At 45.2% G+C, this 60,948-nt stretch overlaps 2 protein-coding genes across 3 annotated transcripts; one reads left to right on the plus strand and one right to left on the minus strand.

The window, feature by feature from the left end:
- The first annotated feature begins 16,484 nt into the window (after positions 1 to 16,484).
- Positions 16,485 to 31,382, plus strand: LOC100491706 (NACHT, LRR and PYD domains-containing protein 14). Of its 2 annotated transcripts, XM_002944393.5 has the most exons (10): positions 16,486 to 16,689; positions 17,621 to 17,675; positions 19,314 to 19,474; positions 19,821 to 19,998; positions 21,245 to 21,307; positions 21,678 to 23,385; positions 24,969 to 25,055; positions 25,884 to 26,057; positions 26,508 to 26,672; positions 28,680 to 31,382. In XM_002944393.5, exons 2-10 carry the CDS (start codon positions 17,642 to 17,644, stop codon positions 28,765 to 28,767), a joined length of 2,658 nt encoding a protein of 885 aa, XP_002944439.2. In that variant the 5' UTR covers positions 16,486 to 16,689; positions 17,621 to 17,641; the 3' UTR covers positions 28,768 to 31,382. The 2 variants fall into 2 exon arrangements, with proteins under 2 accessions (XP_031747470.1, XP_002944439.2); XM_031891610.1 differs by lacking the exon at positions 25,884 to 26,057 and having other exon boundaries at positions 16,485 to 17,675.
- A 2,959-nt stretch (positions 31,383 to 34,341) lies between these two features.
- vsig8 (V-set and immunoglobulin domain containing 8) lies at positions 34,342 to 58,492 on the minus strand. Its single transcript, XM_004917575.4, has 7 exons — positions 58,298 to 58,492; positions 40,231 to 40,400; positions 38,457 to 38,661; positions 37,562 to 37,720; positions 37,264 to 37,386; positions 37,037 to 37,175; positions 34,342 to 36,542 (listed from the first exon to the last, which is right to left on the minus strand). Exons 1-7 carry the CDS (start codon positions 58,344 to 58,346, stop codon positions 36,230 to 36,232), a joined length of 1,158 nt encoding a protein of 385 aa, XP_004917632.1. The 5' UTR covers positions 58,347 to 58,492; the 3' UTR covers positions 34,342 to 36,229.
- Between the last annotated feature and the right edge of the window lie 2,456 nt (positions 58,493 to 60,948).

The raw sequence follows: 60,948 nt of genomic DNA on the forward strand, positions 1-60,948 counted from the left end.
GCACAAGGGTATAAGTTTTACCCCTGGGGCAAGAGAGGTCCCCAAATTTGCCCCATTGACTTATAATGGGGAATTTGGCGAATAACTAGTTTGTCGTAGACCCATGAATGAGGTGTCAAACCATGCGGCTTATTCGGGAATGGGGTGCTATGACTTTTCTGAGGGGTAGGCAGTTAATTGCCCCAGCAGGGGGCAATTAACCCCCGTTTGTCGTAGACCCATGAATGATGTGTCAAACCATGCGGCTTATTCGGGAATGGGGTGCTATGACTTTTCTGAGGGGTGGGCAGTTAATTGCCCCAGCAGGGGCCAATTAACCCCCGTTTGTCGTAGACCCATGAATGAGGTGTCAAACCGTGCGGCTTATTCGGGAATGGGGTGCTATGACTTTTCTGAGGGGTGGGCGGTAAATTGCCCCAGCTGGGGGCAATTAACCACCGTTCGTCATAGACCCATGAATGAGGTGTCAAACCATGCGGCTTATTCGGGAATGGGGTGCTATGACTTTTCTGAGGGGTGGGCAGTTAATTGCCCCAGCAGGGGGCAATTAACCCCCATTTGTCGTAGACCCATGAATGATGTGTCAAACCATGCGGCTTATTTGGGAATGGGGTGCTATGACTTTTCTGAGGGGTGGGTAGTTAATTGCCCCAGCAGGGGACAATTAACCCCCGTTTGTCGTAGACCCATGAATGAGGTGTCAAACCGTGCGGCTTATTCGGGAATAGGGTGCTATGACTTTTCTTAGGGGTGGGCGGTAAATTGCCCCAGCAGGGGGCAATTAACCACCGTTTGTCGTAGACCCATGAATGAGGTGTCAAACCGTGCGGCTTATTCGGGAATGGGGTGCTATGACTTTTCTGAGGGGTGGGCGGTTAATTTACCCAGCAGGGGGCAGTTAATGGCCCCAGCATGGGGCAATTAACCACCGTTTGTCGTAGACCCATGAATGAGGTGTCAAACCGTGCGGCTTATTCGGGAATGGGGTGCTATGACTTTTCTGAGGGGTGGGCGGTTAATTTACCCAGCAGGGGGCAATTAACCACCGTTTGTTGTAGACCCATGAATGAGGTGTCAAACCATGTAAGGGAATTGCGGGGAGTTGCGGCCTCTCTGTGTATAATACGGCTCTACCTGTAAGGGAATTGCGGGGAGTTGCGGCCTCTTTGTGTATAATACGGCTCTACCTGTAAGGGAATTGCGGGGAGTTTAATTTGTTAATCCAGCGCCCGAGGCCGCCTCCTTTCCCCGCCCCTTTACCTCCATCTTTCCCCCCCATGCGCGTACCTTTAACTCACAGTGGGGAAAGGACACAATGGCATTTTCCAGTCCTCATTGCTCTGTATGTGAACAAACTTTCAGTGCGGTTTGTGTGGCAAGCTGCCCTAGGCCCGGGCATTTATAGTCTTGCCACAAATCCAGGCCCGGTGGTAGGCAGTGTGGGCCGGGGGCTGCTCCCATTTTGAATGATATGGCAAATACTTTAGAAACAACTAACAATAGAAATATAATATAAATTGCCAAAGTGCTAAGGAAAGCTCCCTGAGTGACGATGTGTCAATTCAGTTTTTGGGGTTTGGTGTATGCACCAATAGCAAGCCAATATACTAAATATCAACTTATAAAAAAAGGAACAACTAATGACACAATAGAAAATGCCATTGGGGAAGAAGGGCACCATGGTGCGAATGTGGTCCTCTTCCAGCTGGCACCCTATGCCCCCCCAAGGTCCCCCCAAGATTGGCTCATTTCCCCCCCAGATTGCCCAATCTCGGCACTATGTTGGGGATATTTAACCTTTTTGGGGTACTGCCCTGCCCCACATCGCTGCTCCCCAAGGCTACAGGCAGGCTGTGACACTGGCCTTCAGCTGGGGGCACACACTGGGGGGCACACACATTATATCAGGGGGATAAACATTAATAGTTACTGAAGGGTCCGGGCTCAGAAAGATCATATTTAGGTGCAACATTATAGTTCCAAATATATTGGGGTTAATGTGACATTCCCTCTACTAATATAATGGTGCCTACTCATATAACTGCCCCTACTCATATTGCTGCCCCTACTCATATTGCTGCCCCTACTCATATAACTGCCCCATCTCATATAACTGCCCCTACTCATATAACTGCCCCATCTCATATAACTGCCCCATCTCATTTAACTGCCCCTACTCATATAACTGCCCCTACTCACATAACCGCCCCATCTCACATAACTGCCCCTACTCGTATAACTGCCCCTACTCGTATAACTGCCCCATCTCATATAACTGCCCCTACTCATATAACTGCCCCTACTCACATAACTGCCCCTACTCACATAACTGCCCCATCTCATATAACTGCCCCTACTCGTATAACTGCCCCATCTCATATAACTGCCCCTACTCGTATAACTGCCCCTACTCGTATAACTGCCCCATCTCATATAACTGCCCCTATTCATATAACTGCCCCTACTCATATAACTGCCCCATCTCGTATAACTGCCCCTATTCATATAACTGCCCCTACTCATATAACTGCCACTACTCATATAACTGCCCCTACTCGTATAACTGCCCCATCTCGTATAACTGCCCCTATTCATATAACTGCCCCTACTCATATAACTGCCACTACTCATATAACTGCCCCTACTCATATAACTGCCCCATCTCATATAACTGCCCCATCTCATATAACTGCCCCAACACATATAACTGTCCCTACTCGTATAACTGCCCCATCTCGTATAACTGCCACTACTCATATAACTGCCCCTACTCATATAACTGCCCCATCTCATATAACTGCCCCAACACATATAACTGTCCCTACTCGTATAACTGCCCCATCTCGTATAACTGCCACTACTCATATAACTGCCCCTACTCACATAACTGCCCCATCTCATATAACTGCCCCTACTCATATAACTGCCCCATCTCATATAACTTCCCCATCTCATATAACTGCCCCTATTCATATAACTGCCCCATCTCATATAACTGCCCCTACTCATATAACTACCCCTACTCATATAACTGCCCCTACTCATATAACTGCCCCTATTCATATAACTGCCCCTACTCATATAGCTGCCCCATCTCATATAGCTGCCCCTACTCATATAGCTGCCCCTACTCATATAACTGCCCCATCTCATATAACTGCCCTATCTCATATAACTGCCCCTACTCATATAACTGCCCCTACTCATATAACTGCCCCATCTCATATAAATGCCCCATGTCATATAACTGCCCCTGCTCATATAACTGCCCCATCTCATATAACTGCCCCTACTCATATAACTGCCCCTATTCATATAACTGCCCCTACTCATATAACTGCCCCTACTCATATAACTGCCCCATCTCATATAAATGCCCCTGCTCATATAACTGCCCCTACTCGTATAACTGCCCCTATTCATATAATTGCCCCTACTCATATAACTGCCCCATGTCATATAACTGCCCCATCTCATATAACTGGGGGGGGGTGGCTTGCCCTGGGAAGGTCCCATTAGATGCTGGGACACCATTGGTGGGATTTGCTTCCATTCAGCCATAAGAGCAATATTGAGTTTGGGCACTAATGTTGGGAGTCAAGGCTGGGGTAGCTCGGCCTACAGTGCTAGGTAGCTGATAAACAGGGTGCAGGGAGTTGCAGCCTCTCTGCGTATAATACGGCTCTACCTGTAAGGGAATTGCGGGGAGTTGCGGCCTCTCTGTGTATAATACGGCTCTACCTGTAAGGGAATTGCGGGGAGTTGCGGCCTCTCTGCGTATAATACGGCTCTACCTGTAAGGGAATTGCGGGGAGTTGCAGCCTCTCTGCGTATAATACGGCTCTACCTGTAAGGGAATTGCGGGGAGTTGCGGCCTCTCTGCGTATAATACGGCTCTACCTGTAAGGGAATTGCGGGGAGTTGCAGCCTCTCTGTGTATAATACGGCTCTACCTGTAAGGGAATTGCGGGGAGTTGCAGCCTCTCTGTGTATAATACGGCTCTACCTGTAAGGGAATTGCGGGGAGTTGCGGCCTCTCTGTGTATAATACGGCTCTACCTGTAAGAGAATTGCGGGGAGTTGCGGCCTCTCTGCGTATAATACGGCTCTACCTGTAAGGGAATTGCGGGGAGTTGCGGCCTCTCTGTGTATAATACGGCTCTACCTGTAAGGGAATTGCGGGGAGTTGCGGCCTCTCTGCGTATAATACGGCTCTACCTGTAAGGGAATTGCGGGGAGTTGCGGCCTCTCTGTGTATAATACGGCTCTACCTGTAAGGGAATTGCGGGGAGTTGCGGCCTCTCTGTGTATAATACGGCTCTACCTGTAAGGGAATTGCGGGGAGTTGCAGCCTCTCTGCGTATAATACGGCTCTACCTGTAAGGGAATTGCGGGGAGTTGCAGCCTCTCTGTGTATAATACGGCTCTACCTGTAAGGGAATTGTGGGGAGTTGCGGCCTCTCTGTGTATAATACGGCTCTACCTGTAAGGGAATTGCGGGGAGTTGCGGCCTCTCTGTGTATAATACGGCTCTACCTGTAAGGGAATTGCGGGGAGTTGCAGCCTCTCTGCGTATAATACGGCTCTACCTGTAAGGGAATTGCGGGGAGTTGCGGCCTCTCTGCGTATAATACGGCTCTACCTGTAAGGGAATTGCGGGGAGTTGCGGCCTCTCTGCGTATAATACGGCTCTACCTGTAAGGGAATTGCGGGGAGTTGCTGCCTCTCTGTGTATAATACGGCTCTACCTATAAGGGAATTGCGGGGAGTTGCAGCCTCTCTGTGTATAATACGGCTCTACCTGTAAGGGAATTGCGGGGAGTTGCAGGTCTCTCTGTGTATAATACGGCTCTACCTGTAAGGGAATTGCGGGGAGTTGCAGCCTCTCTGTGTATAATACGGCTCTACCTGTAAGCGAATTGCGGGGAGTTGTGGCCTCTCTGCGTATAATACGGCTCTACCTGTAAGGGAATTGCGGGGAGTTGCGGCCTCTCTGTGTATAATACGGCTCTACCTATAAGGGAATTGCGGGGAGTTGCGGCCTCTCTGTGTATAATACGGCTCTACCTGTAAGGGAATTGCGGGGAGTTGCGGCCTCTCTGTGTATAATACGGCTCTACCTATAAGGGAATTGCGGGGAGTTGCAGGTCTCTCTGTGTATAATACGGCTCTACCTGTAAGGGAATTGCGGGGAGTTGCGGCCTCTCTGTGTATAATACGGCTCTACCTGTAAGGGAATTGCGGGGAGTTGCGGCCTCTCTGCGTATAATACGGCTCTACCTGTAAGGGAATTGCGGGGAGTTGCAGGTCTCTCTGTGTATAATATGGCTCTACCTATAAGGGAATTGCGGGGAGTTGCGGCCTCTCTGTGTATAATATGGCTCTACCTATAAGGGAATTGCGGGGAGTTGCAGCCTCTCTGTGTATAATACGGCTCTACCTGTAAGGGAATTGCGGGGAGTTGCAGCCTCTCTGCGTATAATACGCCTCTACCTGTAAGGGAATTGCGGGGAGTTGCAGCCTCTCTGCGTATAATACGGCTCTACCTGTAAGGGAATTGCGGGGAGTTGCAGCCTCTCTGCGTATAATACGGCTCTACCTGTAAGGGAATTGCGGGGAGTTGCGGCCTCTCTGTGTATAATACGGCTCTACCTGTAAGGGAATTGCGGGGAGTTGCGGCCTCTCTGCGTATAAAACGGCTCTACCTGTAAGGGAATTGCGGGGAGTTGCGGCCTCTCTGTGTATAATACGGCTCTACCTGTAAGGGAATTGCGGGGAGTTGCGGCCTCTCTGCGTATAATACGGCTCTACCTGTAAGGGAATTGCGGGGAGTTGCAGGTCTCTCTGTGTATAATACGGCTCTACCTGTAAGGGAATTGCGGGGAGTTGCAGCCTCTCTGTGTATAATACGGCTCTACCTGTAAGGGAATTGCGGGGAGTTGCGGCCTCTCTGTGTATAATACGGCTCTACCTATAAGGGAATTGCGGGGAGTTGCAGCCTCTCTGCGTATAATACGGCTCTACCTGTAAGGGAATTGCGGGGAGTTGCGGCCTCTCTGCGTTACCCTAAATGACGGCCTCTACCCTGTAAGGGAATTGCGGGGAGTTGCGGCCTCTCTGCGTATAATACGGCTCTACCTGTAAGGGAATTGCGGGGAGTTGCAGCCTCTCTGCGTATAATACGGCTCTACCTGTAAGGGAATTGCGGGGAGTTGCAGCCTCTCTGCGTATAATACGGCTCTACCTGTAAGGGAATTGCGGGGAGTTGCAGCCTCTCTGCGTATAATACGGCTCTACCTGTAAGGGAATTGCGGGGAGTTGCGGCCTCTCTGCGTATAATACGGCTCTACCTGTAAGGGAATTGCGGGGAGTTGCGGCCTCTCTGCGTATAATACGGCTCTACCTGTAAGGGAATTGCGGGGAGTTGCGGCCTCTCTGCGTATAATACGGCTCTACCTGTAAGGGAATTGCGGGGAGTTGCAGCCTCTCTGCGTATAATACGGCTCTACCTGTAAGGGAATTGCGGGGAGTTGCAGCCTCTCTGCGTATAATACGGCTCTACCTGTAAGGGAATTGCGGGGAGTTGCGCCTCTCTGCGTATAATACGGCTCTACCTGTAAGGGAATTGCGGGGAGTTGCGGCCTCTCTGCGTATAATACGGCTCTACCTGTAAGGGAATTGCGGGGAGTTGCGGCCTCTCTGCGTATAATACGGCTCTACCTGTAAGGGAATTGCGGGGAGTTGCGGCCTCTCTGCGTATAATACGGCTCTACCTGTAAGAGAATTGCGGGGAGTTGCGGCCTCTCTGCGTATAATACGGCTCTACCTGTAAGGGAATTGCGGGGAGTTTGCAGCCTCTCTGCGTATAATACGGCTCTACCTGTAAGGGAATTGCGGGGAGTTGCGGCCTCTCTGCGTATAATACGGCTCTACCTGTAAGGGAATTGCGGGGAGTTGCGGCCTCTCTGCGTATAATACGGCTCTACTGTAAGGGAATTGCGGGGAGTTGCGGCCTCTCTGCGTATAATACGGCTCTACCTGTAAGGGAATTGCGGGGAGTTGCGGCCTCTCTGCGTATAATACGGCTCTACCTGTAAGGGAATTGCGGGGAGTTGCGGCCTCTCTGCGTATAATACGGCTCTACCTGTAAGGGAATTGCGGGGAGTTGCGGCCTCTCTGCGTATAATACGGCTCTACCTGTAAGGGATTGCGGGAGTTGCAGCCTCTCTGCGTATAATACGGCTCTACCTGTAAGGGAATTGCGGGGAGTTGCAGGTCTCTCTGCGTATAATACGGCTCTACCTGTAAGGGAATTGCGGGGAGTTGCAGGTCTCTCTGTGTATAATACGGCTCTACCTGTAAGGGAATTGCGGGGAGTTGCAGCCTCTCTGCGTATAATACGGCTCTACCTGTAAGGGAATTGCGGGGAGTTGCGGCCTCTCTGCGTATAATACGGCTCTACCTGTAAGGGAATTGCGGGGAGTTGCAGCCTCTCTGCGTATAATACGCCTCTACCTGTAAGGGAATTGCGGGGAGTTGCGGCCTCTCTGTGTATAATACGGCTCTACCTGTAAGGGAATTGCGGGGAGTTGCAGGTCTCTCTGTATATAATACGGCTCTACCTGTAAGGGAATTGCGGGGAGTTGCAGGTCTCTCTGTGTATAATACGGCTCTACCTGTAAGGGAATTGCGGGGAGTTGCAGCCTCTCTGCGTATAATACGGCTCTACCTGTAAGGGAATTGCGGGGAGTTGCGGCCTCTCTGCGTATAATACGCTCTACCTGTAAGGGAATTGCGGGGAGTTGCAGCCTCTCTGCGTATAATACGGCTCTACCTGTAAGGGAATTGCGGGGAGTTGCAGGTCTCTCTGTGTATAATACGGCTCTACCTGTAAGGGAATTGCGGGGAGTTGCAGCCTCTCTGCGTATAATACGGCTCTACCTGTAAGGGAATTGCGGGGAGTTGCGGCCTCTCTGCGTATAATACAGCTCTACCTGTAAGGGAATTGCGGGGAGTTGCGGCCTCTCTGTGTATAATACGGCTCTACCTGTAAGGGAATTGCGGGGAGTTGCAGCCTCTCTGCGTATAATACGGCTCTACCTGTAAGGGAATTGCGGGGAGTTGCAGCCTCTCTGCGTATAATACGGCTCTACCTGTAAGGGAATTGCGGGGAGTTGCAGCCTCTCTGCGTATAATACGGCTCTACCTGTAAGGGAATTGCGGGGAGTTGCGGCCTCTCTGCGTATAATACGGCTCTACCTGTAAGAGAATTGCGGGGAGTTGCGGCCTCTCTGCGTATAATACGGCTCTACCTGTAAGGAATTGCGGGGAGTTGCAGCCTCTCTGCGTATAATACGGCTCTACCTGTAAGGGAATTGCGGGGAGTTGCGGCCTCTCTGCGTATAATACGGCTCTACCTGTAAGGGAATTGCGGGGAGTTGCGGCCTCTCTGTGTATAATACGGCTCTACCTGTAAGGGAATTGCGGGGAGTTGCGGCCTCTCTGCGTATAATACGGCTCTACCTGTAAGGGAATTGCGGGGAGTTGCGGCCTCTCTGCGTATAATACGGCTCTACCTGTAAGGGAATTGCGGGGAGTTGCGGCCTCTCTGCGTATAATACGGCTCTACCTGTAAGGGAATTGCGGGGAGTTGCGGCCTCTCTGCGTATAATACGGCTCTACCTGTAAGGGAATTGCGGGGAGTTGCAGGTCTCTCTGCGTATAATACGGCTCTACCTGTAAGGGAATTGCGGGGAGTTGCGGCCTCTCTGCGTATAATACGGCTCTACCTGTAAGGGAATTGCGGGGAGTTGCGGCCTCTCTGCGTATAATACGGCTCTACCTGTAAGGGAATTGCGGGGAGTTGCAGGTCTCTCTGTGTATAATACGGCTCTACCTATAAGGGAATTGCGGGGAGTTGCGGCCTCTCTGTGTATAATACGGCTCTACCTGTAAGGGAATTGCGGGGAGTTGCGGCCTCTCTGCGTATAATACGGCTCTACCTGTAAGGGAATTGCGGGGAGTTGCGGCCTCTCTGCGTATAATACGGCTCTACCTGTAAGGGAATTGCGGGAGTTGCGGCCTCTCTGCGTATAATACGGCTCTACCTGTAAGGGAATTGCGGGGAGTTGCGGCCTCTCTGCGTATAATACGGCTCTACCTGTAAGGGAATTGCGGGGAGTTGCGGCCTCTCTGCGTATAATACGGCTCTACCTGTAAGGGAATTGCGGGGAGTTGGGGCCTCTCTGCGTATAATACGGCTCTACCTGTAAGGGAATTGCGGGGAGTTGCGGCCTCTCTGTGTATAATACGGCTCTACCTGTAAGGGAATTGCGGGGAGTTGCGGCCTCTCTGTGTATAATACGGCTCTACCTGTAAGGGAATTGCGGGGAGTTGCGGCCTCTCTGCGTATAATACGGCTCTACCTGTAAGGGAATTGCGGGGAGTTGCGGTCTCTCTGTGTATAATACGGCTCTACCTATAAGGGAATTGCGGGGAGTTGCAGGTCTCTCTGTGTATAATACGGCTCTACCTGTAAGGGAGTTGCAGGGAGTTGCAGGTCTCTCTGCATATAATACGGTTCTACCTGTAAGGGAATTGCGGGGAGTTGCGGCCTCTCTGCGTATAATACGGCTCTACCTGTAAGGGAATTGCGGGGAGTTGTGGCCTCTCTGTGTATAATACGGCTTTACCTGTAAGGGAATTGTGGGGAGTTGCAGCCTCTCTGCGTATAATACGGTTCTACCTGTAAGGGAATTGCGGGGAGTTGCAGCCTCTCTGCGTATAATACGGCTCTACCTGTAAGGGAATTGCGGGGAGTTGCGGCCTCTCTGCGTATAATACGGCTCTACCTGTAAGGGAATTGCGGGGAGTTGCGGTCTCTCTGTGTATAATACGGCTTTACCTGTAAGGGAATTGTGGGGAGTTGCAGCCTCTCTGCGTATAATACGGTTCTACCTGTAAGGGAATTGCGGGGAGTTGCAGGTCTCTCTGTGTATAATACGGCTCTACCTGTAAGGGAGTTGCAGGGAGTTGCAGGTCTCTCTGCATATAATACGGTTCTACCTGTAAGGGAATTGCGGGGAGTTGCGGCCTCTCTGCGTATAATACGGCTCTACCTGTAAGGGAATTGCGGGGAGTTGCGGCCTCTCTGCGTATAATACGGCTCTACCTGTAAGGGAATTGCGGGGAGTTGCAGGTCTCTCTGCGTATAATACGGCTCTACCTGTAAGGGAGTTGCGGGGAGTTGCAGGTCTCTCTGTGTATAATACGGCTCTACCTGTAAGGGAGTTGCGGGGAGTTGCAGGTCTCTCTGCGTATAATACGGCTCTACCTGTAAGGGAGTTGCGGGGAGTTGCAGGTCTCTCTGCGTATAATACGGCTCTACCTGTAAGGGAGTTGCGGGGAGTTGCAGGTCTCTCTGCGTATAATACGGCTCTACCTGTAAGGGAATTGCGGGGAGTTGCTGCCTCTCTGTGTATAATACGGCTCTACCTATAAGGGAATTGCGGGGAGTTGCAGCCTCTCTGTGTATAATACGGCTCTACCTGTAAGGGAATTGCGGGGAGTTGCAGGTCTCTCTGTGTATAATACGGCTCTACCTGTAAGGGAATTGCGGGGAGTTGCAGCCTCTCTGTGTATAATACGGCTCTACCTGTAAGCGAATTGCGGGGAGTTGTGGCCTCTCTGCGTATAATACGGCTCTACCTGTAAGGGAATTGCGGGGAGTTGCGGCCTCTCTGTGTATAATACGGCTCTACCTATAAGGGAATTGCGGGGAGTTGCGGCCTCTCTGTGTATAATACGGCTCTACCTGTAAGGGAATTGCGGGGAGTTGCGGCCTCTCTGTGTATAATACGGCTCTACCTATAAGGGAATTGCGGGGAGTTGCAGGTCTCTCTGTGTATAATACGGCTCTACCTGTAAGGGAATTGCGGGGAGTTGCGGCCTCTCTGTGTATAATACGGCTCTACCTGTAAGGGAATTGCGGGGAGTTGCGGCCTCTCTGTGTATAATACGGCTCTACCTATAAGGGAATTGCGGGGAGTTGCAGGTCTCTCTGTGTATAATACGGCTCTACCTGTAAGGGAATTGCGGGGAGTTGCGGCCTCTCTGTGTATAATACGGCTCTACCTGTAAGGGAATTGCGGGGAGTTGCGGCCTCTCTGCGTATAATACGGCTCTACCTGTAAGGGAATTGCGGGGAGTTGCAGGTCTCTCTGTGTATAATATGGCTCTACCTATAAGGGAATTGCGGGGAGTTGCGGCCTCTCTGTGTATAATATGGCTCTACCTATAAGGGAATTGCGGGGAGTTGCAGCCTCTCTGTGTATAATACGGCTCTACCTGTAAGGGAATTGCGGGGAGTTGCAGCCTCTCTGCGTATAATACGCCTCTACCTGTAAGGGAATTGCGGGGAGTTGCAGCCTCTCTGCGTATAATACGGCTCTACCTGTAAGGGAATTGCGGGGAGTTGCAGCCTCCCTGCGTATAATACGGCTCTACCTGTAAGGGAATTGCGGGGAGTTGCAGCCTCTCTGTGTATAATACGGCTCTACCTGTAAGGGAATTGCGGGGAGTTGCAGCCTCTCTGCGTATAATACGGCTCTACCTGTAAGGGAATTGCGGGGAGTTGCAGCCTCTCCGTGTATAATACGGCTCTACCTGTAAGGGAATTGCGGGGAGTTGCAGCCTCTCTGCGTATAATACGGCTCTACCTGTAGGAATGGGGGTCGGCCTCTGGTAACGCTCCTGTAAGGGAATTGCGGGGAGTTGCGGCCTCTCTGCGTATAATACGGCTCTACCTGTAAGGGAATTGCGGGGAGTTGCGGCCTCTCTGCGTATAATACGGCTCTACCTGTAAGGGAATTGCGGGGAGTTGCGGCCTCTCTGCGTATAATACGGCTCTACCTGTAAGGGAATTGCGGGGAGTTGCGGCCTCTCTGCGTATAATACGGCTCTACCTGTAAGGGAATTGCGGGGAGTTGCGGCCTCTCTGCGTATAATACGGCTCTACCTGTAAGGGAATTGCGGGGAGTTGCGGCCTCTCTGCGTATAATACGGCTCTACCTGTAAGGAATTGCGGGGAGTTGCGGCCTCTCTGCGTATAATACGGCTCTACCTGTAAGGGAATTGCGGGGAGTTGCGGCCTCTCTGCGTATAATACGGCTCTACCTGTAAGGGAATTGCGGGGAGTTGCGGCCTCTCTGCGTATAATACGGCTCTACCTGTAAGGGAATTGCGGGGAGTTGCGGCCTCTCTGCGTATAATACGGCTCTACCTGTAAGGGAATTGCGGGGAGTTGCGGCCTCTCTGCGTATAATACGGCTCTACCTGTAAGGGAATTGCGGGGAGTTGCGGCCTCTCTGCGTATAATACGGCTCTACCTGTAAGGAATTGCGGGGAGTTGCGGCCTCTCTGCGTATAATACGGCTCTACCTGTAAGGGAATTGCGGGGAGTTGCGGCCTCTCTGCGTATAATACGGCTCTACCTGTAAGGGAATTGCGGGGAGTTGCGGCCTCTCTGCGTATAATACGGCTCTACCTGTAAGGGAATTGCGGGGAGTTGCGGCCTCTCTGCGTATAATGCGGCTCTACCTGTAAGGGAATTGCGGGGAGTTGCGGCCTCTCTGCGTATAATACGGCTCTACCTGTAAGGGAATTGCGGGGAGTTGCGGCCTCTCTGCGTATAATACGGCTCTACCTGTAAGAGAATTGCGGGGAGTTGCGGCCTCTCTGCGTATAATACGGCTCTACCTGTAAGGGAATTGCGGGGAGTTGCGGCCTCTCTGCATATAATACGGCTCTACCTGTAAGGGAATTGCGGGGAGTTGCGGCCTCTCTGCGTATAATACGGCTCTACCTGTAAGGGAATTGCGGGGAGTTGCGGCCTCTCTGCGTATAATACGGCTCTACCTGTAAGGGAATTGCGGGGAGTTGCGGCCTCTCTGCGTATAATACGGCTCTACCTGTAAGGGAATTGCGGGGAGTTGCGGCCTCTCTGCGTATAATACGGCTCTACCTGTAAGGGAATTGCGGGGAGTTGCGGCCTCTCTGCGTATAATAAGGCTCTACCTGTAAGGGAATTGCGGGGAGTTGCGGCCTCTCTGTGTATAATACGGCTCTACCTGTAAGGGAATTGCGGGGAGTTGCGGCCTCTCTGCGTATAATACGGCTCTACCTGTAAGGGAATTGCGGGGAGTTGCGGCCTCTCTGCGTATAATACGGCTCTACCTGTAAGGGAATTGCGGGGAGTTGCAGCCTCTCTGCGTATAATACGGCTCTACCTGTAAGGGAATTGCGGGGAGTTGCAGGTCTCTCTGTGTATAATACGGCTCTACCTGTAAGGGAATTGCGGGGAGTTGCAGGTCTCTCTGCGTATAATACGGCTCTACCTGTAAGGGAATTGCGGGGAGTTGCAGCCTCTCTGCGTATAATACGGCTCTACCTGTAAGGGAATTGCGGGGAGTTGCGGCCTCTCTGCGTATAATACGGCTCTACCTGTAAGGGAATTGCGGGGAGTTGCAGCCTCTCTGCGTATAATACGGCTCTACCTGTAAGGGAATTGCGGGGAGTTGCGGCCTCTCTGTGTATAATACGGCTCTACCTGTAAGGGAATTGCGGGGAGTTGCAGGTCTCTCTGTATATAATACGGCTCTACCTGTAAGGGAATTGCGGGGAGTTGCAGGTCTCTCTGTGTATAATACGGCTCTACCTGTAAGGGAATTGCGGGGAGTTGCAGCCTCTCTGCGTATAATACGGCTCTACCTGTAAGGGAATTGCGGGGAGTTGCGGCCTCTCTGCGTATAATACGGCTCTACCTGTAAGGGAATTGCGGGGAGTTGCAGCCTCTCTGCGTATAATACGGCTCTACCTGTAAGGGAATTGCGGGGAGTTGCAGCCTCTCTGCGTATAATACGGCTCTACCTGTAAGGGAATTGCGGGGAGTTGCAGCCTCTCTGCGTATAATACGGCTCTACCTGTAAGGGAATTGCGGGGAGTTGCGGCCTCTCTGCGTATAATACGGCTCTACCTGTAAGAGAATTGCGGGGAGTTGCGGCCTCTCTGCGTATAATACGGCTCTACCTGTAAGGGAATTGCGGGGAGTTGCAGCCTCTCTGCGTATAATACGGCTCTACCTGTAAGGGAATTGCGGGGAGTTGCGGCCTCTCTGCGTATAATACGGCTCTACCTGTAAGGGAATTGCGGGGAGTTGCGGCCTCTCTGTGTATAATACGGCTCTACCTGTAAGGGAATTGCGGGGAGTTGCGGCCTCTCTGCGTATAATACGGCTCTACCTGTAAGGGAATTGCGGGGAGTTGCGGCCTCTCTGCGTATAATACGGCTCTACCTGTAAGGGAATTGCGGGGAGTTGCAGCCTCTCTGCGTATAATACGGCTCTACCTGTAAGGGAATTGCGGGGAGTTGCAGGTCTCTCTGCGTATAATACGGCTCTACCTGTAAGGGAATTGCGGGGAGTTGCAGGTCTCTCTGCGTATAATACGGCTCTACCTGTAAGGGAATTGCGGGGAGTTGCGGCCTCTCTGCGTATAATACGGCTCTACCTGTAAGGGAATTGCGGGGAGTTGCGGCCTCTCTGCGTATAATACGGCTCTACCTGTAAGGGAATTGCGGGGAGTTGCAGGTCTCTCTGTGTATAATACGGCTCTACCTATAAGGGAATTGCGGGGAGTTGCGGCCTCTCTGTGTATAATACGGCTCTACCTGTAAGGGAATTGCGGGGAGTTGCGGCCTCTCTGCGTATAATACGGCTCTACCTGTAAGGGAATTGCGGGGAGTTGCGGCCTCTCTGCGTATAATACGGCTCTACCTGTAAGGGAATTGCGGGGAGTTGCGGCCTCTCTGCGTATAATACGGCTCTACCTGTAAGGGAATTGCGGGGAGTTGCGGCCTCTCTGCGTATAATACGGCTCTACCTGTAAGGGAATTGTGGGGAGTTGCGGCCTCTCTGCGTATAATACGGCTTTACCTGTAAGGGAATTGCGGGGAGTTGCGGCCTCTCTGTGTATAATACGGCTCTACCTGTAAGGGAATTGCGGGGAGTTGCGGCCTCTCTGTGTATAATACGGCTCTACCTGTAAGGGAATTGCGGGGAGTTGCAGCCTCTCTGCGTATAATACGGCTCTACCTGTAAGGGAATTGCGGGGAGTTGTGGCCTCTCTGTGTATAATACGGCTTTACCTGTAAGGGAATTGTGGGGAGTTGCAGCCTCTCTGCGTATAATACGGTTCTACCTGTAAGGGAATTGCGGGGAGTTGTGGCCTCTCTGTGTATAATACAGCTCTACCTGTAAGGGAATTGCGGGGAGTCGCAGCCTCTCTGTGTATAATACGGCTCTACCTGTAAGGGAATTGCGGGGAGTTGCAGCCTCTCTGCGTATAATACGGCTCTACCTGTAAGGGAATTGCGGGGAGTTGCAGCCTCTCTGCGTATAATACGGCTCTACCTGTAAGGGAATTGCGGGGAGTTGCGGCCTCTCTGCGTATAATACGGCTCTACCTGTAAGGGAATTGCGGGGAGTTGCGGTCTCTCTGTGTATAATACGGCTCTACCTGTAAGGGAATTGCGGGGAGTTGCGGTCTCTCTGTGTATAATACGGCTCTACCTGTAAGGGAATTGCGGGGAGTTGCAGCCTCTCTGCGTATAATACGGCTCTACCTATAAGGGAATTGCGGGGAGTTGCAGGTCTCTCTGTGTATAATACGGCTCTACCTGTAAGGGAATTGCGGGGAGTTGTGGCCTCTCTGCGTATAATACGGCTCTACCTATAAGGGAATTGCGGGGAGTTGCAGGTCTCTCTGTGTATAATACGGCTCTACCTGTAAGGGAGTTGCAGGGAGTTGCAGGTCTCTCTGCATATAATACGGTTCTACCTGTAAGGGAATTGCGGGGAGTTGCGGCCTCTCTGCGTATAATACGGCTCTACCTGTAAGGGAATTGCGGGGAGTTGCGGCCTCTCTGCGTATAATACGGCTCTACCTGTAAGGGAATTGCGGGGAGTTGCAGGTCTCTCTGCGTATAATACGGCTCTACCTGTAAGGGAGTTGCGGGGAGTTGCAGGTCTCTCTGTGTATAATACGGCTCTACCTGTAAGGGAGTTGCGGGGAGTTGCAGGTCTCTCTGCGTATAATACGGCTCTACCTGTAAGGGAGTTGCGGGGAGTTGCAGGTCTCTCTGCGTATAATACGGCTCTACCTGTAAGGGAGTTGCGAGGAGTTGCAGGTCTCTCTGCGTATAATACGGCTCTACCTGTAAGGGAATTGCGGGGAGTTGCTGCCTCTCTGTGTATAATACGGCTCTACCTATAAGGGAATTGCGGGGAGTTGCAGCCTCTCTGTGTATAATACGGCTCTACCTGTAAGGGAATTGCGGGGAGTTGCAGGTCTCTCTGTGTATAATACGGCTCTACCTGTAAGGGAATTGCGGGGAGTTGCGGCCTCTCTGTGTATAATACGGCTCTACCTGTAAGGGAATTGCGGGGAGTTGCAGCCTCTCTGTGTATAATACGGCTCTACCTGTAAGGGAGTTGCAGGGAGTTGCGCCTGTAAGTGAATCTGCTACTGAATGTTTTTCATTATTCCAAGCATCTGCCCGAACCTGTTTGTGCTCAGGGTGGGGTCTCCCCAAACTCTACGTGGGTTTTAGTTTCCCTTTGTGCCGCACAATAAGGTAAGTGACTATATCCACGGGCTCAGCCCCATTATTGCAATGATTACACCCCCTTATTGTTTGGTGCCTGAGCCCCCAATGAGGAGGCTGGGGGGGGGTGCTGAGGGTGCCTGGGGGTTCATTTGTCAGTCGCACACAGGCACAGACAGCTGCTGATGGAGCCGGACGCGGTCACATAAAGGGAAGATTTAACCCTTCCCGTGCCTTTACGTTCTGAGTGACATAAAGCAGGACCCTATTGCACTCTTTAACTCTTTGTGTGCCTGTAGTGTAAAACTAGTTTTGTGCTCAGTTAGGGGTGACTCTGGCAGACATCTTGCTTTTAAAGGGACAGTTCACCTTTGGAATAATGCAGACAGTGATATCCTGAGCCAATTTGCAAGTGGTCATCTTTTTTTTTTAATTTTTTGTGGTTTTTTTGAATTATTTATTTTGTTTAGCAGCTGTCCAGTTTGGAATTTCAGCGACTGGCTGGTTGCTAGGGTCTGATATTCCCTAGCAACCAGGCAGTGATTTGATTGAGAGGCTGGAAAATGAATAGGAGAGGGCCTAAATGGAAAGATAATAAAAGCAATAACATTGTAGCATCACAAACGAACAAAATAGCTTTTTGGCTGCCGGGGTCAGTGCAGAAGAAGAAGGCAAATGATTTGAGAACTATAAAAAATGACCAGTTGCATAGTTGCTGTGAATAGCCAGATACCGTTACCCACTAATTCCCTTCTATTCACTTCTTATCAGTCGAGGGGGGGGTGTAATGGTTCTAAATATTACAGATTGTTGGAGAGGGTATAGTTCTCCTTTAAACCAGCCATGGAGTTCTTTACTTTCCCTTGCTGACCCCCACAGTTACTAAGAATGGGATCTTCCATCATTATGGGTACAGTCAAACCCCCGTTGCTTATCACTTATCTGCTTTTGTTTGTTACAGGCCCCTGAGAAGAGACACAGAATGGCGGAGTTCCGTGGGAAAGTGGTCACTGATGGTCAGTTGGACTTTTATTTTATATAAACGAATTTCATTTAACCATGAAATAAACCCAATAGGGCTGTTCTGCCCCAATAAGGGGTAATTATATCTTAGTTGGGATCAAGTACAGGTACTGTTTTATTATTACAGAGAAAAGGGAATCATTTAACCATTAAATAAACCCAATAGGGCTGTTCTGCCCCCAATAAGAGGTAATTATATCTTAGTTGGGATCAAGTACAGGTACTGTTTTATTATTACAGAGAAAAGGGAATCATTTAACCATTAAATAAACCCAATAGGGCTGTTCTGCCCCAATAAGGGGTAATTATATCTTAGTTGGGATCAAGTACAGGTACTGTTTTATTATTACAGAGAAAAGGGAATCATTTAACCATGAAATAAACCCAATAGGGCTGTTCTGCCCCCAATAAGGGGTAATTATATCTTAGTTGGGATCAAGTACAGGTACTGTTTTATTATTACAGAGAAAAGGGAATCATTTAACCATGAAATAAACCCAATAGGGCTGTTCTGCCCCAATAAGGGGTAATTATATCTTAGTTGGGATCAAGTACAGGTACTGTTTTATTATTACAGAGAAAAGGGAATCATTTAACCATGAAATAAACCCAATAGGGCTGTTCTGCCCCCAATAAGGGGTAATTATATCTTAGTTGGGATCAAGTACAGGTACTGTTTTATTATTACAGAGAAAAGGGAATCATTTAACCATTAAATAAACCCAATAGGGCTGTTCTGCCCCAATAAGGGGTAATTATATCTTAGTTGGGATCAAGTACAGGTACTGTTTTATTATTACAGAGAAAAGGGAATCATTTAACCATTAAATAAACCCAATAGGGCTGTTCTGCCCCCAATAAGGGGTAATTATATGTTAGTTGGGATCAAGTACAGGTACTGTTTTATTATTACAGAGAAAAGGGAATCATTTAACCATTAAATAAACCCAATAGGACTGTTCTGCCCCAATAAGGGGTAATTATATCTTAGTTGGGATCAAGTACAGGTACTGTTTTATTATTACAGAGAAAAGGGAATCATTTAACCATGAAATAAACCCAATAGGGCTGTTCTGCCCCCAATAAGGGGTAATTATATCTTAGTTGGGATCAAGTACAGGTACTGTTTTATTATTACAGAAAAAAAGGAAATCGTGAAATATTTGATTAAAATGGAGTCTATGGGAGATGGCCTTTCCCTAATTCAGAAGAGTTCCCCATTAATAGTAACAATAATAATAACTATTAATGCAATTATGGGTAAAACACGTTGTCTGACCCACAAATCAGTGACTAGGGCTACTGTACATGGCCACTCGACCCCTTATACCTCTCTTACTTAACATACATGACTAATATGTTCAGAGAGGGGGCTGGGCCCTTCCTCGAGCTCATTGCTACTGAGCATGCTTGAGTCACAGGAGAAGAAAAGTCCCAACTCCATACATAGATAAATAGAGATTATTTTTGGTCCAACTGCTCATTTTTCCTTTGATTCTTATACACACGAGGAGACCGCCACCAACCAACCAGCTTCAGGCACTGACTGAGATTATAAGTGCATTATGGGAAAGAATCTGTAATTTTGCTTTCTAAATATGTAATGTCATTGCTTCCTCCCCTTTTCCTAGAGGACCTCAAGAAGTTCCGCCAAAGGATATCTCAGTATGAATGGCACCAGTTGGGACTATTCGACGAGTATTTCCTAGAGGACCTGATCTATATAATTGAGTCTTTGGACGCCCAGTGTATCCTGAGGGAGCTGAGCTCTCGCAAAATCGCCTCTGTAGAGGTAGGAGACCTGAGTGTATATGTTAAGATCTACAGGAACAACACAATGGATCAGTATCAGCCTGTCTGCTAGGCCTAAATGGCCACAATACTGGATGCCTGTATCCCAAGTATCCTGTTACTTGTAAATGCAGTATCTGCTGATTGGTTGCCATGGGTTACAAGACCTAGTTCAAGCTTATTTTATTAATTACTCCCTATACTTTGATTTTTACTTTACATTTCTTAATGCATCAAAGCTTATGGTTTTTGTTTTCTTCTCCTTTATCAGTAACTATGGGAGGGCCTATTTATCCTACTATGAAGCTATTCTTCTTTTAACTCAGTGTTATTTATGTGGGTTCCAGTACTATCAGTCTATAAAGAAGCAATGTGGTGCCTCTGTGTTTGCTGAGATGCTGGTAGAAGACATTCATGTATCTGGGAGAGACGCTGTGCTGGGATTCTGGGAAAGTCTCTATGTTCTACAGAATGATCACCCTCACCCCAACCTGCTGGGGGCGTTGGATGAACTCACTCAAACAGGTAAAAACATATTAATCCCACCGACACTGTTCCACCATCTAGTGGGAACCTTCCCAGAAGAGTAGGGGCAGTTATAGCAGCAAAGGGAACTTCATATTAATCCCACCAACACTGTTCCACCATTTAGTGGGAACCTTCCCAGAAGAGTAGGGGCAGTTATAGCAGCAAAGGGAACTTCATATTAATCCCACCGACACTGTTCCGCCATCTAGTGGGAACCTTCCCTGAAGAGTAGGGGCAGTTATAGCAGCAAAGGGAACTTCATATTAATCCCACCGACACTGTTCCACCATCTAGTGGGAACCTTCCCAGAAGAGTAGGGGCAGTTATAGCAGCAAAGGGAACTTCATATTAATCCCACCCACACCGTTCCACCATCTAGTGAGAACCTTCCCAGAAGAGTAGGGGCTGTTATAGCAGCAAAGGGAACTTCATATTAATCCCACCAACACTGTTCCACCATCTAGTGAGAACCTTCCCAGAAGAGTAGGGGCAGTTATAGCAGCAAAGGGAACTTCATATTAATCCCACCGACACTGTTCCACCATCTAGTGGGAACCTTCCCAGAAGAGTAGGGGCTGTTATAGCAGCAAAGGGAACTTCATATTAATCCCACCGACACTGTTCCACCATCTAGTGGGAACCTTCCCAGAAGAGTAGGGGCCATTATAGCAGCAAAGGGAACTTCATATTAATCCCACCGACACTGTTCCACCATCTAGTGGGAACCTTCCCAGAAGAGTAGGGGCAGTTATAGCAGCAAAGGGAACTTCATATTAATCCCACCGACACCGTTCCACCATCTAGTGGGAACCTTCCCAGAAGAGTAGGGGCTGTTATAGCAGCAAAGGGAACTTCATATTAATCCCACCGACACCGTTCCACCATCTAGTGGGAACCTTCCCAGGAGAGTAGGGGCAGTTATAGCAGCAAAGGGAACTTCATATTAATCCCACCGACACCGTTCCACCATCTAGTGGGTACCTTCCCAGAAGAGATGGGGCCGTTATAGTAGCAAAGGGAACTTCATATTAATCCCACCGACACTGTTCCACCATCTAGTGGGAACCTTCCCAGGAGAGTAGGGGCAGTTATAGCAGCAAAGGGAACTTCATATTAATCCTGCCCACTAATGGAATCTTGGAACATGTGCTTTTAAGAACCATATAGGCTTGCCTTGGTTCCTTGCCTCAATGTTTAAATGCATTAAGCCCAAAGAACGTTAGATCATATGCTTTTTTTTCAGATAAGCTTGAGCAGTCGATTCTTCTGGACAAGCAGGGTCCTGAATTGCATGAACGTCTTCAAGGTAAAGACATAAAGAATTAAGATTTCTCATTTGTCGTTTTGCATTTGGATAGAAATATAGGAGCCTCAACCTGAACTGCTGTAGATTTGTACCATGGTAATATCCCTTGCTCTGCAGTTTCACATTTCTATTTAGCCAATGCCCAGTGAGTGAGTTTACTAATAAGGAGCTGGGGAGTGAGCAGCTATTGTAGTGCCTTTTCTTTCTAGTAGAACTGTGCCATTCCTTCCATCTTCCTTCAGATTGTCCTCTTTAATTCTAGTCACACACTTGGTCTCAATACAGTTGGTGTTCCAGTTACTCAGGCTTGTTCTGGAACAGTTCCAGGGTGGCAAATAAGCATTCACCCCAAATATTTTTGTATCCCCAGCCTGCCAGTTACAACACAAACAGTATCTTCAGGAGAAGACCCAGAACCTGGTAGAACACAGAGCCCCAGGATTAACCAATAAAAGTCAGAGTTTCCATATCTCTGAGCGCTATTTGGACCTCATTGTTGTCTCCAGTAATCACTTTAGGACACATTCTCAACACGAGCTGATTGCAACAGGGGGAATCCATGAACATTACTTACAGAGAGCTCAGAGTAACCTGGAGAGGATTAGCCCTAACCGGCTGTTCCGCTGGTGCCACAGAAAGAGAAGTGTGCCAAAGACAGTGCTGGTGAGCGGAGTGCCAGGGGTGGGGAAAACCACATTAATGCAGAAGTTTGTCTATGACTGGGCCAATGGAAACCTCTACCAGAGATTTGCCTTTGTCTTCTTCTTCAAATTCCGGGATCTCAACACAATGGGCAAGACCAGTCTGGCACAAATGATCCTCAGTGAATATCCATATCTCCGTGGTGACCTTGAGCAAATCTTTCTAAATCCAAAAAATCTCCTTTTTATTTTTGATGGTTTAGATGAAAGCAAAAACCAGGTGGATTTCAAGTCCTCCCATTTGTGTAACGATCCACAATCCTCTGGGGACAGCAGCATCATTGTGGTCAGTTTGGTAAAACAGACTCTTCTCGAAGGCTGTTCCGTGCTCATAACCAGCCGCCCAACCAGAGTGGCGGAAATCGACGTTGATATTTTTCATCGAATGTCACAAATTGTGGGATTCTTCCCCAAACAGAGGGAAATGTATTTTCAGCATTTTTTTAAAAATACGTTAGCGGCAGAGAAGGCGTTCCATTACGTGAGGGAAAACGGAATTCTATACACGTTCTGTTACATCCCGGCTTATTGCTGGATCATCTGTACGGTGTTAGAAATGTCTTTCAAAACGCAGGGAAGTAATGACCCGACGGGTTTTTTATTTCCCAAAACGGTGACACAGCTGTTTGTGGCTTTTGTCAGCAATATTTTGACCAATCACAATCAAGATGTTTCTCATGCTAAGAAAGCATTGACAGAGCTTGGTTTGCTGGCGGAATATGGACTCAGTAACCAGGCTCTTGTGTTTGAGGAAGAAGACGTGCAGCCTTATATCACAAACACTAACTCACACATGGTGTCAAGCTTTATAGTAGAATCTGGCCAACCTCCCCGTTTGTCCTATTCCTTCTTCCACTTAACAGTACAAGAGTTTCTGGCTGCTCTGCTTCACTACCTTGACTGTTCTTCTGAAAAGCTAAAAGAAACTCTTACGAACACAAGATCTTTTGAGGATGGTCGTAGGGAAATATTCCTTCGTTTTATATCTGGGCTCTCCGACAACTCCACCAGGTCACTGTTGAAACCATTTGTAGGAACATTATCAGCTCAAGCTTCCAAGGATGTCATAAGCTTTCTCCAGGAGTCGGTCACTCAAGCTTGGAATCCGGATAGGCAAGATGCCGACAAGAGGAAGATTCTCAATGTATTTGCCTGCCTCGCTGAGTCCAGGAATAAGGGCCTTGTGTCCTCATCCATTGGATCAAACCAAGAATTTGATTTTGTTGATTTCTACCTGGCACCTCTGGACTGCACAGTGTTGGCTTTTATCCTAGAATCCTGTGGTGAAACAGAACTTCTAGACCTAAGTTCTTGTTTTATTCAGAGCGAAGGATTGGAGAGGCTTGCACCAGCTCTTCATAACATTGCTGTTCTCAAGTGAGTCCTTAATATATTTAATTCTGGGGGTACAACACTAATTGGGCAGGATCAGAAGTTCAAATAATCTTCTAAAGTTGACCAAGCAGAAGATCCTATATGTCAGCAGTCAGGTCCTAAAACCTAGTTATTTCAACCCAAACTCTTGAACCATCTGCCTTTATACCATACTTAACACATAAAGACCATCAGTCTTTATGTGTTTTAGTATTTTGGATGATCACGTTTTAGGAAGACTGTACCCTAACTGGTCAATCAAAATGTAAAACCAGGTTGTCCATTTTATGGTCCTATAAGTCAACCTAGAACAGCACTGGTTAGTGTTTCCATGTAAGAATCCAACAAATATCCAATATCGCACTATAGGGTGATGTAGCTCATTGAGATCGATAGGCCATTGTTAGGACCATAATAACTTGTTCTCTCGGGCAGGAGGGCCGGTTGTTCTTTATTAACTGTATAATTGTGGAGGAAGTTGTTGCCAAATAGAATAAAATTGAGGGATGTTAAGCTCACATAATACAGAGGCCTTAGGCTACTGACACTGAAGAGCTCTCTGGGCTTTTCATTGCCAGGGAAAAGCTAAATTTCCATAAAAATGTGTATAAAATGTAGAGATTAGAGAATATTTAGAAATGGCTTTTAATTAGTATGAGTAAATGTCCCCAATACAACCCAACTAAATCAGATAACCAGTTAAAGAGTACACATGCCTGTTATGGACCAGCCAACCAACTGTGCATTAAAGGTAATAACCCATTTCTCTACGTACCTTACTCTGGGGACCATCACCTATTGTATGGATGTAAACTCAACTACTTGTTCCCTATAGTCAACTGAGCTGGAACAAGATAAAGTCTGTGGGGCTGCTCATATATCTATGGTTCTGGAGTTTTGGTTCAGACCAATGTTTAATGTGATTGCAATAGGACTGACCATCTTTAAGGTAAAACAGATCTATATCTTATACCATATCTTCCTTTGATACTTAAGTAGTCACTACTACTATTGCTATGGAAATGGGTGGGAGACAGGACTATTTTATTACCTACAATATGATGGTCTGAGGCCGTGTTCCCCAACCAGTAGCTCAGGGGCAACATGTTGCTCCCCAACCCCTTGGATGTTGCTCTCAGTGCCCCCAAACCAGGGAGTTATTTTTGAATTCCTGACTTGGGGGCAAGTTTTGGTTGAATAAAAACAAGATTTCCTACCAAATAAAGCCCCCTGTAAGCTGATAGGGTGCATAGAGGCCCCCAATAGCCAATCACAGCTCTTATTTGGTTCCTCCATGAACTTTTATGGGGCTTGTGTTGCTCTCCAAGTCTTTTTACATTTGACTGTGGCTCACGAGTAAGAAAGGTTGGGGAACATAAATGGAGTTGGGGAACGTAAAGGTTGGGGAACGTAAATGGAATTACGTTCTAATGTAATGACTAAGTAATGGGAAGTTCTCCAGCAGAGAGAAGTCTGGTCTCTACGGGCCTTTGGATTCCATCTTGTTTAGTTAGCAAGTCTTCTTCTACACATAGCCAGCACAATGAAGAACTTCTAATTATGTCTCTCTCTTCCATTCGCTACAGCCTTACCAACAATAACCTCAGAGATGAAGACATGCGATATATTCATTCCATATTAACCAACCCTCAGTGCCGGATCAGAACTCTCAGGTACATCTTCCTTTTATATTGAGTTTTACTACCAATACAATACTCTATGGCATAGAGGCGGGGCAGGCAATATATGACTGATGTCACTGCCCTCCTCACTTTCCCCCTCCTCCTCACCATCTTATTGTGTAGCCAGTGCTTGGGGATCAGGCCCCCCCCATTCCGGCACATAAACAAGATTTTGGCACAATGTAAAGCTTTCCTTACTGACAAAATGGCGGCTGCCTGCTTGCTGTAGTTGAGTAATTCCAAGACTGAAGGAAACAAGATTGAAATCATTTATATAGTGTAAGTGAAGTTTATTATGCTTGACTAACCCAACATCAAAGAATTTAGAAGTTATTTCTTAGGGTGACAGGTCCCCTTTTAAGAAGTTTATGGAAGAACTCTACCCCAAAATCAGTTTATATATAGTAGTGGGAAGAATGCATGTAGAGCTAGTTGCACTGATACCTAGAACCCTATCACTTGGACTTGATAGCAACCATATTGGTGCCTGCTTTTTATACTGGAACCAACTAGTTGCATCTCTTTTTGAAAACCCATATCCACGGGGTTCCAAATTTGTTTTTGTTTAACCTCCAGAACATCAGCCATTTCACAGTATATGTGTAAAATCTCAGAAATGGGTCTTCCCATTCTATCCACAAACCCAGACAATAGAGATAATATGTCGTTGTGATGGTAGATCCCCTAAATGCCTTGGAAGATGTCTAGGACAATCTCCAGGGAATGTTGGATTTATTGGACTGACTGGAAATGTAGGAGGCAATATAACATTTTATGACTTGTGACCAGTCTCTTTGTGGTTCTGTTTGGGCATTTTAGCTTGATGAATAACGGACTGACGGAGGAGAGCTGCCTCACGTTGGCTAATGCAATCAATGAGAACAAATCCTTAAGGGAACTTGACCTGTCCAAGAACAAACTGGCCGGGAAAAATTCCTTTCTCCAGTTACTGGCGGTCCTGTCTGAACCAACATGTAGGATAGAGTGTTTGGAGTGAGTATAAAAAAAGAGTAATGGAGGACTGAGGAAAGGGCCCACTGATAGGGTTGTGTTATTAATTAGGCTAGTAAATACAGAATAAAGCTGCTGGGCAATTATGACTGTCCTTGGCATTGATTACACTAATGGGTCTTCAGTCACTAATCATGGCAAATGAGCTGTAGAAGGGAGGCTCTAGGGGGCTAACGATGATGGTGGTGGAGGGGAAGTAGGTTCTTATATCTCCTGCATCACTGGCACTTTAGAGCTTTGTAGGTTCAGAGGTTGTTCCTGCATGGCTGAGACCCCAGTGAGGACAGTATACTCTTCTACTATAAGCTTCAGCACCCCCTATGTATGAGAGCCAGAGACTGTTGGTTCATGCTAGAACCTCATTAATAGCTTGAACAGTGGTGCCCAGCAAACCAACGCAATATCTACTGTATACTACTATATCTACTGCAGGCTCCAGGAGATCAAGCTGACCCCAGAGTACGCCGCATTCCTGCTCTCCCTGACTAACAACCCCAACCTTACTGACCTCAATATCAGCTGCAATTTCTTCAGCGATACTGGTTACCCCCATATACAGCAACTGATACTGGAGCACCCCAGCCTGAAGCAGATCAGGTAAGTAGAGATGGTTCGTCCATAGTCAAAAAATGCCATGTATTGTTGTATTTGCAAAGGAAATGAACTGAGAGTACAGTTTCTGGTAGAAATAAGTCCAAAGCAACAGGACTTTTTGAGTTTTCGTAAAAACGTTTCACCACTCATTCAAGGGGCTTCTTTAGTTCAGCTCAATGGACCTGAAGAAGCTACTTGGATGAGTAGTGAAACTTTTCAAAGTCCCATTGCTTTAGACTTATTTCTACCAGAAACTCCATATCAGGACCTGGATAAATGAAAATCTTCACAGATTTAGGGGCCTTTACGCTCGAGCCATCATAATAGGGAAACCCCATGTGAAGGGGAATTTCAGGTAAAAATACCTCATTAGTTGATGGGTTTTTTTTTTCCGCAGATTGGGCTTTTTTAAATAATAAAGAGTTCAGGTGCTTTTATAACTGTGCCCCTAAAGGTCCCCATACATGGGCCGACTATAGCTGCTGATATGGGTCCCTTGGACCGATTCGGCAGCTAATCGGCCCGTGTATGGGCAGAACAGAGCGGCCTGGCCCACCCATATCTGGCCTGAAATTGGCCAGATCTCGATCGGCCAGGTTAGAAAATCCAGTTGGATCGGGGACCGCATCAGCTCGTTGATGCGGTCCCGAACCGACTGCCCCATAACCACAATGTGTTTTTTTTTTAAGTTACTTGGTACCCGATATCGCCCACCCGTAGGTGGGGATATCGGGTGAAGATCCGCTCGCTTGGCGACATCGCCAAGCGAGCGGATCTTATAGTGTATGGGCACCTTAAGAGTACAGTTCCAAGTTACTCTCTAATTAATTACCTTAAGTTAGCCCAGGAGCAGAAACCCAGAGCAACCAATCAGAAGGCAGCATTTACTGGTCACCTGTTTAAAACCAACCATCTTATTGGTTCCTGTGGGTTACTGTTCCTGGGCAAACTGAGTGCCTTTTAGTACATAATGGGGTAGGAGTTTACTCATCCAGTGTTATAACAAAAGTTACTGGAACCCTTAGCTTCACACCTCTAAACCCAGGGGCAACTTATTTGTTTCTCATCAGTCAGAATCATTTTATATTGGTCTTAACCTTTAAATTCTGTTGACCCCCAGTGACTGTTGTGGATTCTGTTTCCTTTGTTACACTCCAATCCAACATTATCAGCAAACTACATTATATATTCATATAATATTCCCCCCCATGTGATTTAGAAGACTGGTTAGGTCGCAATATCAACCTTTAAATTCCGTTGACCCCCAGGGACTTTTGGGTCTTACCTCAACCCAATAGTAATATATAACATATCCCCCTCCATGGGATATAGAACACTGATTGGGTAGAAATCTGAACCTTTAAATTCCATTGACCCCCAGTGACTGTTGGGTCTTTTATTTCCTTTGTTTTACCTCAACCCAATAGTTATATATAACATATCCTCCCCCCATGGGATATAGAACACTGATTGGGTAGAAATCTAAACCTTCATATTCCATTGACCCCCAGTGACTGTTGGGTTTGCTATTTCCTTTTTTTTACCTCAACCAATCGTTATATATAACATATCCCCCTTTATGGGATATAAAACACTGATTGGGTAGAAATCTGAACCTTTAAATTCCATTGTCCCCCAGTGACTGTTGGGTCTTCTATGTCCTTTGTTTTACCTCAACCCAATAGTTATATATAACATATCCCCCTCCATGGGATATAGAACACTGATTGGGTAGAAATCTGAATCTTTAAATTCCATTGACCCCAGTGACTGTTGAGTCTTTTATTTCCTTTGTTTTACCTCAACCCAATCATTATATATAACATATCCCCCTCCATGGGATATAGAACACTGATTGGGTAGAATTCTGAATCTTTAAATTTCACTGACCCCCAGTGACTGTTGGCTCTTCTTATATTTATAATTTTCCCCACAAATTATCATGAGCTTTTGTGTATACATATAAGATTTATGGGCAATCACAGCATTCCTCTGTCTCTCTCTCTCTAGGGTGGGGATGAATTCCTTTTCTGACAAAACAGAAAACAAATTACAGCAGCTTCAAAGACAAAGACCGGGTGTGAAAATTATCATGTGATGAAGAGTAACTAACCAACAATCACACAAGGAAGTGCTATGTATAATTTGTATATTGTTACAGACAGGTGTATCCAAAGCTGGTCACCTGACTGGAGCAGCGCCGGGAAGAGTGGCCTTGGGGTATAGCTTGGTGGCCTTTTAGGGTGAAAATTGAGGTGAACGGGTCATTTAATCTCCGAGATACACCTGAAAGCCCAGACTGAAAGGGTAAGATTTGGGGTAGATATCCTGTAACTATGTCTTAATGAGTGATGGACCTATATATTCCTATATCTGTACTCATTCCATGGGTCCCTGGGCCCAAAGGTTGGACCTATAAGTCCAAGTGGAACTTGAACTGGAAATGTTTGCAGCCACGGATATAGAATCTAAGTACCTCCATCATAATATACAGTGCAGCCGTGTCTGTGGCCCCCCTGTAGCTAATTTGTCCATCAACATAGAATGCCCTGAGGGCATCAGTGTTGCAACCTTGGGGAATTACTGCAGCCACCAAGACTTGGTTAGAGACTTTTTATCAAGGCCAAAGATCCAATCCAAGATGGCGCTGGCCATCCAAGACCAGGCTTGAAATTCTAATGCAGATTCATCAGGACAAGAATATACCTGTTTCCATGGGACTCCACAGTGGTCAACTCTTCAGCCTTTTTCGATATGGCAACAAGGTCTAAATCAATGTGACTCTTATTGAGAAGATCATGATGATTCCATGATTCCATTTTTTTTCATTTGTTATGACGATAGACGATTACCACTACGTCTATTAGTAGACAATCACTACCTCTTGATTAGGTTGCCTCCATGATAGGACAACTTTAGAATATGGCTTGCCCAGACATACCTTAACGTTCCTACTAAATGTACCTTAAGGTATTATAGGAAGGAGAAAGCTCAGGTTCTGGTGTTGCTGGAAACTCGTTTGAGGAATGGGGATCTTTATACAGGGTATTTTGGTTACAATGGCATTGCCCTACTGCAGGGGTGGGCAAACTAGGGCCCCCGGGTCACGTCCGGCCCGTTCGGCTTTTTAATCCGGCCCGCAGACTTCACAAGTCTCATCACATGAGACTTGGACTGACAAGCGGAGATGGCGTAACGCTGGCCCGCCCGGCCCGTCTGTCAAGCCCCCAGCCCGTCTGTTGGCCCCTGAGCCAAAAGGTTTGCCCACCCCTGCCCTACTGTGTGACTGGGCCATGTTCAAGTGTTTCTTACATTGCTTGGTGCATACAAACATGGATAGGATAAGCCAGGGGATGATTTTAATTCTGTGATCATTTATGAACTGGAGAGATGCTACAGACCCACCAGGTCATTATATTGACATATTATAGTAGCTTTAATGCATACAAATAGTGCACAAGGAAACTTGGTAGATGCCTAGTGTGAGTGCAACCCATGTAGCCAAGTTCCATGCCAGTATTGACATACTTGGCTCTCAGCCTCAGGTTCTACTGTCCCTGGTCCAATCGTTCTCTGGTCAGGCCACTGCTAGAACAAGAACACAAATAGCTTTATAAACTAAATACTATAATGGTTGTTCACTATTGAGTTAGAAGAAGAAGACAAATAAATAATGAAGACCAAATGATAAACAGACACAGGACCTGCCTGCTTACTGATATGGTCACAGTTTTTCCAACATACCTGTACCTACCTAGTAGGCCAATTTAGCTGTGTGCAAAATGTATAGCTGTAATACCAATAGATTCCAGTAGGTAGCGCCACAAGATCATTGGCCCAAAGATGGTATTTATGTAAAGCAAAAAAATTTGCCAGGAGCTACGTCAGTGATTCACAACCAGTGGCTAAGAAGCAACATGTTGCTCTCCAACCCCTTGGATGTTGCTCCCAGGGGCCTCAAAGTAGGTGCTTATTTTTGAATTTTTGGCATGGAGGAAAGTGTTGATTGCATAGAACCCAGTGTAAAGCCAAACAGAGCCTTCTATAGGCTGCCAGTCCACATAGGGGCTACCAAATAGGCAAGTATAGCTCTTATTGGTACCCCAAAGAACTTTGTCCATGCTTGCGTTGCTCCCCAACACTTTTTCCATTTAAATGTGGCTCATGGGTATGAAAGGTTGGGGATCCCTGAGCTACGTAGTTGTAAGGACTGTAGGATTTAAATTACTTTACTTAGGCTCCTCTGAGGCAGGCAAGCCATTTAAGTGAACTTTATTTAGAGTTGGGCTCCTAAAGGTGGTCCCAATTATGGTATGTTTTTTCCAAGTACAATGGAAGTTTCCCCTGCAGTTCAGGAGTGCCCACTATGTGGCGGTGTTCTCCAGTATTAAGGATGACCCACATGTTAGAGGTCTTTTTCCTAGGACTTCAGCTCACTGAGAGGTAGCTACAGGAGTTAGTTCAGTTAGCATAGTAGAACTGTTATAGTCACTCTAGGGGTAAGAAGTGAAAAAAGGGTTATTTAGTTGAGATTACTTTCCGGCATTATTGGCCGTATCTTAAGGAAATCTCAGTGTTAAGCTCAGGGCATAGGTAGAACCCGAAATGGGAAGATCACTAGGCGTGGACATTCTCCTAAATTGGAAATGGTTGAGGAGATATGCATGTCACTTATAACTCATAAATAAAGAAGCTATTGTTGGTTCACAAGTAGCCTCCAGTGTCCTGGTCATTCATTTCATAGGAAGATCCTCAGTTATATGGTAAGGACTCTCAAACGGGCACCAAGGCCCGGGAGTTGCAGGGAGTAATAACTAAAGATACCAGCAAAGAGGCATCAAAAGTCCAACATTTCACGGAAGGATCTACAGATGAAGAAGGCACCAAAGAGTTTTTATATGGTCCCCTATATTTCTTCATATTTTGCACCATCAGGGTCCTGAACATCTCCATTTCCAAACAATTCCATCTTAACCACCCTTTCCTCACAACTGAGAGCCTTTATTTTTATTTATTAGCTTAGCTGATCCTTCATGGGCTTCCTCTAGTTCCCTTGTGTCCCTTATATGTACTGGGGGCTAAAACTATATTGCACATCAGGACCTTAGCATAGGGGCATAAGGCCTTTCCATACTGGAAATTCCATGAAGGCCCCTTCCATTCTAGTAAGTTCCATTAAGAGTACATATGGGAACCCTTGTACAGGTATCCAGACTGCTCGGGACCAAGGGTATTCCGGATAAGAAGTCTTTCTGTAATTTGGATCTCCATACCTTAAGTCTACTAAGAAATTAATAAATGTTAAGGATTAATTATATCTTAGTTGGGATCAAGTACAGGTACTGTTTTATTATTACAGAGAAAAGGGAATCATTTAACCATTAAATAAACCCAATAGGGCTGTAATGCCCCAATAAGGGGTAATTATATCTTAGTTGGGATCAAGTACAGGTACTGTTTTATTATTACAGAGAAAAGGGAATCATTTAACCATGAAATAAACCCAATAGGGCTGTTCTGCCCCCAATAAGGGGTAATTATATCTTAGTTGGGATCAAGTACAGGTACTGTTTTATTATTACAGAGAAAAGGGAATCATTTAACCATGAAATAAACCCAATAGGGCTGTTCTGCCCCCAATAAGGGGTAATTATATCTTAGTTGGGATCAAGTACAGGTACTGTTTTATTATTACAGAGAAAAGGGAATCATTTAACCATTAAATAAACCCAATAGGGCTGTTCTGCCCCCAATAAGGGGTAATTATATCTTAGTTGGGATCAAGTACAGGTACTGTTTTATTATTACAGAGAAAAGGGAATCATTTAACCATTAAATAAACCCAATAGGACCCCAAATAACCATCTCCAGCAGAGATAGATATATACAGATCAAGTTCTTGAATAGAGTGTATCTTACCCCACAAAGAGTTGCTAGAATATATCCTGGGGCCTCTGATCTATGCCCTAAATGTCCCAACGAGTTAGGGACCTTCTACCATCTCTTCTGGGAATGCCCAGCAATAAAGGGATTTTGGCGAGAGGTGCTTAGTTACGCTGAGTCGGCACTAGCATTTCCCAATATATTGTCACCCAGTCTATGCTTATTAGGTATACTGGACACCCTACAATTGAGACCTCCAGCCAAATTGTGCTACTTACAATTGCTATACTATGCCAAAAAGGCATTGTTATTACACTGGAAATCTACAGGTCCACCCTCGCTGAACTTCTGGAAAAAGCTCATTAATGACTCCTTACCAAAACAGAAGCTAGTGTATCAAGTCCGCGGATGCCCGGACAAATTTGAGGCCATATGGGGGGCATGGCTTTTGGCTAACGCACCACCTTAGCCGACTTTGAACACCCGGAAAAAAAAAGACACAAGGTCTCCTTCTTGGCTTTATACAAATGTAAACCTTAGATTTTACACCCCACCCCCAGCTCATCTCCCCCTTTCTTCTTCTTCTTCCCCCTATTGATCTTCTTTCTTCTCTTTTTATTTTTCTTAAAGGGATTGTTCCCTTATGTTGTTTAAATTTAAAAATGCAAAATAAAATCTCTTAAAAAAAAAAATAAACCCAATAGGGCTGTTCTGCCCCAATAAGGGGTAATTATATCTTAGTTGGGATCAAGTACAGGTACTGTTTTATTATTACAGAGAAAAGGGAATCATTTAACCATGAAATAAACCCAATAGGGTTGTTCTGCCCCAATAAGGGGTAATTATATCTTAGTTGGGATCAAGTACAGGTACTGTTTTATTATTACAGAGAAAAGGGAATCATTTAACCATTAAATAAACCCAATAGGGCTGTTCTGCCCCAATAAGGGGTAATTATATCTTAGTTGGGATCAAGTACAGGTACTGTTTTATTATTACAGAGAAAAGGGAATCATTTAACCATTAAATAAACCCAATAGGGCTGTTCTGCCCCAATAAGGGGTAATTATATCTTAGTTGGGATCAAGTACAGGTACTGTTTTATTATTACAGAGAAAAGGGAATCATTTAACCATTAAATAAACCCAATAGGGCTGTTCTGCCCCAATAAGGGGTAATTATATCTTAGTTGGGATCAAGTACAGGTACTGTTTTATTATTACAGAGAAAAGGGAATCATTTAACCATGAAATAAACCCAATAGGGCTGTTCTGCCCCCAATAAGGGGCAATTATATCTTAGTTGGGATCAAGTACAGGTACTGTTTTATTATTACAGAGAAAAGGGAATCATTTAACCATGAAATAAACCCAATAGGGCTGTTCTGCCCCAATAAGGGGTAATTATATCTTAGTTGGGATCAAGTACAGGTACTGTTTTATTATTACAGAGAAAAAGGAAATCAGTTTTAAAATTCTGAATTATTTGATTAAAATGGAGTCTATGGTAGATGGGCTTTCCATAATTCGGAGCTTTCTGGATAATGGGTTTCCGGATAAGGGATCCCATACCTGTATTTAATTATATTAAATCTCATCTACTAATTTGATGTCCTTTTTTTGCTACTTTTCCCTCTGCCCATGCAAGGATCTGCAGATGGAGCTGTAAGACCCTCAGCATAGGAGCAAACTGACCTGCAGTGGGGCTGTTCCCGGAGAAGTGGAGCTAGACAAATCTATACACTAGTGACAATAACACATTGGTGCTGAATAGAAATGCGACGACCCACTGAGGGAATACCCAAAAAATACAATATTTTATTGGTCGAACACAGTTCAAAGGGAAAAAAAGGACAAAAAATAGTGTATACATTTAAAATATAAAAGTAAACATATATATATATTTAAAAAAAGCAGATATGGGCGCACAGCTTATTACAAAGGCGTAGCTTGTTAAGGCAGCATTGACAAGATCCGCTGGGGTTGGCTTGTAGTTCTGAGTGGGCATTGTCTTCCAGCCATTGAGGAGCTCTTACAGTTATAAACCCCCTTGGTATGGTACCCGAGCAGAAATGTCCAAACTCGGACGCATCAGCTGTTACCCTAGGTGTAGTTCAGTTGGAACACCACTATGGATTACAGGGTCGGACTGGGCCACCGGGACACCGGGAAAAATCCTGCTGGGCCCCGGCTCTAGTGGGCCTCTGGTGGCCCAGACCCAACCCTTGCAGCTCCCCCCTGCCTGACTGCTCCTGCCCTGACTCGTTAAATGTACGTGCTCGGGGGAGGACGTCGGGTGGGAGGCCCTGCGAGGGAGATTGGGGGGGCTATGGGCGCAGGCACCTGCAGGGCTCCTGGGGTAGGAGCCCCGGTGGGCCCTTCACTCCCCATTCCGACCCTGATAGATTATTGCTTAATTTTTCAGACCCTTGGTTGGGTAAAGCACATGGAACAGGAGACAAGAGTATAAATGGGGTAAGGAAGCATATTTGGCCTTGCTAATTGTCAGGGCAATGCTAGAACCCCCTAGCTAAGGATACAATAACAGAAGTCAGCGCCTATGGTGGGAATTAGAAAGGCCTGATTGGAACTGACCTTAGTTGGGGCCCACTAGTGCCTCTGCTCCTGGACCCTGTGCTACCAATGCCCACAATAATCACTTTTACTACATTTAGCTTCCGAAACACAATGGAGGCACAATATACACCAACATCATCAAAGGTTGGAATTGAAAATGTGCTCTGAATATTTTTTTAAAAACATACTTTATTTATATATAAAATATACAGGGCTAAAGGTTTTGTTTCTTTTACTCTTACTCCCTCCCCTTTGAATAAGCTTATAGAGAACTTTACAGTGGGGTTTATCTGGGAGGGAGAATTCAACTCAAACGTCAAGGAAGCTTAGTAAGGAAAAAGTGCCAAAACAACAATAACAAAATAAACAAAAACAAATAAAACCCCCCCCAGTAGACTTTACCATTAATCTATAAGTAGAATGTACTTCTAGCTCAAGCCCTATTTGTTTGATATTTTGGCTGTTCCCAATACACCCACCCATGTCCACTCCACCAATGATTTGGCCTCAATCCCCACCAAACACGACACAGATTACGAGGTCCCACTTTCAGGGATGTAATTAGTTGTATAGGTTGCCATATTAATCCCCCCCCCGTATTTTACCCAATACAAACACTTTGAGAATAGCGCATTCTGCGTGTACCTAAATATATACATCAACAAAGTACATTTATTTACACTGGGTGAGAAGTCTTGAAGTATTGACAATAATGAAAAACCCGCACCATAGTTCAGTGCTTGCCTTGTCTAATCCCTGAGATTACTGAGGGCATGTTGTTATTATCTAATGGTCTTGTGGAATTAGAGTTTGGTCAGTTGTAGGTTCTTGTAGTTCAATAACAAAGAAAAACAATGACCCCCCCCACCCGACACAATACTCTTTAACATCCACCTGGACACCTATAGGAGATTGCGGTAGAGGGACGTATATAGTAGAAGCTCCTGTCCACTTGGTTGATGAGTTTTCAGAATGTCCTAGTAGGGTCAACAAAGTTGAGTATTATTGGCCTTCATCCATTGAACCAAAAAGTGTCCATCGTGTCATCTTCATGTCAAAGTTCTAGGTTTGTAAGCACCTAGTACTAAGGGCTCATCTCTTTCAGACAATGAACCCTTCCCAGCTAGTCGCAGGGACCATCACCGGAACGCCTCCCACCCTTTGGAGGTTGTACGGAGTGGTGCGAGAGCTCTCGGGCACAATTAAGACTGGCTCTGGAGTTGGCGGGGCACTCTCGATTCTGGGTTTGACAGGGTTACTGCTGGTCTCAGATGGTGTCTTGATATCCTTCGTGGGGGTTGCACTGTAGGCTTTTCTCAGGGAGTAGCTGATGTTGTGGGGCGTGTAACCTGCTGCTGTGCGTACACTGGCGGAGCGGCTATTGGAGTTGCTTGGTGGAGCCACCACATCCTCTCTGTGGATGAAATGATTGTAATTAAGACAATGGAAATTGCATGTTGTCTTTAATGAAATAGTATTCAATGTTAGTTACTTAAAGAGTAGGTGGGTTTTCTCACTTTTCAATGGTCAAGATGGGGGAAGTGGAGTTTGCATGGTGGTCATAGTAATTTGATGGAATAAGACCTCCTTCTCTGGCCAACAGATATTCATGCAATGGAAAAACCTGTTGACCAACTTCCCAGTTATTCCTAAGTCCCACCTCTTGCTTAGCCACAGGTGTTACCATAGGTAGTTACCACAACTACAGTTTATTACACTCTTTCCCATATCCATAGAGTCCCAATACCCTAGCAACCAGGCAGTGGTTAAAATGGAAGACTGGAAAGTAGCAAATAAGGACCAATATAAAAAAGAACCAACCAACTGTAATCAATATAGGATCTACAAGACAAATCACATTGTCGTGCCATTCTGTTGAAGACCAATGGGAAAAAAATGTTCATTTACTTAATATCGTTGGCCATCTCTTTCTCGTAGCGTTTCTTGTTGCAGCAGCAGATAAGGCACCAGATGAGCAGCAGGAGGAGCAGGAGAAGTAACAGGGCACCAATGACAGCCCCAGCGATGATACCAGCGCGGTTAGATGCTACAGAAATAACACAAATATCAGTTAGTGCCAGACTGTACACCCAGAATTTGGCCCAGACTGTATTGGTTATCCACCGGAACCTCACCTGCTGAAACTGAGAGAAGTGCAACGCACTGACCGCTGCCTACAGAATTCACCACGGTGCATCTGTACTGACCAGCATAGGGGTCAGATATGTTCTTGATCAGCAGATCTCCATTTGCGGTTGCTAAAAGAAGTAAAAAAAAAAAAACAGGAATAAATTATTGAGGCATCCAACACTAGCTCCAAATTTCAAGCAGAATGTTTGAGGGACACTTTTTTAGGTTCGGTGGCCCTTAATTAAATCAAGCCATGGGGCATCAAGCTTAAATGAAGCCCTTGCTAAATAAGTTTCACAGTACCCATGTTTAGAGGAGGTGTGGCGGGGTTTGTAGGTCCCGCAATCTTTTCCCACTTGTAAGAGAGAGGAGTAGTTGCCCCATTGGCTTGACACTTCAGAGTCACGTCTTTCCCTTTGACTTGTTCTCCATCGATCCAGCAATTGGGATGGGTTGGTGGCACTGCAAAGAGAAACAATGAGAATCTTATTTATCCACATGAGGACCTCTGACCAGAGGAATCTCCCAACCCCAACCAGAGGGATCTCCCACTTCCAACCAGAGGGATCTCCCAATGTCAACCAGTGGGATCTCCCACCTCCGACCAGAGGGATCTCCCAACTCCGACCAGTGGGATCTCTCACCTCTGACCAGAGGGATCTCCCAACTCCGACCAGTGGGATCTCCCACCTCTGACCAGAGGGATATCCCAACCCCGACCAGTGGGATCTCCCACCTCTGACCAGAGCGATCTCCCTACTCCGACCAGTGGGATCTCCCACCTCTGACCAGAGAGATCTCCCACCTTCGACCAGAGGGATCTCCCACATCCGACCAGAGGTATCTCCCAACTCCAACCAGAGGGATCTCCCACCTCCGACCAGAGGGATCTCCCACCTCCACCCAGAGGGATATCCCAACCCACGACCAGAGGGATCTCCCACCTCCGACCAGAAGTATCTCCCAATACAACCTATTCTGAGGGGAATTTTTCACAAAAACTGTTTGAAAAATATACATTTTTGCACCTTCATCATATAAAAACCTCCCCTAGGAATGACCTTAGGGAAGATGGGCAAGAATACAGTATATATAGCTAATCTTGGCCAGCCTTTCTTCACAAATATAAATAAGACCCTCAATTCCATTTAATAGGGCCTTACTGGCGTTATATAAGGGGCTGAGACTATGACAATACCTTGGACTATCAGAGAAACTTTGCGAGAAGCCACCCCAGGGTTCTTCTTGACTTTGCACTGAAGGGTTCTAGAGTCTGAAGGCTCGAGGTAGGTTATAGTGATAGAGGCATCTCCTTTGCTGGGATCTGTGGCACTGAATGACAATCGCCTCATCAGCTCCGATGGTCCTTTGGGGACAACACTGTTATCCATGTAGGTGATTATCTGGGGAGCCATGTTTGAAAAAAGCAGGTTAGCAATTTGCTGTGGTTCATTGTTACTAACAGAGGAAGGACATGCCCTGGTCAACATGAGCCACATTCACTCAATAGTATAGACTAGGTGGAAGAGCCAATTGCCAATATGGCCGCTGATTGTATTGTATACTGCATATTCCAGTCATGTCCAAATTCTCTATCCAAGAAAATAGTGCAATTCCAATACTTAGTTCTGATTGGCTATTTGTTTCCTGTACTATTAATTGAATCCAAGGCTTAATTAATGTCCTGAGCTGAATTATTAATACAGATTATTTGAATTATCATAATATAAATATAGGCAATTCAGGCTGCCTCTCCCAGAACAGACTGTGTTTAGGTAATAAATCATAATGACATAATATTAATAGTAATACATTGTACAATAATAGCTAGGGTGCTACTTCCTATGAACCCCCACCCAGTCTTTATTTCATCAGGAACTTCAGGTTGTCAATTGACAAACAAAAATCGATTATATCAGCAGTTTGATAGATGCACATAAATATCCAAAAAATAAAGGTAATTGTAGTTATGAATAGTGATGGGCAAAATGTTTCGCCAGGCGAATTTCCGTGTTTCGCCATTGGCGGATTGTTTTGCGAAATGGATGAAAAAATTCACTGCGGAAAAATTAGCCGCGCAACTAAATTTTAGCCGAGACAAAGTAATAGCTGCGGGCGACAAAATAATAGCCGTGGGCAAAAAAAGAATAGCCGTGGGTGACAAAAGAATAGCCGTGGCCGACAAAATAATAGCCGTGGGCGACAAAATAATAGCTGTGGGCAACAAAAGAATAGCCGTGGGTGACAAAAGAATAGCCGTGGCCGACAAAATAATAGCCGTGGGCGACAAAATAATAGCTGTGGGCAACAAAAGAATAGCCGTGGGTGACAAAAGAATAGCTGCGCGACAAAAGAATAGCTGCGGGCCCGCTGTTTCTCGAATCTTTTGAAAGATTCGCTTATTTTTCGGCGAAACAAAACGGGACAGATTCACTCATCACTAGTTATGAAACCCCATAAATGGTTAATGCTTATTGGCTGCTTGCTGGTTATTAGGACCAATAGCTTTAAAACTAAAGGTCCCCATACACGGGCCAATTTTAGCTGCTGATATGGGTCCCTTGGACTGATTCGGCAGCTAATCGGCCTGTGTAGGGGCAGAAATGACGGCCATACCCGACCAATATCTGGACTGAAATTGTCCAGATATCGATCGGGTAGGTAAAAAGATTCAGACAGATCGGGGAACGCATCGGCTCGTTGATGGGGTCCCCGAACCGACTGCCCCGTTGCCGCCATTATAATTCCCAGGGCCAAACGATCGAATTAGCCTACATGTTCCCCAATATCACCCACCCATAACAGACATTTAGGGGGTGATTTTCGGCAGGATTCGGATTTGGCCGAACCAAATCTGAATCCTGAATATATCAACATGGAAGTTGAAAATCGAACCCTTCCGAAGCCTAATCAGCTTATGATAAATCTCGGAAACTATTCCTGTGTTGGGCATTGGTTATGAGATTACGCACCACTTGGTCAAGCCCGGTGCTGTCAGGGTTCATCAGGGACCACTCGATGTCCAGGCTTCCAGTTTCCGAGGGATCCACGGAGTAGGAGCACTTCAACGTCACAGAATCCCCCTTGGCCTTATAGATGGTCTCCGTGCTGGGCTCAGTGATGGTCAGGGCAGGCAGAAGAGCTGCAAATAAAAGTGTAGAGTTTAATGGGAATCATGGATGGTTCCATGCTGGCGCATCTCCCTACCCCATTTCCATTTCAGATATATCTGTATTTTGCCAATTTACATTTACTGTTTATCCTGGAACAAGCCCTACTAGGCACTGTAGGCATTTCTATGGTTCTGGTGTGTTATGACTGATATTTAGCTTTCAGCCAATGGCAACTCCAAGTTAGAACCTGCCTCCTACATAATTATTGCTGAGTGCCAACATTTTCAACCCGCACAAACATAATATTATGTATTATAAGAATATAGTATGGACTTAAGGTGCCCATACACGTTAGGATTTGCTCACTTGGCGAGGTTGCCAAGCGTGAGAATCTTCTCCCGATATCCCCACCTACGTGTGCCAAACGATCGAATTCTAACAGCGGCAATGGCACAATCGGCCAATGCGGTCCCCGATCCAACTAAATCTTTTAACCTGCCTGATCAATATCTGTCAATTTTAGGCCAGATATCGGTTGGGCATGGCCGTCGTTTCTGCCCATACATGGGCCGATAAGCTGCCGAATCGGCCCAAGGGACCCATATCGGCAGCTACAATCGGCCCGTGTATGGGCACCTTTAGTCTGCAATATCTTGTGCCAGTGAAGGTTTTTATAACCAATTAATGATAACAAGATTCACTAATTACAAAGGGATTTTTATCTATTTAGGTAGTATTGTGAGTTACTGAGATTCCAACAAGGCAGCAGAATGGGTAATACCCAGAAAGACCTCCTAGCTATTACCTGGTAATAACCCTACTCTAGGCCTTCATTTGGGTTTAGATCTACTCACATTTGGTTAAATGGCCGATTGATTGTGTTCCAACCCCCTTTGACAGATGTTGGGGGGGACCTGAGGATTTTACAAAAAGGGCTAAGGCAGTCCTTACACAAGGGGAAAGTCGTATCAATTTCCAACTCTTAATCACTTGTTTCCATAACATTAGGTGTCCAGACATGGTCCCTCATGGAACTCCTTCCCTAATGCTGGTGGGTATCTATCAACTCTTGCTTGAGATCAGCCAGTTGGGTTTGACTTTGATCTTTCCTACCTTTTACATACAAATACAATGGGGCTCAGACTATCTCTATTACACTTGAGGATACATAAGCCAGAGGGTCAGGCATTGTGTAGGCATTATGGGTAAAACATGCTAAGGAACATTCACTGAGGGTGACAAGGCACTTGTAAAAAAGACACTCAAAAAATACACAAAAGAAAGGTAGGAGAGGAAAGGTGGTGAACTCAGATTGGGGGTCCCCAGGAGAGGGCTGTAACACACACAGAGTTGACCCAAGGCATAATACATCAATCAATAACTCTGGTCAGAGTTGGGAGATCCCTCTGGTTGGAGGTGGGAGATCCCTCCGGTCGGAATTGGAAGATCCCTCTGGTCAGAGGTCTTCATGTGGATAAATAAGATTCACATTGCAACGACACCGACCCATCACATGAATGCATCAACACATCGTCATAGTATCACAGGCAACTCTCCCCAATGAGAGTTGCCCCAAAGGCGAGGGCATTTCAGAAGGACAACGGCCTTGGGCGACTCCAGAATTGTATGAAAAGGAGATGAAAGGGCAAAGGGTTGTTAGACGAGTCCTTATCCCTTGGGGCTACTGGATCAGATAGATATCTGCTAGGCATTAAGGAGAAACAGAAGCTTGGGTGGTGTTATTGTTCTCTCGAGGTCATAGTGACCCCTTTGACTTCTAATTACTGTATATAGAAAGGGTGCCATTTTTTAATTATGTTTAATTAGGATGACTTGGATTTCTGCTCTCGTCTCAGGATCCCTTGTGGTAATTAGAAAGTCCTTCCCAACCGAAAGCTCATCCCTTTCACTAAAGCCACAAATGCTCTGCCGTAGGTATCAGTCAGGAATGTAGAAGACATTGTTCCGTAATGACACCCTTCTGCCATTTTAGTGAATAGAAATAGGAACACAACAGGGTTACTGGTTGCTCTGACTGGATTGTTCAGCTTGAGCCATATCTATGATCTTATCTGATCTCCCTAGGGCTCCTTGCCTTCCTTACCCACGAGCCCACATTCTAAAGTGGCTTCTTTGCTTGTGTTTTGGTAGCTCCTCTACCCAGAGGGCTTTAGTCTAAACCTGAGTTGCTACTAGAATCTCTTCTTTACTGTCCTGCCTTTAAGATTAATGGGCTGAATGTGTATAGTCAGACATGCTAACTAGTCTGTTTCTTCAGGGTAACCATTCCACTTGTAGCCTGCGGAAGACACTTGAAAAGCGCACACCATGCTTGTCCGCGCATTTTTCTCACCGCAACATTGTTGAGGCTCTTTAAGTGGTTATGCCCAGCCCCCACTCATTGGTTTGTTTGATTTGGCAGATCCCAGTTATGGGGCTACAACAGTGGCCAGACTGGTTTGAATGCTCAGTAGGTAAGCTCAACAATCTGCAAGTATCTGAGGTCAATAGGGTAATTAAGTACAACTGGTTAGGTCAAAGGTCCACAGGTCTAATGACACGTATTCATGGTCAATAAGGTCATATTCAGCCCTACGGAGTGGATCTTCTCTATTTAAACCTGCTCAGGGCTGGAAGGGTATGGCCGGGTCCCATTTTGGAGGACAAAGGTCCATTTTGGGCAAAAAAAAAGTTGCTTTGCATCTACGTTTTTGCATTTTGCCCATTGCCTCCAGTTGATACACAAGCCCCAATGTGATTGACTGTATATTTAGTATTAGAACACAGAGAGACATCTACAAGCTACATGTGATTGGCTGTTCAGTAATCAGCTCTAGCAATAATCAGTAATAATCAATATTTTATAATAAGGTGATCTTTTTACCGGGGACAAATTAAATATATATGTGGCAGGGCAGCAATTTGGATGGATCTGTGTAGTCCCAGATTGTATCTAAAGGCAGAGATTGAACAGATGATCCGCTACACCTGATTGATCAAACAGTTAAAGCCTTAAGGTGTCCAAATTCAATTTGAAACTGTTTGGAGCAAATATTTGTTCCAGGGGCATATAAAACATATCTTGTAGGGTGACAATTTTGATGCTAAAGGCTGAAATTAAACAGATTATATGATATACCTGATTGATCAAACAGTGGAAACCTTAATGTGACTTCATTGTCATGTTTCATTTCAAACTAAGGCATGTATTTGGTGCAGGGCCATGTAAAACTATATCATTTAGGGAAACAATTTGAAATAATCTGTATAGACCTCCGTTTGTATCTAAAGTCTGAGATTAAACAGATAACCTGCTCCTCCTCTTTGATCAAACAGTTGAAACCTGAAAGTGTTTTGCAAATTTGGAACAAGTGGCTTTACTGTGGACATATTAAAATATATCTTGTAGGGCGACAATTTTGTTGCTAAAGGCTGAGATTAAACAGATTATATGATACACCTGATTGATCAAACAGTAAAAACCTTAATGTGACCTCATTGTCATGTTTCATTTCAAAATGAAGCATGTATTTGTTGCGGGGACATGTAAAACTATATCATTTAGGGAAACAATGTAGAAGCATCTTTGTAGATACCAGTTTTTTCCTAAAGTCTGAGATTAAACAGATAATCTGCTCCTTCTCTTTGATCAAACAGTTGAAACCTGAATGTGTTTTGCAAATTTGGAACAAGTGGCTTTACTGGGGACATATTAACATATATCTTGTAGGACAACAAGATGCCAAAGGCTGAGATTAAACAGATTATATCATACACCTGATTGATCAAACAGTTGAAACCTTATTGTCATATTTAATTTCAAACTGAAGCATGTATTTGTTGCGGGGACATGTAAAACTATATCATTTAGGGAAACAATTTGAAATAATCTGTGGATCCCAGTTTTAACCCAAGGTCTGAGATTAAACAGATAATCTGCTTCTTCTCTTTGATCAAACAGTTGAAACCTTAATGTCTTCACAGTCAAATCTATATTGGGGACATTAAATTATACCTTGTTGGGCAGCAATTCTAATGCATCTGTATAGATCCTAAATTGTATCTAAGTGCTGATATGTCAGTATATTTATAGGTATCAGCTTTTACTGGGATGATCTGCTACAACTGTTTATCAAACAGCTGAAACCTCAACGTGTCAATTTCAGTTTTAATCTGTTTGGAGCAAGGACTCACGTGGCAGAGATATATCCCGTGCCCTGCACTAATTATTAGCTGTGTAAAAATATCAAAACATCCTGTTTGGCTTCCTTATTACCGTGTATAAATATGTAACGAGCCACCCCCTGCCTCCATATTGGGAAACACAGAGCAGGAATGCTATTTCGGGTGTGCAAGCCGCTCACGCTTCAGCCTGACAGAACTGGAATACCAGATACCAACATCGTGAAAACACACCCGTCCTTCCTCCACGCCACTAACGCACCAGTTTCAGTCACAGGTCAGGGATGGGTGGAGCGTCACTCTTGTACTTTGTGACCAACCCCTAATAAAGATGATTAATGTACCCTTTGGGTGTCGACATTTTCATGGCGAATTATAAGCAACGACAGATTGGAAAAAAAATCCAGCTGAGTAGGAGGGAGCCAATCACCAGTGACCTCTGCTTAGACTGCTGAGTGAAAGCTGCTGTATGGGTTGCTGTATAAACAACGTGTATCTCTAAAAACATATGCATTCAAGATCCATTTAAGCTGTTCTGTTTAGTTCCGTCTCCTTTGCAGCAACGCATTTGGCTCGTAGCCGGTGCTGACAGGTTCTGAGGAATGTATTTTGCTTTTAGAAAATGTAGGTGCATAATGGGAGTATTTCAGCCCAACATCCTGCATGGCAGGGCGCCAAATCTCTATACCTCCAGATAAAGTCTTAAAGGGGAACTAAAGCCTAACTAATGCAGTAGGGAGGATATGTTATACATTATGATTTGGGCTTCTGTACCAACCCAAGGCCCCTCTGTGACTTATAATATCCCTATATGTTACAATAGGGGGTACTTTATTCACTATATAATATACAGGAGCCACAAATAACCTTTATATGGCCATGGAACCCCTCTGTGCCTTATAATATCCCTATATTTTACAATAGGGGGTACTTTATTCACTATATAATATACAGGAGCCACAAATACCCTTTATATGGCCATGGAACCCCTCTGTGCCTTATAATATCCCTATATGTTACAATAGGGGTACTTTATTCACTATATAATATACAGGAGCCACAAATAACCTTTATATGGCCATGGAACCCCTCTGTGCCTTATAATATCCCTATATGTTACAATAGGGGGTACTTTATTCACTATATAATATACAGGAGCCACAAATAACCTTTATATGGCAATGGAACCCCTCTGTGCCTTATAATATCCCTATATGTTACAATAGGGGGTACTTTATTCACTATATAATATACAAGAGCCACAAATAACCTTTATATGGCCATGGAACCCCTCTGTGCCTTATAATATCCCTATATGTTACAATAGGGGGTACTTTATTCACTATATAATATACAAGAGCCACAAATAACCTTTATATGGCCATGGAACCCCTCTGTGCCTTATAATATCCCTATATGTTACAATAGGGGGTACTTTATTCACTATATAATATACAAGAGCCACAAATAACCTTTATATGGCCATGGAACCCCTCTGTGCCTTATAATATCCCTATATGTTACAATAGGGGGTACTTTATTCACTATATACACAATATAAATGTCACAATATAATTCTGATTAGTAATTAATACAGATAATGACTACATGGCAGCTTAGAATCCAGTGCAATAAGCATCAGCCCTGTAGCATCAGCTTATATGACAGTCAAGCCTCACTTTCTGGCTGATAATTTGCAACAACCCCTGCCCAGAGCCCACTGAACATTTTCCATTACCCACCCCCCCCGTGACAACTTTGAAGTACTGGATCATTACTACTATAAAGATGCGGCAGATTATCTTGCCATGTATGGGGCCCTCCGACGGGCCTTCCCTCCCCCCACAAATCGCCAGATGTTGATGGGACAGGCTTGATTTTTCAAGGACTGCTTCTGCTCGTTGGTGCGGTCCTCACTCCAACTTTTTGTACCCCTACATTGCACTGTGATTGTTTGACCCTAGGGCCAAAGGATCGCTTCAGCACAATATTGCACATCCAAGGTGGGCATATCTGGGGAAAGATTTGTTCATTTAGCGACCTTGCCAAACAAGCTTACCGTGTATGGCCACCTTTAGTGTTGAGTTAGTTGATATGATAGTCACTCTAGGAGCAAAAGGCAGGCTCAGGAAGAGGTAGCGGAGCAGCCCATTGCTCCACCGAGGAGGTTAGAGTGGTTAATATCCCGTAGTAATTAAACAGGCAGTTCAGGGACATGAGTGGGTGAGCTCAGGGGCAAGTAGTGTGCCAGGGAGCAAGATACCACCATGGGATCACCTGTACTGAAAGTTCTCTGTCACTTTATGCTCAAGAAGCCATTTCTCATTATTGCTTTTTGTCTGGGTTTCAAGGGGGTAACAGGGAGTTGTTCCCAAGTGTGCAGGTTTACAGTGCCCTATGGGTAGTTTTACACACAGCCCACACACACTCTCATTCCTACTAAAGCCAACACATAAGGGTGCGCTATATCTGGAGAGTCCCAGAATCCATCACTATATAATGGAACAAGGTGAGGGAGGGGTTGGATAGTTCTATGAGCCTAGGGGTGAGGGGCAACCGGTCCCTGCAGCACAACCAGGCTATGTTTCGCTTTCATTCTATTCCCAGGCGGTCTCCCAACCAGGTACTAACCGGGCCCAGCCCCCTTTGGCTTACGGAGGGGGTGTGGCCTCAACTCCTCGAAAAGGTGGCAAAATCCAAAAATATTGATATTTATTTCTGGAAGTTCAGAAACTGTTTAACCAACTAAACCAACTTGTGGGTATAGTTTCCCTTTATTATATAATAATGCTCATTATCTGATACATGTGGTGCCCTCCAGCACTGGAGTCTGTGCTTTAGTTCCACTCAGGACACTATCGGCATGGAGTTTGTATGTATTTCCTGTTCCAGTCACGTGACTGATTTGTACTTCCTGTTTCAGTTCATTTTGCTTTAAACAGAGCGTGACACCCCAAAATAATTAGCAAACGGGCGAGAAAGCTGATTTATGAGGGGATACACATTAGGCTTTTATCGGTTCTACCCCTGGACAGGTCTTAAAGGGGCGGTTCACCTTTTAGTATGTTATCCAAATGCCCTATTTCTAGCAACTTTGCTACTGGTTTCCAAACTTTTGTAGGCCCTCTCCTATTTATATACCAGTCTCTTGTTCAAAGCACTGCCTGGTTGCTAGGGTAAATAAGCCCCTAGCAACCAGATATCTGCTAAAATACCAAAGCGGAGAGTTGTGAAAACTGGATGTCTGATGTAAAGGAAACATGACCTGCGATATGAATGAAGTAGTATAAATACAGGGAATAAATCTCTTTTATCTGCGATATAAACCTGCATTAAGTCTCCCATTATATCAGGAGTTTTACTGGGCAGCGTTTGGTATCTCTACGTCAATATTTTATGTACTCGCATTTGTGTTTGTTCTTTTGGCAGAGACATTAATGTAGGTTATATGTAAACAGAGCCCGGGTTATTATCATTAGCAGAGCCAAGTTAGCTGGCAGGCCTACTGACTGAGTCTTGTGTCTCCGAGTATCACTCGTGTATTATAAGGGATAATGTACCCCCTACTGTAAATGATAAGGATATTAGCAGTCACTGAGGGGTTCTGTGCCCATATAAAGGCACAAGGCTGCAGGCTGAGTTATACAGGGAACTCTGAGTATCACTCATGTATTATAAGGGATAATGTACCCCCTACTGTAAATGATAAGGATATTAGCAGTCACTGAGGGGCTCTGTGCCCATATAAAGGCACAAGGCTGCAGGCTGAGTTATACAGGGAACTCTGAGTATCACTCATGTATTATAAGGGATAATGTACCCCCTACTGTAAATGATAAGGATATTAGCAGTCACTGAGGGGTTCTGTGCCCATATAAAGGCACAAGGCTGCAGGCTGAGTTATACAGGGAACTCTGAGTATCACTCATGTATTATAAGGGATAATGTACCCCCTACTGTAAATGATAAGGATATTAGCAGTCACTGAGGGGTTCTGTGCCCATATAAAGGCACAAGGCTGCAGGCTGAGTTATACAGGGAACTCTGAGTATCACTCATGTATTATAAGGGATAATGTACCCCCTACTGTAAATGATAAGGATATTAGCAGTCACTGAGGGGTTCTGTGCCCCCCATATAAAGGCACAAGGCTGCAGGCTGAGTTATACAGGGAACTCTGCGTATCACTCATGTATTATAAGGGATAATGTACCCCCTACTGTAAATGATAAGGATATTAGCAGTCACTGAGGGGTTCTGTGCCCATATAAAGGCACAAGGCTGCAGGCTGAGTTATACAGGGAACTCTGAGTATCACTCATGTATTATAAGGGATAATGTACCCCCTACTGTAAATGATAAGGATATTAGCAGTCACTGAGGGGTTCTGTGCCCATATAAAGGCACAAGGCTGCAGGCTGAGTTATAAGGACCATTTTTTCCCTGTTTTTGAATCCGACTATATTGATTTCTTAGGTAAATGAGAACCACACACTAATATTTAGCCTTTTCGAAAGAAATTAAAGAATGGGAAAGAATAGAGCTTAAAGTGCCTGCGTTGCTCAGTAAGTTTGATTCTACCCTGGGGGCTATAAGGCCAGAGTTTGTACATTCTCCCCATGTCTATGTTGGTTTTGTCCAGTTTCCTCCCACACTCTATAAACATACAGCCAGGTTAACTGGCTCCCTACTGTGTGTGTGAATGTGATATAGACCTTAGACTGTAAGCTCACTGGGGCAGGGACTGATGGGAATGTGATAGGGACCTTAGATTGTAAGCTCACTGGGGCAGGAACTGATGGGAATGGGATAGGGACCTTAGATTGTAAGCTCCACTGGGGCAGGGACTGATGGGAATGGGATAGGGACCTTAGATTGTAAGCTCACTGGGGCAGGGGCTGATGGGAATGGGATAGGGACCTTAGATTGTAAGCTCACTGGGGCAGGGACTGATGGGAATGGGATAGGGACCTTAGATTGTAAGCTCCACTGGGGCAGGGGCTGATGGGAATGGGATAGGGACCTTAGATTGTAAGCTCACTGGGGCAGGGACTGATGGGAATGGGATAGGGGCCTTAGATTGTAAGCTCACTGGGGCAGGGACTGATGGGAATGTGATAGGGACCTTAGATTGTAAGCTCACTGGGGCAGGGGCTGATGGGAATGGGATAGGGACCTTAGATTGTAAGCTCACTGGGGCAGGGACTGATGGGAATGTGATAGGGACCTTAGATTGTAAGCTCACTGGGGCAGGGACTGATGGGAATGGGATAGGGACCTTAGATTGTAAGCTCCACTGGGGCAGGGACTGATGGGAATGGGATAGGGACCTTAGATTGTAAGCTCACTGGGGCAGGGGCTGATGGGTAACATGGCCTGTCTGTAACATGCTGTATAAATACGTTGGCGCTATATAAATAAGGGATAATAATAAGCCACAGACGGTGCATTCAGCTCTCACACCCAATGAATAGTGTCTCTCTGCACCCTGCTGGGATATAATGCAGCATGTACGTCACCTCCGTCTGTAGCACCCTAGCACTCCATCGTGTTTAACCCCTTCAGCTCTCTGTACAAAATGATTCAGCAGATCTGGAAATTCAGCATTGCTCAGGGGGCGACAATGTTTCCAGTGAGTCCCTGATAGATTCTAGTGAGGCGGGTATAACACTACAGGGGGCCTATGGGAGAGGTAACAACTTGCCCACATTCTATTCATTCCTATGGGATTTTTTAGAAGCCAGAACTCACAATTTGATAAATAAACTTCTAAAAATCCCATAGAAATGAATAGAACGTTTTACCTCTCCCATAGCCCCCCTGTAGTGTTATACCCGCCTCACTAGAATCTATCAGGGACTCACTGGAAACATTGTCGCCCCCTGAGCAATGCTGAATTTCCAGATCTGCTGAATCATTTTCTTTTTGCAGTTTTTCAATGGGGGTCACTGACCCCGGCAGCCAAAAAAACTATTGCTTTGTGAGGCTCCAGTTCTATTGTTATTGTTACTTTTTGTAACTTTGTTTTCTATTCAGCCCCTCCCCTATTCATATACCTGTCTCTTATACAAACCACTCCCCTGGTTGCTAAGGTAACTTGGACCCCAGCAACCAAATAGCTGCTAAAACTCCAAACTGGAGAGCTCCGGAACTGAATACGAAATAACTAAAAACTACAAATAATAAAAAATGAAGACCAATTGCAAATTGTCACAGAATATTACTCTCTGCATCATACTAATACCTTACTCAAAGGTGAACATCCCCTCTAAAGGGATTCTGCCATGATTGGTGTGTAGGTGCCAGCACTACATATTAGAACTGCTTTCAGCTAACGTATTGTTTCTCCTACTCCCATGTAACTGGAGGAGTCCCAAGCTGGACTTGGATTTCTTACTATTGAGTGCTATTCTGATACCTACTGGGAGCTGCTATCTTGCTCCCTTCCCATTGTTCTGCTGATCGGCTGCTGGGGGGAGGGGGGATATCACTCCAACTTGCAGCACAGCAGTAAAGTGTGCCTGAGTCTGAGCTTTCAGCCAGCGCTACACATTAGAACTGATTTCAGCTAACCTATTGTTCTCCTACTCCCATGTAACTGGAGGAGTCCCGAGCCGGACTTGGATTTCTTACTATTGAGTGCTATTCTGATACCTACTGGGAGCTGCTATCTTGCTCCCTTCCCATTGTTCTGCTGATTGGCTGCTGGGGGTGAGGGGGGGATATCACTACAACTTGCAGCACAGCAGTAAAGTGTGCCTGAGTCTGAGCTTTCAGCCAGCGCTACACATTAGAACTGCTTTCAGCTAACCTATTGTTTCTCCTACTCCCATGTAACTGGAGGAGTCCCAAGCCGGACTTGGATTTCTTACTATTGAGTGCTATTCTGATACCTACTGGGAGCTGCTATCTTGCTCCCTTCCCATTGTTCTGCTGATCGGCTGGTGGGGGTGAGGGGGGGGGATATCACTCCAACTTGCAGCACAGCAGTAAAGTGTGCCTGAGTCTGAGCTTTCAGCCAGCGCTACACATTAGAACTGCTTCCAGCTAACCTATTGTTTCTCCTACTCCCATGTAACTGGAGGAGTCCCAAGCCGGACTTGGATTTCTTACTATTGAGTGCTATTCTGATACCTACTGGGAGCTGCTATCTTGCTCCCTTCCCATTGTTCTGCTGATTGGCTGCTGGTGGTGAGGGGTGGGGATATCACTCCAACTTGCAGCGCAGCAGTAAAGTGTGGCTGAAGTTTTTTGCCACAGTGGGCAGAAGGTGGAAAATCCTGCTCTGTGTTTGTGTTGCTGGAAGCCTGCAGGTAACTGTATTTCCCCCCCCCCGAGGGTACAGGCACCCAGGCCAAACATTAACCTGCCCGCTATGTATCGAGGGGGGGGGGGGGGTGAGAAACAACAGGTTGAGCAACAATGAGCAATGCAAGGAATTCCAGTTTCAGCTGTGGGTGAGACTCTCTGACTGCTTTACGGGGCTCTCTCATCGCTCTCACAGATTCCAGCAACTCTCTCGGTTACTCACCAAACCCTCATTGTACTGTATCCTCCTTATACGCACGCAATGGGGGCTAAACTGCCATTTTTGAAATCAGAATGTGCCTCGCTCCCATTGGCTGTGCCACTGCCTGCTATTAAAGGGAGTGTGTATGTGCCCCCTACTTATAAGGGGCACCCCCAAACTCAGGGTGTGTCAGAAGCCCTGTAATCAGCGCCAAAGCAACGTTTCAGTCGGTCCTTATTTTTATTTTTGATACTTTTTGAATTGTTTGCCTTCTTCTTCCCAGCTTTCAAATGGGGGTCACTGACCCCGGCAGCCAAACCCTATTGCTCTGTGAGGCTCCAGTTTTATTGTTATTGTTACTTTTTATTCCTTATTCTCCTGCTCCTCTCCTATATATACATATATATATCAGTCTCTCATTCAAATTCATCCCTGGTTGCTAAGCTAATTCAAACCCTAGCAACCAAGTAGCTGCTGAAATGTTCAAAAAAGTGAAATAATAAAAAAACACAAATAATAAAAAAAATGAAGACCAACTGCAAGTTGTCTATCATACTCACAGATGAACAACCCCTATACGGGCCTATGTAATGCCAACGCTATTTATGTTGTATTTATTAATGAGGGCAGACTTTCTGTCACCCTAAGTATCACTACTGCGGAAATTCTGCAGATTAGATCCATATTTTGCTCTCTACCTTTAAGTTAGACAGCTGACCCCTATAGTTAGCCAATGAGCTTTTTAGTGTCAATGGCGGGAATCAATATGGCAGCTCCCATGTCTTGGGGACTCATGCTACTGTATATATATATATTGGTTTGATATCTATCTATCTATCTATCATCTATCTATCTATCTATCTATCTATCTATCTATCTATCTATCATCTATCTATCTATCATCTATCTATCTATCTATCATCTATCTATCTATCTATCTATCTATCTATCTATCTATCTATCATCTATCTATCTATCATCTATCTATCTATCTATCTATCTACCTATCTATCTATCTATCTATCTATCATCTATCTATCTATCATCTATCATCTATCTATCTATCTATCTATCATCTATCTATCTATCTATCTATCTATCTATCTATCTCTATCATCTATCTATCTATCTATCATCTATCTATCTATCTATCTACCTATCTATCTATCTATCTATCTATCTATCTATCTATCTATCATCTATCTATCTATCATCTATCTATCTATCTATCTATCTATCTATCATCTATCTATCATCTATCTATCTATCTATCTATCTATCTATCTATCTATCATCTATCTATCTATCTATCTATCTATCATCTATCTACATATCTATCATCTATCTATCTATCTATCTACCTACCTATCTATCTATCTATCTATCTATCTATCTATCTATCTATCATCTATCTATCTATCTATCTATCTATCTATCTATCTATCTATCTATCTATCATCTATCTATCTATCTATCTATCTATCTATATATCAGTGGTGGAAATACATGTCCCATAAAAGCAATATGGCAGCTCCCCCAGACACTGCCCTACCCAGTCGGGGCAACTAGAACTATTCCCTTGTTCCTCATTATTTAAGGGCAAAATAGGAATAAAGCTGAATATAACACACACATATACAGTATATATATATACGCCTGGGTGCAGTGTGTACAGAGCAACACAGAAATACCGCAGGCTCCGATGGAGAAACTGATTTAATACACAAACAAAAGAAATTCCAACGTTTCGATCGTGATCTTCCCCAGGTATATTGTTGTTGCCCTATATATATATATATACTGTATATCTCACATTCACATTGCAGGGACCCACAGTAGAATGTTTTGGTTTAAATGCTCCTGGACCCTCCCCCTGTGTAACGGGTGCAATGGGAGGGGCCTGGGTGCAATGGGAGGGGCCCTTGTACAATACAGTAGGGCTATTCCTGCTGTCGGCAGCTCAGCACTGCTGCTCATACATATAATGTGCCCCCAGGAATCTCATAAATCTCATGTTCTCCCCGTGTATATTATGTACCAAACTCCCGCAGATCCATACAGGGCTCCTTCCCTCAGTACTGGGACCCGGAATAGGAGAACGGGTCATGAGGTACGGGGGGTCATATAAGGTGAAATCCAAAACTTCTACACCCCCTCTGCATGCCCCTATATATTAGGTACCTACCTAGTGCTACCAACCCCTATTTCTGTAGGGAAATGAGAGCAGGGCAGGCAGTAACCCTTCCAACACTTTCCCCTGTCTCTGTCCCTATATATTAGGTACCTACCTAGTGCTACCAACCCCTATTTCTGTAGGGAAATGAGAGCAGGGCAGGCAGTAACCCTTCCAACACTTTCCCCTGTCCCTGCCCCTATATATTAGGTACCTACCTAGTGCTACCAACCCCTATTTCTGTAGGGAAATGATATCAGAGCAGGCAGTAACCCTTCCAACACTTTCCCCTGTCTCTGCCCCTATATATTAGGTACCTACCTAGTGCTACCAACCCCTATTTCTGTAGGGAAATGAGAGCAGGGCAGGCAGTAACCCTTCCAACACTTTCCCCTGTCTCTGCCCCTATATATTAGGTACCTACCTAGTGCTACCAACCCCTATTTCTGTAGGGAAATGAGAGCAGGGCAGGCAGTAACCCTTCCAACACTTTCCCCTGTCTCTGCCCCTATATATTAGGTACCTACCTAGTGCTACCAACCCCTATTTCTGTAGGGAAATGAGAGCAGGGCAGGCAGTAACCCTTCCAACACTTTCCCCTGTCTCTGCCCCTATATATTAGGTACCTACCTAGTGCTACCAACCCCTATTTCTGTAGGGAAATGAGAGCAGGGCAGGCAGTAACCCTTCCAACACTTTCCCCTGTCTCTGCCCCTATATATTAGGTACCTACCTAGTGCTACCAACCCCTATTTCTGTAGGGAAATGAGAGCAGGGCAGGCAGTAACCCTTCCAACACTTTTTCCACCTGACAACATATTAAGTGACAGATTTACAGTCGACAAACCGCTGAAATTTATGAGATTCTGTGACTGCGGAAGGAGCCCTTTCATCTCTGTCTGTGCCGCATTGTCCCTAGATGGGAACAGTAGTCGCGCCAAAGCACGCAGAGAGGTAATTAAGCCATTTACAGAGCCGGGGATGTTTATGAAGACAATGCTCCGCTCACAGAAACTATTGTGTTTGAACGGTGCCAGGGTGCGGAGGGGGCAGAAGAGAGGCTGAAAAATACCAAGTCACTTCATTTCAACATTTACCTATTTCCTATTTACCCTTTGTACAGTATATAAACACCTACAGCACTGGTTCCCTTTGATTTGCAAATGGGGCAACCGACCCCTCCTTAAAGCCGTCTACTGTATCTTCCATCGCTGCCTCTTTCCCATTCAAACTTATTTAGCTAGTGCCGTGCTTTATAACCGGTCTATTTATGGTTACTGATACAAAGAGCTTACAATCTATAACAAATAGTACAGGTATAGGACCCATTATCCAGAATGCTCTGGGCCTGGGGTTTTCCGGTAAAGGGCTCTTTCTGTAATTCGGATTTCCTACCTTAAGTCTACAAAAAATGTATTTAAACAGTAATTAAACCCAATAGGATTGTTTTTACTCCAATAAGGGGTAATTATATCTTAGTTGGGATCAAGTACAGGTACTGTTTTATTATTACAGAGAAAAGGGAATCATTTAACCATTAAATAAACCCAATAGGGCTGTTCTGCCCCCAATAAGGGGTAATTATATCTTAGTTGGGATCAAGTACAGGTACTGTTTTATTATTACAGAGAAAAGGGAATCATTTAACCATAAATAACCCATAGGCTGTTTCTGCCCCAATAAGGGGTATTATATCTTAGTTTGGGATCAAGTACAGGTACTGTTTTATTATTACAGAGAAAAGGAATCATTTAACCATTAAATAACCCAATAGGGCTGTTCTGCCCCCAATAAGGGGTAATTATATCTTAGTTGGGATCAAGTACAGGTACTGTTTATTATTACGGAGAAAAGGGAATCATTTAAACCATTAATAAACCCAATAGGGCTGTTCTGCCCCCAATAAGGGGTAATTATATCTTAGTTGGGATCAAGTACAGGTACTGTTTTATTATTACCAGAGAAAAGGGAATCATTTAACCATTAAATAAACCCAATAGGGCGTCCCAATGGGATTATATCTAGTTGGGATCAAGTACAGGTACTGTTTTATTATTACAGAGAAAAGGGAATCATTTAACCATTAAATAAACCCAATAGAGGCTGTTCTGCCCCAATAAGGGTAATTATATCTTAGTTGGGATCAAGTACAGGTACTGTTTTATTATTACAGAGAAAAGGGAATCATTTAACCATTAAATAAACCCAATAGGGCTGTGCTGCCCCCAATAAGGGGTAATTATATCTTAGTTGGGATCAAAGTACAGGTACTGTTTTATTATTACAGAGAAAAGGGAATCATTAACCATTAAATAAACCCTAATAGGTCTGTTCTGCCCCAATAAGGGGTAATTATATCTTAGTTGGGATCAAGTACAGGTACTGTTTTATTATTACAGAGAAAAGGGAATCATTTAACCATTAAATAAACCCAATAGGGCTGTTCTGCCCCCAATAAGGGGTATTATATCTTAGTTGGGATCAAGTACAGGTACTGTTTTATTATTACAAGAGAAAGGGAATCATTAAACCATTAAATAACCCCAATAGGGCTGTTCTTGCCCCAATAAGGGGTAATTATATCTTAGTTGGATCAAGTAACAGGTATCTGTTTTATTATTACAGAAGAAAATGGGGAATCATTACACCGATAATAAACCCCCAATAGGGCTGTTTGCCCCCAATAAGGGTTGGGATCAAGGTACTCTGATTAATTAATTAATCTGTGTTAATATGGGAGAATAAGGGAAAAAATCATTAAATATAGGAGCAATTATAAAGATAATCTTACACGTACAGGTACTGTTTTATTATTACGAGAGAAAGGGAATCATTTACCATTAAATAACCCCAATAGGCCTGTTTCTGCCCCCAATAAGGGGTAATTATATCTTAGTTGGGATGTACAGCAAGTACAGGTTGGCAGAGATAAAAGAATGAAAATGTTGGGAAAACCATACCCCACCAAGTACCAGGAGAATCAAGAATCAATTATATCTTAGTGGATCATTACTAGGGTTTCATTCATTACAGAAAAAGGGAATTCCATTAAATAATACCCAATAGGGCTGTGCTGCCCCAATAAGGTTAATTATATCTTTAGTTGGAATAGTACAGGTACTGTTTTATTATTACAGAGAAAAGAGAATCATTAAATTAAATAACCCCAATAGGCTGTTCTGCCCAATAAGGGGTAATTATATCTTAGTTGGGATCAGTACAGGTACTGTTTATTATTACAGAGAAAAGGGAATCATTTAACCATTAAATAAACCCAATAGGGCTGTTCTGCCCCCAATAAGGGTATTATATCTTAGTTGGGATCAAGTACAGTACTGTTTTATTATTACAGAGAAAAGGGAATCATTTAACCATTAAATAAACCCAATAGGCTGTTCTGCCCCCCAATAAGGGGTAATTATATCTTAGTTGGGATCAAGTACAGGTACTGTTTTTATTATTACAGAGAAAAGGGATCATTTAACCATGAAATATAACCCCAATAGGGCTGTTCTGCCCCCAATAAGGGTAATTATATCTTAGTTGGGATCAAGTACAGTACTGTTTATTATTACGGAGAAAAGGGAATCATTTAACCATTAAATAAACCCAATAGGGCTGTTCTGCCCCAATAAGGGGTAATTATATCTTAGTTGGGATCAAGTACAGGTACTGTTTTATTATTACAGAGAAAAGGGAATCATTTAACCATTAAATAAACCCAATAGGGCTGTTCTGCCCCCAATAAGGGGTAATTATGTCTTAGTTGGGATCAAGTACAGTTACTGTTTTATTATTACAGAGAAAAGGAAATCATTTTTAAAAATGTGAATTATTTAATTAAAATGGAGTCTACGGGAGATGGCCTTTCCGTAATTTGGAACTTTCTGGATAATGGGTTACCGATACCTGTAGCATTAATTAATTGTAAAATATTCTGATTTGCTTTTCTTCTTTGTTGGGGAATAGTGTTTTTGAATCGGACAGGGGGATTCAGGGTGGCAGTTCCCAGGAGGGAAAGAGTGAGGGTACAAGTGGGTTATAAGGAAAGATGCACCTACCAGGCATGATGGCGAGGAGTAGTAGCGCCGAGATCCTTAGTCCTGCCATGGTGGTTAGTCTGTGTAGCTGCAGTAAGGTCCCCAGTGGCAGCAATAACAGAATGAAGACGTCCCAGTCCCGGCACAGCAGGTAGAGCAGTGAAACTGGCACGACGGGTTTGGGTGCTTGTGACACACAGTGCGACACGCCTGTACACTCCAGCACCCACTGACTATTATAGATTGGGATATTTGCTCTTTGCTTGGCAACAATCACGACCGCGGTGACACAACCTTTTTTTTTTTATTGTTTAGCAGACTTTGCCCCTTTTCCCTGAGGCCTATACACTATCACTGGGATCCTGTTTGCAAGAGATATAACAGCTGCCAGGGCAGGTTCCACTTCCACATTAGGATCATGGCTTCTTCTGCATTTTATTGTATTGTGAAATGGAAATAACCGCAAAAGATCCTCTGCACTCCCCCATTATCAATATATATAGGACATTAGGACATTCTGCATACCCCCCAACAGTCCCGCTTTCTATAGCTTGTCCCGCTGTCCCGGATAGTTCCCTGAATGTCCCGCATTTTCGTAATAGATTACAGAAATGCGGGACATTCATAGAAGGATCCGTGACAGCGGGATGAGCGCTCCGACTCCTTGCGCTGCTTCTCTCATGCGGCTCCTTCTCCGGCGGTCCCTGGCCCTTTTATAAGGTTGAGCCCGTGCGTAATGACGTCACACGTACACACGGGGCGCAACCTTATAAAAGGACCTGGGACCGCCGGAGAAGGAGCCGCATGAGAGAAGCAGCGCAAGGAGTCGGAGCGCGTATGGGGGTGCTCTGTGTATGGGGGTGCTCTGTGTATGGGGGGGGCTCTGTGTATGGGGGCGGCTCTGTGTATGGGGGGGCTCTGTGTATGGGGGGTGCTCTGTGTATGGGGGGTGTTCTGTGTATGGGGGGGTTGTTCTGTGTATGGGGGGGTGTTCTGTGTATGGGGGGGTGCTCTGTGTATGAAGGGCACTGTGTATGGGGGCACTGTGTATAAAGGGTACTGTGTATGGGGGGGCTCTGTGTATGGGGGGGTTCTGTGTATGAAGGGCACTGTGTATGGGGGGCACTGTGTATAAAGGGTACTGTGTATGAAGGGTACTGTGTATGGGGGGCACACTGTATGGGGTGCACTGTGTATAAAGGGTACTGTGTATGGGGGGCACTGTGTACAAAGGGTACTGTGTATGGGGGGCATGCTGTATGGGGGGCACTGTGTATAAAGGGTACTGTGTATGGGGGGCACTGTGTATAAAGGGTACTGTGTATGGGGGCACTGTGTATGGGGGCACTGTGTATAAAGGGTACTGTGTATGGGGGGCTCTGTGTATAAAGGGCACTGTGTATGGGGGGCTCTGTGTATAAAGGGCACTATGTATGGGGGGCTCTGTGTATGAGTCTCCCCTGTGTGGGGGGGCAAAACTGGTACATAGTTAGAACTCACATATAACTGACTGCCTTCTCTCTATATCTGTATTTATATGTAGGAGTTGCTGTATTGTTTTCCTTAGGTCGTTCAGTATGAGGGTATAGCACATTTGCGTCTGATCCCGCCATTTCATCTATATAAAAGGAGTATTTTTGGAAAACAATGGGGTGTGTTAATTGGGGCGTGGTCACAAAAGTGGGCATGGTCAAAAAAATTGCCACGCTGCGCGCACCAAATCTTTTTGTCCCTCTTTTCGGTTTTCAAATGTTGGGAGGCATGCATTCTGTGCATTCAGCTACTAAGAAATGCCCTCCCCTTTAAGCAAAAGAGGGATTGTTTGTCCATATATTGCAATATACTTCAAGCTGCCCAACTGCGTCACTGTCATCCCCTCATTGCACCCCCGCCTAATGGTTTACAATTTAGTGGTTGAGCACAACTTTCCCCTTTTTTTGTGTTATTGTGAAATGGAAATGCTTGGCCACGCCTCCATAACGTGATTGGTTAAAGAGACTTTCTACTGGCCAGGTATTGAGTGTTTGATCTTCATTGGGTGTTCCTGGTGGTATATATGGAGACTGATTGGTTGTGACTGTTGGCATGAATGTAAAGGGACATTAAAAGGACAACAATGGGCAATTATCTCAGATGGTAGTAGGCTCCGCCTCATTTGGTGACTGAGTAGCTTGTAGGGACCCATAAGGTTAATATGCCCAATGACTTTAAGCCCTACACTCTCTAGTGTCCCTATTACCAGGCAAAATTCGGATTGGAAACGAAAATTTCTGAAGATCGCAAATATCACGAAAATGCTTCCGAAAAAAATCGTATTAGTCACGATAATATCGTATTGGCGATCCGAAAGTCCCGAAATTATTACATATGGGGGTAAGTCTAAAGCGGGTGAGATGGTGAGGTCACCTGACATAGATCTAGGCATGGGTTGGTCACCAAGATTCTGGTCCAAATCAGACTGGTCCAAGAACTGACCTGGGGCCAGAGATCAGGTCATACAGCCGGGTCTATGGAACTGGGTATAGGAGGTGATCATGGGAAATAGAGTTATAGCAAGATCATATCATCCCAGTAGTGTACTCGTACCCCTTTACATGCATGGAATGTAGACATTCATATCCCAGTAACTTACCCCATGACTAGTGATGGGCGAAATGTTTCGCCAGGCATGG

The sequence above is a fragment of the Xenopus tropicalis genome, chromosome 8 (assembly GCF_000004195.4).
Source record: "Xenopus tropicalis strain Nigerian chromosome 8, UCB_Xtro_10.0, whole genome shotgun sequence".
NCBI classification, from domain to species: domain Eukaryota; kingdom Metazoa; phylum Chordata; class Amphibia; order Anura; family Pipidae; genus Xenopus; species Xenopus tropicalis.

Excerpts from the sequence above, each read along its gene's own strand:
- LOC100491706 (XM_002944393.5), top strand. The coding sequence starts at position 17,642 with ATGGCGGAGTTCCGTGGGAAAGTGGTCACTGATG. Across the intron at positions 21,308-21,677 it reads ATTGCATGAACGTCTTCAAG|CCTGCCAGTTACAACACAAA; the intron begins GTAAAGACATAA and ends TTGTATCCCCAG. Across the intron at positions 26,058-26,507 it reads TGTAGGATAGAGTGTTTGGA|GCTCCAGGAGATCAAGCTGA; the intron begins GTGAGTATAAAA and ends TATCTACTGCAG.
- vsig8 (XM_004917575.4), bottom strand. The coding sequence starts at position 58,346 with ATGGCAGGACTAAGGATCTCGGCGCTACTACTCCTCGCCATCATGCCT. Across the intron at positions 37,387-37,561 it reads CACACCTCCTCTAAACATGG|CAACCGCAAATGGAGATCTG; the intron begins GTACTGTGAAAC and ends TACTTCTTTTAG. Across the intron at positions 36,543-37,036 it reads GAGATGGCCAACGATATTAA|AGAGGATGTGGTGGCTCCAC; the intron begins GTAAATGAACAT and ends TTTCATCCACAG.